Genomic DNA, 69,657 nt, shown 5'->3' with positions numbered 1-69,657 from the left:
TTGTTAGCCTGTGAGTAACTTGCTGACCTGTCAGTAACTTGTTTACCTGTCAGTAACTTGTTAACCTGTCAGTAAATTGTTTACCTGTCAGTAACTTGCTGACCTGTCAGTAACTTGTTAAACTGTGAGTAACTTGCTGACCTCTCAGTAACTTGCTGACCTGTCAGTAACTTGTTAACCTGTCAGTAACTTCTTAACCTGTCAGTAACTTGTTTACTTGTCAGTAACTTGCTGACCTGTCAGTAACTTGTTAACCTGTCAGTAACTTGTTAACCTGTGAGTAACTTGTTTACCTGTGAGTAACTTGCTGACCTGTCAGTAACTTGTTTACCTGTCAGTAACTTGTTAACCTGTCAGTAACTTCTTAACCTGTCAGTAACTTGTTTACTTGTCAGTAACTTGCTGACTGTCAGTAACTTGTTAACCTGGTGAGTAACTTGCTGACCTCTCAGTAACTTGCTGACCTGTCAGTAACTTCTTAACCTGTCAGTAACTTGTTTACTTGTCAGTAACTTGCTGACCTGTCAGTAACTGTTAACTGTGAGTAACTTGCTGACCTCTCAGTAACTTGCTGACCTGTCAGTAACTTGCTGACCTGTCAGTAACTTGCTGACCTGTCAGTAACTTCTTAACCTGTCAGTAACTTGTTTACTTGTCAGTAACTTGCTGACCTGTCAGTAACTTGCTGACCTGTCAGTAACTTGTTAACCTGTCAGTAACTTCTTAACCTGTCAGTAACTTGTTTACTTGTCAGTAACTTGCTGACCTGTCAGTAACTTGTTTACCTGTCAGTAACTTGTTAACCTGTCAGTAACTTCTTAACCTGTCAGTAACTTGTTTACTTGTCAGTAACTTGCTGACCTGTCAGTAACTTGTTAACCTGTAAGTAACTTGCTGACCTCTCAGTAACTTGCTGACCTGTCAGTAACTTGTTAACCTGTCAGTAACTTGTTTACCTGTCAGTAACTTGCTGACCTGTCAGTAACTTGTTAAACTGTGAGTAATTTGCTGACCTCTCAGTAACTTGCTGACCTGTCAGTAACTTGTTTACCTGTCAGTAACTTGTTTACCTGTCAGTAACTTGCTGACCTGTCAGTAACTTGCTGACCTGTCAGTAACTTGTTAACCTGTGAGTAACTTGTTAACCTCTCAGTAACTTGCTGACCTGTCAGTAACTTGCTGACCTGTCAGTAACTTTTTAAACTGTCAGTAACTTCTTAACCTGTCAGTAACTTGTTCACCTGTCAGTAACTTGCTGACCTGTCAGTAACTTGTTTACCTGTCAGTAACTTGTTTACCTGTGAGTAACTTGTTAACCTGTGAGTAACTTGATGACCTGTGAGTAACTTGCTGACCTGTGAGTAACTTGTTTACCTGTCAGTAACTTGTTTACCTGTTAGTAACTTGCTGACCTGTCAGTAACTTGTTACCCTGTGAGTAACTTGCTGACCTGTCAGTAACCTGCTGACCTCTCAGTAACTTGCTGACCTGTCAGTAACTTGTTAATCTGTGAGTAACTTGCTGACCTGTCAGTAACTTGCTGACCTGTGAGTAACTTGCTGACCTGTCAGTAACTTGCTGAGCTGTCAGTAACTTCTTAACCTGTCAGTAAATTGTTTACCTGTCAGTAACTTGCTGACCTGTCAGTAACTTGTTAAACTGTGAGTAATTTGCTGACCTCTCAGTAACTTGCTGACCTGTCAGTAACTTCTTAACCTGTCAGTAAATTGTTTACCTGTCAGTAACTTGCTGACCTGTCAGTAACTTCTTAACCTGTCAGTAACTTGTTTACTTGTCAGTAACTTGCTGACCTGTCAGTAACTTGTTAAACTGTGAGTAACTTGCTGACCTCTCAGTAACTTGCTGACCTGTCAGTAACTTGTTAACCTGTCAGTAACTTCTTAACCTGTCAGTAACTTGTTTACTTGTCAGTAACTTGCTGACCTGTCAGTAACTTGTTAACCTGTGAGTAACTTGCTGACCTCTCAGTAACTTGCTGACCTGTCAGTAACTTGTTAACCTGTCAGTAACTTGTTTACCTGTCAGTAACTTGCTGACCTGTCAGTAACTTGTTAAACTGTGAGTAATTTGCTGACCTCTCAGTAACTTGCTGACCTGTCAGTAACTTGTTTACCTGTCAGTAACTTGTTTACCTGTCAGTAACTTGCTGACCTGTCAGTAACTTGCTGACCTGTCAGTAACTTCTTAACCTGTCAGTAACTTGCTGACCTGTCAGTAACTTGTTAACCTGTGAGTAACTTGTTAACTTCTCAGTAACTTGCTGACCTGTCAGTAACTTCTTAACCTGTCAGTAACTTGCTGACCTGTCAGTAACTTCTTAACCTGTCAGTAACTTGCTGACCTGTCAGTAACTTGCTGACCTGTGAGTAACTTGCTGACCTGTCAGTAACTTGCTGAGCTGTCAGTAACTTCTTAACCTGTCAGTAAATTGTTTACCTGTCAGTAACTTGCCGACCTGTCAGTAACTTCTTAACCTGTCAGTAACATGTTTACTTGTCAGTAACTTGCTGACCTGTCAGTAACTTCTTAACCTGTCAGTAAATTGTTTACCTGTCAGTAACTTGCTGACCTGTCAGTAACTTCTTAACCTGTCAGTAACTTGTTTACTTGTCAGTAACTTGCTGACCTGTCAGTAACTTGCTGACCTCTCAGTAACTTGCTGACCTCTCAGTAACTTGCTGACCTGTCAGTAACTTGTTAACCTGTCAGTAACTTCTTAACCTGTCAGTAACTTGTTTACTTGTCAGTAACTTGCTGACCTGTCAGTAACTTGTTAACCTGTGAGTAACTTGCTGACCTCTCAGTAACTTGCTGACCTGTCAGTAACTTGTTAACCTGTCAGTAACTTGTTTACCTGTCAGTAACTTGCTGACCTGTCAGTAACTTGTTAAACTGTGAGTAATTTGCTGACCTCTCAGTAACTTGCTGACCTGTCAGTAACTTGTTTACCTGTCAGTAACTTGTTTACCTGTCAGTAACTTGCTGACCTGTCAGTAACTTGCTGACCTGTCAGTAACTTCTTAACCTGTCAGTAACTTGCTGACCTGTCAGTAACTTGTTAACCTGTGAGTAACTTGTTAACTTCTCAGTAACTTGCTGACCTGTCAGTAACTTCTTAACCTGTCAGTAACTTGCTGACCTGTCAGTAACTTTTTAAACTGTCAGTAACTTCTTAACCTGTCAGTAACTTGTTCACCTGTCAGTAACTTGCTGACCTGTCAGTAACTTGTTTACCTGTCAGTAACTTGTTTACCTGTGAGTAACTTGTTAACCTGTGAGTAACTTGATGACCTGTGAGTAACTTGCTGACCTGTGAGTAACTTGTTTACCTGTCAGTAACTTGTTTACCTGTCAGTAACTTGCTGACCTGTCAGTAACTTGTTAACCTGTGAGTAACTTGCTGACCTGTCAGTAACTTGCTGACCTGTCAGTAACTTCTTAACCTGTCAGTAAAATGTTTACCTGTCAGTAACTTGCTGACCTGTCAGTAACTTGTTAACCTGTCAGTAACTTGTTTACCTGTCAGTAACTTGCTGACCTGTCAGTAACTTGTTAAACTGTGAGTAACTTGCTGACCTCTCATTAACTTGCTGACCTCTCAGTAACTTGCTGACCTCTCAGTAACTTGCTGACCTGTCAGTAACTTGTTTACCTGTCAGTAACTTGTTTACCTGTCAGTAACTTGCTGACCTGTCAGTAACGTGTTAACCTGTCAGTAACTTCTTAACCTGTCAGTAACTTGCTGACCTGTCAGTAACTTCTTAACCTGTCAGTAACTTGCTGACCTGTCAGTAACTTTTTAAACTGTCAGTAACTTCTTAACCTGTCAGTAACTTGTTCACCTGCCAGTAACCTGCTGACCTGTCAGTAACTTGTTTACCTGTCAGTAACTTGTTGACCTGTCAGTAACTTGTTGACCTGTGAGTAAGTTGTTTACCTGTCAGTAACTTGTTAACCTGTGAGTAACTTGTTAACCTGTGAGTAACTTGATGACCTGTGAGTAACTTGCTGACCTGTGAGTAACTTGTTTACCTGTCAGTAACTTGTTTACCTGTTAGTAACTTGCTGACCTGTCAGTAACTTGTTACCCTGTGAGTAACTTGCTAACCTGTCAGTAACTTGCTGACCTGTCAGTGACTTACTGACTTGTCAGTGACTTGCTGACCTGTCAGTAACTTGTTAACCTGTGAGTAACTTGTTAACCTCTCAGTAACTTGCTGACCTGTCAGTAACTTGTTAAACTGTGAGTAACTTGCTGACCTCTCAGTAACTTGCTGACCTGTCAGTAACTTCTTAACCTGTCAGTAACTTGTTTACTTGTCAGTAACTTGCTGACCTGTCAGTAACTGTGAGTGACTTGCTGACCTCTCAGTAACTTGCTGACCTGTCATTAACTTGTTAAACTGTGAGTAACTTGCTGACCTCTCAGCAACTTGCTGACCTGTCAGTAACTTGTTAACCTGTGAGTAACTTGCTGACCTCTCAGTAACTTGCTGACCTGTCAGTAACTTGTTAACCTGTCAGTAACTTGTTTACCTGTCAGTAACTTGCTGACCTGTCAGTAACTTGTTAAACTGTCAGTAACTTCTTAACCTGTCAGTAACTTGCTGACCTCTCAGTAACTTGCTGACCTGTCAGTAACTTGTTAACCTGTCAGTAACTTGTTTACCTGTCAGTAACTTGCTGACCTGTCAGTAACTTGTTAAACTGTGAGTAACTTGCTGACCTCTCAGTAACTTGCTGACCTCTCAGTAACTTGCTGACCTGTCAGTAACTTGTTTACCTGTCAGTAACTTGTTTACCTGTCAGTAACTTGCTGACCTGTCAGTAACTTGTTAACCTGTCAGTAACTTCTTAACCTGTCAGTAACTTGCTGACCTGTCAGTAACTTGTTAACCTGTGAGTAACTTGTTAACCTCTCAGTAACTTGCTGACCTGTCAGTAACTTCTTAACCTGTCAGTAACTTGTTCACCTGTCAGTAACTTGCTGACCTGTCAGTAACTTGTTTACCTGTCAGTAACTTGTTGACCTGTCAGTAACTTGTTAACCTGTGAGTAAGTTGTTTACCTGTCAGTAACTTGTTAACCTGTGAGTAACTTGTTAACCTGTGAGTAACTTGATGACCTGTGAGTAACTTGCTGACCTGTGAGTAACTTGTTTACCTGTCAGTAACTTGTTTACCTGTTAGTAACTTGCTGACCTGTCAGTAACTTGTTACCCTGTGAGTAACTTGCTGACCTGTCAGTAACTTGCTGACCTGTCAGTGACTTGCTGACTTGTCAGTGACTTGCTGACCTGTCAGTAACTTGTTAACCTGTGAGTAACTTGCTGACCTGTCAGTAACTTGTTAAACTGAGAGTAACTTGCTGACCTCTCAGTAACTTGCTGACCTGTCAGTAACTTGTTTACCTGTCAGTAACTTGCTGACCTGTCAGTAACTTGCTGACCTGTCAGTAACTTTTTAACCTGTCAGTAACTTCTTAACCTGTCAGTAACTTGTTTACTTGTCAGTAACTTGCTGACCTGTCAGTAACTTGTTAACCTGTGAGTAACTTGCTGACCTCTCAGTAACTTGCTGACCTGTCAGTAACTTGTTAACCTGTCAGTAACTTGTTTACCTGTCAGTAACTTGCTGACCTGTCAGTAACTTGTTAAACTTTGAGTAACTTGCTGACCTCTCAGTAACTTGCTGACCTGTCAGTAAGTTGTTTACCTGTCAGTAACTTGTTTACCTGTCAGTAACTTGCTGACCTGTCAGTAACTTGCTGACCTGTCAGTAACTTCTTAACCTGTCAGTAACTTGCTGACCTGTCAGTAACTTGTTAACCTGTGAGTAACTTGTTAACCTCTCAGTAACTTGCTGACCTGTCAGTAACTTCTTAACCTGTCAGTAACTTGCTGACCTGTCAGTAACTTTTTACACTGTCGGTAACTTCTTAACCTGTCAGTAACTTGTTCACCTGTCAGTAACTTGCTGCCCTGTCAGTGACTTGCTGACTTGTCAGTGACTTGCTGACCTGTCAGTAACTTGCTGACCTGTGAGTAACTTGCTGACCTGTCAGTAACTTGTTAACCTGTGAGTAACTTGTTAACCTGTGAGTAACTTGCTGACCTGTCAGTAACTTGCTGACCTGTCTGTAACTTGTTAACCTGTGAGTAACTTGTTAACCTGTGAGTAACTTGCTGACCTGTCAGTAACTTGTTTACCTGTGAGTAACTTGTTTACCTGTCAGTAACTTGCTGACCTGTCAGTAACTTGTTTACCTGTCAGTAAGTTGCTGACCTTTCAGTAACTTGTTTACCTGTCAGTAACTTGTTAACCTGTCAGTAACTTGTTAACCTGTGAGTAATTTGCTGACCTGTCAGTAACTTGTTTACCTGTCAGTAACTTGTTAACCTGTCAGTAACTTGTTAACCTGTGAGTAACTTGCTGACCTGTCAGTAACTTGTTAACCTGTCAGTAACTTGTTAACCTGTGAGTAATTTGCTCACCTGTGAGTAACTTGCTGACCTGTCAGTGACTTGCTGACCTGTCAGTAACTTGCTGACCTGTCAGTAACTTGCTGACCTGTCAGTGAGGACGTAAGGATGACACATTGTATTTGTCTGTCTTTGTTTTTATATTTGTTGGTGAAGTAAAAAGCAACTAAAAGTAATTGGTATGTTTCTTTTTAATTCAAAGTCAAAGTCAAAGTCAGTTTATTTGTCAAATATGCCATACATAAACACATACAGCACAAATGAAATTACAGTCCTCTCGGACCCACGGTGCAACAAACAAATAAATAAAATAATTTACTAATAACACAGTAAAACACAGAAAAGTTCAGGCCTGAGGTCAGTGGCGGGGGGCAGAGACAGGGAGTGGGGGCAGAGCAGGGAGGGAGTTTAGCTTCCTGACTGCCTGGTGGAAAAAGCTGTCCTTGAGTCTGCTGGTTCTGGCCCGGAGGCTCCGCAGTCTCCTAGCCGACGGCAGCAGGCTGAAGAGGCTGTGGGCAGGGTGGGGGGGTCACCTGCGATCCTGGTGGCTGTGCGGGTGAGGCGGGTGTTGTAAATAGAGGAGAGGGAGGGGAGAGAGACACCAATGATCTTCTCGGCTGCTCTCACAATGCGCTGCAGGGCCTTGCAGCAGGACACGGTGCAGGCGCCGTACCACACCGTGATGCAGCTGGTCAGGATGCTCTCAATAGTGCCTCTGTAAAAGGTGGTCATGATGGGGTCGGGGCTCTCGCTCTTCTCAGTCTACGGAGGAAGTAGAGCCGCCGTTGAGCTGTTTTAGCCAGTGATGTGGTGTTGGTGTTCCAGGAAAGATCCTCAGAGATGTGCACACCCAGAAACTTGGTGCTGCTCACTCTCTCCACAGCAGCACCGTTGATGGTCAGTGGAGCATGCTGGGAATGCTCTCTCCTGAAGTCCACAACAATCTCCTTCGTCTTCTCCACGTTCAGGTGGAGATTGTTGTCCTGACACCACGTGGCCAGGCGGCTCACCTCACTCCGGTAGGTTGTCTCATCGTCATTGTTGATGAGACCCACCACGGTCGTGTCATCAGCAAACTTGATGAAGAGGTTTGAGCTGGATGAGGGTGTGCAGTCATGGGTCAGCAGAGTGAAGAGGAGGGGGCTCAGCACACATCCCTGGGGGGCCCCCGTGTTCAAAATGATGGTGCCGGAGGTGTTGCTGCCAACCCGAACTGCCTGTGGTCTCCCTGTCAGAAAGTCCAGCAGCCAGTTGCACAAGGTGGTGTTGAGTCCCAGCCGGTCCAGTTTGTAGATGAGCTGCTGGGGGATGATTGTGTTGAATGCTGAGCTGAAGATGAACAGCATTCTGACGTATGAGTTCTTGGTCTCCAGGTGGGTCAGGGCTGAGTGGAGAGCAGTGGCGATGGCGTCATCGGTCGAGCGGTTGGACCGATAAGCAAACTGGTAGGGATCCAGGGTGGATGGGAGGGCAGACTTGATGTGCTGCATGACTAGCCGCTCAAAGCACTTCATAAGGATGGGGGTGAGTGGCAATAACCGGCCGGGCAATAAGTAAAGTAGTAAGTCACTGGTTACATTTTTTGATAAGTAACTTGCAGTTGTACCAGATTACAGTTTTAAAGTAACCGTCCCACCCCTGAGTATTGTACGTACTGTCAGTGCTCCCATCATGCATCTGGCCCCAGCTCCCCAGTGACAGCAGAAAAGCTTAGTCTTTGATTTAAACTGTGTTTTATGGAACCATTATACTATTAAATCAAATCTGCAACCATCAGCCCCATCCTGAGGAGACCTGGCTGGGATCCCACTGGCTCCCAGCCTCACACTTCACTTCGCCTCCAGGGTCTTAGAAAAAACTGGAGCTCTTCCACGCCGTTCCCAGGTCGCCCAAACAACCTCTGTGAACAACTCCAGTTTGGTTTCGTCCTGCCATGGCCCGGGAGAGCCCTCCTCAGGATCGCTGCCCACCTCCTCAGGATCGCTGCCCACCTCCTCAGGATCGCTGCCCACCTCCTCAGGATCACTGACCACCTCCTCAGGATCACTGACCACCTCCTCAGGATCGCTGCCCACCTCCTCAGGATCACTGACCACCTCCTCAGGATCGCTGCCCACCTCCTCAGGATCACTGACCACCTCCTCAGGATCGCTGCCCACCTCCTCAGGATCACTGACCACCTCCTCACCTCCTCAGGATCACTGACCACCTCCTCAGGATCACTGCCCACCTCCTCAGGATCGCTGCCCACCTCCTCAGGATCACTGACCACCTCCTCACCTCCTCAGGATCGCTGCCCACCTCCTCAGGATCGCTGCCCACCTCCTCAGGATCACTGACCACCTCCTCAGGATCGCTGCCCACCTCCTCAGGATCGCTGCCCACCTCCTCAGGATCACTGACCACCTCCTCAGGATCGCTGCCCACCTCCTCAGGATCACTGCCCACCTCCTCAGGATCACTGCCCACCTCCTCAGGATCACTGCACACCTCCTCAGGATTGCTGCCCACCTCCTCAGGATCGCTGCCCACCTCCTCAGGATCACTGCCCACCTCCTCAGGATTGCTGCCCACCTCCTCAGGATCGCTGCCCACCTCCTCAGGATCACTGCCCACCTCCTCACCTCCTCAGGATCACTGCCCACCTCCTCAGGATCACTGCCCACCTCCTCAGGATCACTGCCCACCTCCTCAGGATCGCTGCCCACCTCCTCAGGATCACTGCCCACCTCCTCAGGATCATTGACCACCTCCTCAGGATCACTGACCACCTCCTCAGGATCGCTGCCCACCTCCTCACCTCCTCAGGATCGCTGCCCACCTCCTCAGGATCACTGACCACCTCCTCACCTCCTCAGGATCACTGACCACCTCCTCAGGATCTCTGACCACCTCCTCAGGATCACTGCCCACCTCCTCAGGATTGCTGCCCACCTCCTCAGGATCACTGCCCACCTCCTCAGGATCATTGACCACCTCCTTAAGGCAGCGGACTGGACTTTAATCTCTCCTCAGTCTGCAGTGTTTCCTGCAGAATAAAAGTTTGGCCAGGGGGGAACGTGTGGGGGGGAAGAGTTGCCATGTGCCGAGAGTTGCCGAGCGGGGGTGGGGGGTGGGGGGGGGGGGGGGGCGCGGGGGGGTGGGGGTTTATGGGTTGGGAGCGATGCCGAGCCCGGACTGAAAAAGTCTGGCGGAAACCCTTGTCTGAGTGCATCCACTAAAAACTGTTGGGCTATTGTATTAACCGAATCACTGGGTTATGAAATCGGAAGCCCAATTTGGGCCATTAGAATCAGTTTGGAGTTATTTATTGCAACTCTTGTGTTGGGTTAGAGTCCATCAGATCCAATACAAGAGTTGGTCCTCGCATTGCAGCACCTGGGATCTACTGGGATCTGCTGACTGGGCATATCAGTTCCTCCATACAAACTTCGCCCCGGCTTGTCCATCATCTCTCTTGAGATTGACGGAGCTCGTCCTCATTGAAAAATCGATGGACTGCTTAAAAAACAAACAAACAAAAAAAAAAACATTGCATTGCCAAGTATAGATTGAATTTTAAAAGGGTTTGAAAATTAGCTGTTTATAAGATATGCAAAAAAAAATGAGCACAATATTCGACCCAATCATGAGGTAGAATCGACCCGGACTAAGGCCCAATCCCAATTCTCTGCTTAATCCTCACTCCTCAACCTTGATCCTCAATCTCAAATGAAGTGCCTCCTAAAAACAAGTGTTAAGGAATGTAAAGTCACTTGAAAATGGGGCAACCCTTAAAGACAGTTACGTCCTTGGACCACAGGGGGCAGCACTGTGCAAGAGGGTAGAAGAAAGCTGGAAGTGCAGTGTTTCCTGCAGGAAAAAAGTTTTGGGGGGGTTTCGGACCGTCGGGAGAGTGCTAGCGGCTCGCGCGACGCTTCTTTGGACCGTCCGAAGGAGAGACAGAGCGCACACGCGTGGAGCGCTGCTTTTTTTTTTTTCTCTCCGCAATAATTTTGTAATAATTTAGGTCAATGATCCATAACATCGCCCTTTATAACTGTAAGTACTGCGCCCTGCATTAGAAATGTTTAACATTTTGCTGTGTGACCTTGTTAATAAATGCATTCAAATGAATGTTCTTGATTTCTTTCTAATAGCCTTTGTAAATATTATCTGTGATAGAAACTTAATACAACTACTCCCAAAGTAATATACAAGATTTTTTATTAATAAAATAGCAGCAAAACGAACTATTTAACAAGCATTCTGGATTATCCTTAACTCCAAGGTAGGTCTGGTAGAATCTCAAAATTAAGGGAGATAACGCTCCTTAGTCTCGCTCCTTTCCTCAACTTGTTTAGGAATGGGACAGCGCTTAACTTCACGGGAGCGCGCATTCTGAGGAATGAGGAGTAAGATTGAGGATTAAGCAGAGAATTGGGATTCGCCCTAACATTCATTTGACTCAATGATTTGATTAAAGCTGTGAACCCAGCTGTTGGGTTGAAAAGACCAACCCATATTGTTGGGTAAAAATAACTACTGTTGGGCTGGTCCAATATTGATTAACTGCTGGGTGAAAACAATAAACCGATGTGGGTTGTTATTTGCCGTTCGTTTTTTAGGGTGTAGCCTGCAGAAGCATTTCTCATCCCGTCGTCCACTCAGGCTGTTCACACCAAAGCGTTTGGCTCGACCTAAATGACGTGGTGGAGCCGGGAGCCACAGTGTGACACGTTTTTCACGTTGGGTCGACCTACTTTTGGGTGGAGCCGGGGCCGCCTCGGGGAGGAGGTCCAGCTTCGACCCCGGCTCCATCTAGATGCAGTGAGAACACGGTCGCGCCCTGGGTCGAGCCAACTTTCCTCGTTTGCCGCACTTTTGTCCGTGTGAGGCTTCCGTAACGCACAACACCAACTGTTACTCTGAGCGCACGTCCAGCACGGCGCAGAGGAGAGCCGCTCTTCCTTCTGAAAGTCAGCGATTTGTACGGCCTGCAGAAAAATCATGTACAACAGAACCACCGTTCTGGCAGCGTTCCGTCTGCAGAACGGAATCACCGCAGCACCGTCTGTCTGCAGTCTGCTGGAGAAGGTTGCCAGATCTGTCGCTATCCCCCGTAAACAGTTTGAAACCCGTTTAACTCAATAGAAAGCAGCCCAAACCGCCATCTCGGTTCAAAATGCACGTTAAAACTGTAAAAACCATATTTGTATAATTAAAAAACACATTATAAACACATACTCATTTCATCAACCCGTCAGACGTGTTAAAGAATGAAGCTTGATTTAGCAGAAACCTGCCCAATCTGGCAACACAGAGCCGCTCAGGTCATACAGCCGGTTGGAGTTGTTTGACTTTCCTGCAGTGACGAAGTACAAAACCGTTCATTCTTCTAAAGCATCACGTCGTTTGTTCTGTTTTCTAGCAGACGAAGTAGAAAAATAGAATATTAAGGCAAAAACACGACAGATTTTATTTTGAAATCGCTTATTTTGGAACAGGTATGGCGTTTCCTTCCGGCACCGGACTTGCGTCCGTCTGGTTTGACGCCCTTTTGGTTTGACGGTGAGAACACCATCCAGTTATTTATGAGGAGGCTGATTTACAAATTCACACTTCCAAAAAGGGGTCCTGGCTCCACCCAAGTCGGTGTGAACACGCCCTCAGACCAGAGTTCAAATCCTCACCACTGTCCTCTGTCATCTCTGGGTAGAAATCCATCCTGTCTGGAGCTGAGCCTGTCCCTCTCCGCAGACCAGTCAGCCACAACCCTCCCCACAGCTCAAGAGTCTGGGCGTCGGCCTCCACAGCCCTCTTCCTCTCCTCTCCCACGTCAGTAACCTTCCTCGGTCTGCATGTTTCCATCCACGTAGCGTGAACGGCCTCCACCCCTCTCGTCCCTGTCCACAGCTGACTGACGGCTGCAGCTCACTTCTCTCTGGTGTCCCTCACAAATCCCTCCAGACGCTGCAAATCATCTCCAGGACCCCTCCTTCCACCACAGACTGAGAAAGGGGTGACCATGCAGATGTGCAGACGTTTGCGTGCTCTCGCTTTGCTTTCTGCTGTTTTATAAACATCTCCACTTGTCCGTCAGGAGTTTGCAGCCTCTCAGCCACAGAGCCGGCGCTCCAGCGCTTTAGAGTCAGCATCTGGGAAAAGAAACACCAAGAAAAAAGAAACATGAAGAGCTGCAGGCCGTGGAAAACATGTTTTCATTTCAACACCTGACGTCTGTATTAGAGGTTTCTAGAGAATAACAAAATAACACATAAAACGTATTGATCAGGCACTATAAGTTAAATTAATTCTTGCAATAGAATCAACAAATCCATCAAAATGCATTGATTCTACTGCTAACGTCGGTTTCCTCGCTGAGCACAGTAATGTGTAACTGACTGTAGTTTTCAAAGGGCTGTGCAGATGGCAGTGGTCTGGAGCTTTTCAGGTCGTGTGGAGGCCTGACTTTGAGAACACGTTCAGAGGAACCGTCTTAATGAAAGCTGGGCTGCCTCTTCATGAACGATGCGAGGACTTTTCATTTTAATGACGCTGACGCTTTCATTGACACGAGAGCTGGCTGTCCAACAGTGAGCGATGGATTCTCCGCTGCTGCTGCAGCGCAGGGCTCTCTGCTCTGAGGAATGCACGAACTGCTCTGCCCATCAGAGTGACGGAGGAATGCAGAAAGACACCCAGACGGACGGGTGGATGCTGGAGAGGGAGGTGGAGAGGGAGGTGGAGAGGGAGGTGGAGAAGGAGGTGGAGAAGGAGGTGGAGAGGGAGGTGGAGAGGGAGGTGGAGAAGGAGGTGGAGAGGGAGGTGGAGAGGGAGGTGGAGAGGGAGGTGGAGAGGGAGGTGGAGAAGGAGGTGGAGAAGGAGGTGGAGAGGGAGGTGGAGAGGGAGGTGGAGAGGGAGGTGGAGAAGGAGGTGGAGAAGGAGGTGGAGAAGGAGGTGGAGAGGGAGGTGGAGAGGGAGGTGGAGAGGGAGGTGGAGAGGGAGGTGGAGAAGGAGGTGGAGAAGGAGGTGGAGAAGGAGGTGGAGAGGGAGGTGGAGAGGGAGGTGGAGAGGGAGGTCAAGCTGCACAGGCAAAAAGTCCTGTCTCTAGTATCAAAAAGCACAAAAACAAATGAACTTTATCTACGAATAGAAACAGAGTACTGATAGATAGATAGATAGATAGATAGATAGATAGATAGATAGATAGATAGATAGATAGAGAGATAGATAGATAGATAGAGAGATAGATAGAGAGATAGATAGATAGATAGAGAGATAGAGAGATAGATAGATAGATAGATAGATAGATAGATAGAGAGATAGAGAGATAGATAGATAGAGAGATAGAGAGATAGATAGATAGATAGAGAGATAGATAGAGAGATAGATAGATAGATAGATAGATAGATAGATAGGCCATGGAACAGGTGCAGCAGAATGACAGCAGTGAACAGCGTCGGCACTTTGAGAGTTCAACATATGGGTTATGTAACGTCGAGCAGCCGGTGCTGCAGCGGCTCCTCCCCCTCAGAGAGCAGTACTCCATTACTCTATTACTCCATTACTCTGAGACAGACGCTGTAATGACAGAGACAACAGTCAGCAAGGACAACAGGCTCACACAATTACATTATTCCATCTGGGAAGGACAAATCCAATGAGTGTGTGTGTGTGTGTGTGTGTGTGTGTGTGTGTGTGTGTGTGTGTGTGTGTGTGTGTGTGTTCTTGTATTTCTATCCTTGTTGGGGCCAAATGTCCCCACAAGGATAGCAAAACGTGGAACGACGTGCCTTGTGGGACCTTCTTCCGGTCCTCAGTAGGAGAAACAGTGTTTTCTTGACCATGTTGTTGTTACTGAAAACAGTAAAAGGTCAAAACCATTTCTTTAGGGTTCGGCTGTGTGGTGGTGTGTGTTAGGGTCAGGGTTAGGGTCAGGGTAAGGGTCAGGGTTAGGGGCTAGACATGAATGGGAGTCAATGGACGGTCCCCACAAGGATAGAAATACAAGACTGTGTGTGTGTGTGCGTGCGTGTGTGTGTGTGTGTGTGATCTCTGATTGAAAATGATTGGATGAAAAAAACAGCTATTTTTGTTGAATACGGTGAAGAAACGTTTTTTTTTTTCATTTCTGTATATTTGAAAAAAGTGTCACCTTGTGGAACAGACTGGACTGGATCAGACCGGACCACCTTCGTCCATACTGGACCACATTCGTCCATACTGGACCACCTTCGTCCATACTGGACCACCTTCGTCCATACTGGACCACATTCGTCCATACTGGACCACCTTCGTCCATACTGGACCACCTTCGTCCATACTGGACCACATTCGTCCATACTGGACCACCTTCGTCCATACTGGACCACCTTCGTCCATACTGGACCACCTTCGTCCATACTGGACCACATTGGACTCGATTGGACCACACTGGACCACACTGGACTGGGTGGACTGGCCTTGGACCCCAGGCTTGGTGCTGGACAGCTGGACAGATGCTGGGAGGACAGGGGGATATTGCGGGGGGGCGGGGGGGATCCGCAGCTTCAGCTGCTGCCACAGTGGACTGAAGATGGCGTCCGCTGGACACCGCAGGAGGACACGGGGTGATTTATGTGGACTGTCCTCACATTTGATTCTGCATGAGGCCGTCAGGGCGGGGACCCAGGGACCAGACCATGTCCAATGAGATCAGGAGTGACTGACGGTCCGAGCTGCTGTGTGTCCAGAGAGCAGCTTTGTGGACGCTGGCGCTCAGCCTGGGGGACGCGCTGTCTGTCCCCACCATGACTCACTGAGACTGCAGGCGGGTCAGCCTCCTGCACACCTCTCTCTTTTAGGTTTTAAAAATCAAGATCTTGATCAGATGAAGATCCGGTAGGAAGTCCCCGCTCCAGCTGGACCGCTGCAGCTCCATGAGGTGGTGCTGATGACGCTGCATGTTCTTCCTCAGCGTTTCACCTTTTTCACACTCAAACTGCAGTTGGCCACAGTCAACGTCCAGAGGCCGAATGAAAGCACACACTGGAAAGGATTGGCACGTGTGTGTGTGTGTGTGTGTGTGTGTGTGTGTGTGTGTGTGTGTGTGTGTGTGTGTGTGTGTGTGTGTGTGTGTGTGTGTGTGTGTTAATGTACCCTGAGGAGAAAGGAGAGCTGGGACAGATCACATTCAAACCACTTACCCTGATTAACATTCCTCTCTGGCTCTCTCCTCGTCTTCTCCTCATCTAGCCTTTCCATCCATCTTCCTCCTCCTCCTCCTCCTCCTCCTCCTCCTCCTCCTTTTCTTCCTCCTCGTCCTCCTCTTCTTCCTCCTCCTCCTCTTCTTCCTCCTCCTCCTCCTCCTCCTTTCTTCCTCCTCCTCCTCCTCCTCCTTTTCTTCCTCCTCGTCCTCCTCTTCTTCCTCGTCCTCCTCTTCTTCCTCCTCCTCCTCCTCCTCCTCTTCTTCCTCCTCCTCCTCCTCTTCTTCCTTCTCCTCCTCCTCGCCTTTTTTTCTTTCCTTTTTTCTCCAGTGAATGCTGCAGTCAACTAATCCTGTTTAGTGAGGGCAGTGCAGCTGGACCTGTCAGATACAGATGCTCAGCCGGAGGCCTCCTCCCTCCTCCCTCCTCCCTCCTCCTCTCTCCTCTCTCCTCCTCCCTCCTCCCCCCTCTCTCCTCTCTCCTCTCTCCTCCTCCCTCCTCCCTCCTCTCTCCTCCCTCCTCCCTCCTCCTCTCTCCTCCCTCCTCCCTCCTCCCCCTCTCTCCTCTCTCCTCCTCCCTCCTCCCTCCTCTCTCCTCCCTCCTCCCTCCTCCTCTCTCCTCCCTCCTCCTCCTCCTCCTCTCTCCTCCCTCCTCCCTCCTCCTCTCTCCTCCCTCCTCCCTCCTCCTCCCTCCTCTCTCCTCCCTCCTCCTCCCTCCTCCCTCCTCCCTCCTCCTGCAGATGGCCGCAGCATCAGATAGAATTCTGAAAGACAAAAACTTTTGACAAATCAGCATCGTGTTTCCAGAGTGTTCACCAAACTCCAGGCCGAGTTCCAGTCTGAGTTCCCTCCGACTCCTAACGCTCCGTCCTCGAGGTGGAGCCAGCAGGCAGGGTGGCCGCCGGAGACCGTAGGTTCAAATCCCACGTTGCCCGGGTTCGCTGAAGTTTCTGGAAGCCTGAGGCTGAGCTGTGTCCCTGGTGGACAGACTGTCCCTGGTGGACAGACTGTGTCCCTGGTGGACAGACTGTCCCTGGTGGACAGACTGTGTCCCTGGTGGACAGACTGTCCCTGGTGGACAGACTGTCCCTGGTGGACAGACTGTCCCTGCCCTGGTGCTGGAGCTGTCCTGGTATCCAGCTGTTGCTACACTGCTCAGAGCAGATTATGCTGTTTAGATTAGCTTTTCATTAATTATTTAGTTCCTGGTCTGGACTCTGGATCCTGGTCTGGACTCTGGATCCTGGTCTGGACTCTGGATCCTGGTCTGGACTCTGGATCCTGGTCTGGACTCTGGATCCTGCGCCGGCGGTGGAGGAGCAGCAGCGTCAGCTGGAAGAAGGAGGAGACGGAGGAGGAGCAACGGCCGAAGGAGGACGACCCGGGCCAGCACCGCCGTGACCGTCCCCCACGAAGACAGAGGTCTGAAAAGACGGAGCTGGAGTCTGTCTGCTGGACAGGTGGAGGTCTACAGTCTACTCCAGAACCACACTGGGTCTGAACCAGAACCACACTGGGCCTGAACCAGACCTGCACTGGGCCTGAACCAGACCTGCACTGGGCCTGAACCAGAACCACACTGGGCCTGAACCAGACCTGCACTGGGTCTGAACCAGACCTGCACTGGGTCTGAACCAGACCTGCACTGAACCAGACCTGCACTGGGCCTGAACCAGACCTGCACTGGGTCTGAACCAGACCTGCACTGGGCCTGAACCAGACCTGCACTGGGCCTGAACCAGACCTGCACTGGGTCTGAACCAGACCTGCACTGGGTCTGAACCAGACCTGCACTGGGTCTGAACCAGACCTGCACTGGGCCTGAACCAGACCTGCACTGGGTCTGAACCAGACCTGCACTGGGTCTGAACCAGACCTGCACTGGGTCTGCTCTGCACAGTCCAGGATCGGATGGTGAAGCAGGAACACACACAGTTCTGTTTGTAACGGTGGTTCAAACTGAGCCCTGACTTGTTCCACAGCGTCTGGAAGTCCAGCTTCCTGCTCCGGCCGGGCGCTGAAGGTGTTCGATCGCTGTAGCAGAGCACCGCTGACGAAAACCTGAACAGGAAACCCTGTGAGTTCACAGTGACACCAGGCTTTCATACTGACTGTCTCAAGTCCTTTTTTACAAGACACAGGAGAAAACATTTCATTTCACTAGGAGGAGGAAAAGAACCAGACACAGGATCTTTATGCATATGCTTCCATTAAAAGTGCCTCAGAAGCTGAAACTCTGTCTGGTTTCATTAGATGTCAGGCGTTCGATTTACTGCTGATATTCGGAGTGAGGTTCCGTTACTCCGAGGACAGTGACCGTAAACCCCGAGAGCAGCAGCGTCTCAGCTCATTCTGGCACCGACTCCCAGTCCGGAACACATCTTTCTGCCTGATGACAAACTCTGTCCGATCACATGAAGAACCATGTCTTCTGAAAGAACTCCTCCTCATCCCGGGACGTCACTGGTCCATCGCCTTCCTGCTCCCGCCGTCAGTGTTCCGAGAAACGTGGGCTCCCCGACTCGCTCTGGCACCGCCCTCCAGCACAACGCCACCACCGAAGAAGAAAGGGCTGACACAGCAGCAGGAGGAACGTCAGTGGAGGAACAGTCCCGCTACGCTGGAGCAGCAACACACCCAGCAGAACCAGACCCAGAACCAGACCCAGAACCAGACCCAGAACCAGACCCAGAACCAGAGGAGACTTCCTAGAACCAGACCCAGAACCAGACCCAGAACCAGAGGAGACTTCCTAGAACCAGACCCAGAACCAGACCCAGAACCAGACCCAGAGGAGACTTCCTAGAACCAGACCCAGAACCAGACCCAGAACCAGACCCAGAACCAGAGGAGACTTCCTAGAACCAGACCCAGAACCAGACCCAGAACCAGAGGAGACTTCCTAGAACCAGACCCAGAACCAGACCCAGAACCAGAGGAGACTTCCTAGAACCAGACCCAGAACCAGACCCAGAACCAGAGGAGACTTCCTAGAACCAGACCCAGAACCAGACCCAGAACCAGAGGAGACTTCCTAGAACCAGACCCAGAACCAGACCCAGAACCAGACCCAGAACCAGACCCAGAGGAGACTTCCTAGAACCAGACCCAGAACCAGACCCAGAACCAGAGGAGACTTCCTAGAACCAGACCCAGAACCAGACCCAGAACCAGACCCAGAGGAGACTTCCTAGAACCAGACCCAGAACCAGACCCAGAACCAGACCCAGAACCAGAGGAGACTTCCTAGAACCAGACCCAGAACCAGACCCAGAACCAGAGGAGACTTCCTAGAACCAGACCCAGAACCAGACCCAGAACCAGAGGAGACTTCCTAGAACCAGACCCAGAACCAGACCCAGAACCAGAGGAGACTTCCTAGAACCAGACCCAGAACCAGACCCAGAACCAGACCCAGAACCAGACCCAGAGGAGACTTCCTAGAACCAGACCCAGAACCAGACCCAGAGGAGACTTCCTAGAACCAGACCCAGAACCAGACCCAGAACCAGACTCAGAACCAGACCCAGAGGAGACTTCCTGCAGAACCAGACTGAGTTTTGGTGAATTGGATCTGTGATGGAGTTCCTGACTTAAAGGAAGTTGGCTGTTAAAATTGTTTTGTCTGAGGATGTGATTCTAACATTCAGCACAGAAAACATTTTTCACAGTTTTGAGACTCGAGTTAGAAACTGAAGAGGACAAAACCCAACCTGAGCTCTGAGAAGAAGACAGTTAGAAATAGTCAGGACTCAGTGTTTTATTTTATTTTTCAGCTTTACTTTACTTCTCCTTCCTCTCCTGCCCCCCCCCCCCCGACTCGCCCAGCCTCGCGTGTTCTCGCGAGAGCAGCGGGCGTGCTGTCAGTATTTATGGCTGCAGCCCCTCCGGCAGAGCAGCACAGCCGTCTGCAGCGCTTCCAGCCCGGGCTCTGCCGTCCTCCGTCCTCCGTCCTCCGTCCTCGCTGCTCGGCTGACGGCGCCGCGTCGCTCCGGGACTCGGTCTTCCAGGCGGGTTCTCCACCGGGAGCGATCCGCCCGCAGGTCGTCGTGTCCGGCTCTCGAGGCAGCAGCAGCCCGGTGAGACGAAAACAGCTGATTGATTCCTCCCGTCCCCCGTCCCCGTCCCCGGTCCCCGTCCCCCGTCCCCGTCCCCGTCCCCGTCCCCCGTCCCCGTCCCCGTCCCCGGTCCCCCGTCCCCCGTCCCCCGTCCCCGGCTGGCTGGAGGACATGGTGGCTGCAGGGGGGGGGGGCATCGGGGGGGCTACGGCCGTGCAGCAGGGGGGCTGTGGGCGGGGTGGGGTGTGGGGGGGGGGGGGGGGGGCAGGGCTCTGCTTCCCAGCAGGATGCTCCATGATGGTCCATGGTCATCCGTCACCGTCATCCGCGGTGCCTGGTGACGACCCACCGGGACCACCGGGGGGCTTCAGACCCAGCAGGACCACCGGGGGGCTTCAGACCCAGCAGGACCCACTGGGACCAGTGCAGGGCATGGACATGGTGTCAGGCTCTTCTCCATTCAGACCGGAGCAGTCTGAGGGGTTGAGCTGGCTCCTTCTGGGGCCCCTGTTGGTTCTCTGAGGGTCCCTGTTGGGCCCGAGGGCTAATGTTGGCCCTCCGTAGCCTTTGAGGACCCCTCTTGGCCCTGAGGGTCCCTGTTGGACCCCTGTAGGGTCCTTTTTGGGCTCTTGTTGACTGCTCTTGGTCCCTGTTGGTTCTTGTTGGCCCCTGTCGGTTCTTGTTGGCCCCTGTCGGTTCTTGTTAGTCCCTGTCGGTTCTTGTTGGCCCCTGTCGGTTCTTGTTGGCCCCTGTCGGTTCTTGTTGGTTCTTGTTGGCCCCTGTCGGTTCTTGTTGGCCCCTGTCGGTTCTTGTTGGCCCCTGTCGGTTCTTGTTAGTCCTTGTCGGTTCTTGTTGGCCCCTGTTGGTTCTTGTTGGCCCCTGTTGGTTCTTGTTGGCCCCTGTCGGTTCTTGTTGGCCCCTGTCGGTTCTTGTTAGTCCCTGTCAGTTCTTGTTGGCCCCTGTCGGTTCTTGTTGGCCCCTGTCGGTTCTTGTTAGTCCCTGTCGGTTCTTGTTAGTCCCTGTCGGTTCTTGTTAGTCCCTGTCGGTTCTTGTTAGTCCCTGTCGGTTCTTGTTAGTCCCTGTCGGTTCTTGTTAGTCCCTGTCAGTTCTTGTTAGTCCCTGTCGGTTCTTGTTAGTCCCTGTCGGTTCTTGTTAGTCCCTGTCGGTTCTTGTTAGTCCCTGTCAGTTCTTGTTAGTCCCTGTCAGTTCTTGTTGGCCCCTGTCGGTTCTTGTTGGCCCCTGTCGGTTCTTGTTGGCCCCTGTCGGTTCTTGTTGGCCCCTGTGGTGCCGTGCACAGGAGCGTGCACGCTCCTCCTCAGCTTGTTGTTAGCGCGGCTGCATTAGTCGATCGATTAGCTTTCAGAGCGGCGATCCGTCTCTCCCGCCTCGCCGCTCGCCGCCTGGATTTACGGCTGCGCTGAGCGGAGGACAGGCCTGATGAGCGCTCTGAGGAGGCCGGCCGCCAGGATCGATGCTGCCGCCGCCCCCACTGCCGCCCCCACCCCCGCCGCCGCCCAGATCCATCTCCTTAATTAAAAGTCCTGCGGGATCACACAGTGAAGTGCCGTCTGTCTGACTCAGCAGTTCCGATCTGGCATTTAGAGGAAATCCAGCTGAAAGCTCCAGCCCCCAGCAGCGGTTCATGAAGTCTGCTCTCAGTCTGTCAGGACCTCCAGCGGAACCTGAGACCAGAACCTGCTGAGTCCCGGTCCCACTGCTTCTCCTGGTCCTGGCTTCTCCTGGTTTCTGACAGGGACCTGGTTCTTCAGCGCCGTCACATGTTCTCAGTGGGTTTGAGTCGGGCCTTTGGGAAGGCCTTTCTGAAACCCTGATGGACCCTGATGGACCCTGATGGACCCTGATGGAGCCTGATGGACCCTGATGGACCCTGATGGACCCTGATGGACCCTGATGGAGCCTGATGGACCCTGATGGACCCTGATGGAGCCTGATGGACCCTGATGGACCCTGATGGAGCCTGATGGACTCTGATGGAGCCTTGTGGAGCCTGATGGACCCTGATGGACCCTGATGGAGCCTGATGGAGCCTGATGGACCCTGATGGACCCTGATGGAGCCTGATGGACCCTGATGGACCCTGATGGAGCCTGATGGACCCTGATGGACCCTGATGGAGCCTGATGGACTCTGATGGACCCTGATGGACCCTGATGGAGCCTGATGGACCCTGATGGACCCTGATGGAGCCTGATGGACCCTGATGGACCCTGATGGACCCTGATGGAGCCTGATGGACCCTGATGGACCCTGATGGAGCCTGATGGACCCTGATGGACCCTGATGGAGCCTGATGGACTCTGATGGAGCCTTGTGGAGCCTGATGGACCCTGATGGACCCTGATGGAGCCTGATGGACTCTGATGGAGCCTGATGGAGCCTGATGGACCCTGATGGACCCTGATGGAGCCTGATGGAGCCTGATGGACTCTGATGGAGCCTGATGGAGCCTGATGGAGCCTGATGGACTCTGATGGAGCCTGATGGAGCCTGTTGGACCCTGATGGACCCTGATGGAGCCTGATGGAGCCTGATGGAGCCTGATGGACTCTGATGGAGCCTGATGGACCCTGATGGACTCTGATGGAGCCTGATGGACCCTGATGGACCCTGATGGAGCCTGATGGACCCTGATGGACCCTGATGGAGCCTGATGGACTCTGATGGAGCCTTGTGGAGCCTGATGGACCCTGATGGACCCTGATGGAGCCTGATGGACTCTGATGGAGCCTGATGGAGCCTGATGGAGCCTGATGGACTCTGATGGAGCCTGATGGAGCCTGTTGGACCCTGATGGACCCTGATGGAGCCTGATGGAGCCTGATGGACTCTGATGGATCCTGATGGACCCTGATGGACCCTGATGGACTCTGATGGAGCCTGATGGACCCTGATGGACCCTGATGGAGCCTGATGGACCCTGATGGAGCCTGATGGAGCCTGATGGACCCTGATGGAGCCTGATGGAGCCTGATGGACTCTGATGGAGCCTGATGGACCCTGATGGAGCCTGATGGAGCCTGATGGACTCTGATGGAGCCTGATGGACCCTGATGGAGCCTGATGGAGCCGTTCCATGGCCCCTGGGTGGGTTTGAGGTCACTGACCTGTTGGAACACGCGGCTGGAGTCCTGGACCCAGGCTTCAGCCTGGGGATTTGAGCTTACCTTGAAGAACTTGAAGGTCATCCTGTCAGTACAGCAGCAGTCCACTGGCAGCAGAGCAGCCCCACAGCATGATGCTGCTGCCGCCGTGCTGGACGGCAGGCGTGGGGGCGTGGGGGCTAAAGGCCTCACCTCTTCCCCTCCAGACGTTTTACTGTCTGACCTCAGAGCTTTCAGAGGCTCTCATCTGTGTCCATGTGATCAGCAGCAGCCAGTCCAGCCTCCAGGTGCCGCTGCTGGAGGCGGGGCTGCTGGAGGCGCTGCTGGAGGCGGGGCTGCTGGAGGCGCTGCTGGAGGCGGGGCTGCTGGAGGCGCTGCTGGAGGCGGGGCTGCTGGAGGCGCTGCTGGAGGCGGGGCTGCTGGAGGCGGGGCTGCTGGAGGCGGGGCTGCTGGAGGCGCTGCTGGTGGAGGTGCTGCTGGTGGAGGTGCTGCTGGTGGAGGCGGGGCTGCTGGAGGCGGGGCTGTTGGAGGCGGGGCTGCTGGAGGCGGGGCTGCTGGAGGCGCTGCTGGAGGCGGGGCTGCTGGAGGCGGGGCTGCTGGAGGCGCTGCTGGTGGAGGTGCTGCTGGTGGAGGTGCTGCTGCTGGTGGAGGTGCTGCTGGTGGAGGTGCTGCTGCTGGTGGAGGTGCTGCTGGTGGAGGTGTTGCTGGAGGTGCTGCTGGTGGAGGTGTTGCTGGTGGAGGTGCTGCTGCTGGTGGAGGTGCTGCTGCTGGTGGAGGTGCTGCTGGTGGAGGTGCTGCTGGTGGAGGTGCTGCTGCTGGAGGCGCTGCTGGTGGAGGTGCTGCTGGTGGAGGTGTTGCTGGTGGAGGTGCTGCTGCTGGTGGAGGTGCTGCTGCTGGTGGAGGTGCTGCTGGTGGAGGTGCTGCTGGTGGAGGTGCTGCTGCTGGAGGCGCTGGTGGTGGAGGTGCTGCTGGTGGAGGTGCTGCTGCTGGAGGCGCTGGTGGTGGAGGTGCTGCTGGTGGAGGTGCTGCTGCTGGAGGTGCTGCTGCTGGTGGAGGTGCTGCTGGTGGAGGTGCTGCTGCTGGAGGTGCTGCTGCTGGTGGAGGTGCTGCTGGTGGAGGTGCTGCTGCTGGTGGAGGTGCTGCTGGTGGAGGCGCTGCTGGTGGAGGCGCTGCTGGTGGAGGTGCTGCTGGTGGAGGTGCTGCTGGTGGAGGTGTTGCTGGTGGAGGTGCTGCTGCTGGTGGAGGTGCTGCTGGTGGAGGTGCTGCTGCTGGAGGTGCTGCTGCTGGAGGTGCTGCTGCTGGAGGCGGGGCTTCCTTCTGCCTCGGCGCCTCTCGGTCCACGGCGATGGCTCTGGACACTGACGCCTGTGTTCCTGCTGCTTCTGGTTCTTGGCAGAGTCGTTTCTCGGTTGAGTCTCCACTCCGGACCACTGCTCTCTCAGCAGCAGGAGACAGTTTGCATGTTCTCCCTGATGGTGGCAGTGACTTTATACGTACAGTTGTTTGCGCCACTGCTTGGGACCTGCAGCTGCTTTCAAATGGCTCCAAGTGACTTTCCTGACTTCTGCAGGTCAGTGATTCGGGTTTTCAGGTCCGTGCTGCTCCTGGACCCCCGCTGCAGCGCTGGGGGGCGTTTGACCTGCAGTACTGATGGATGGACGCTGGGCCCGTGGATTCAGTGTGAGCCAGTGATGTGATGAAGATGATGAAGATAGGTCTCAGTGGGAGGCTCTTTGCCGTCCCCTGAGCTCACCCCAGCCGTCTGCTGAGACGGTTATAACAGTGGCGTAACGGGCGCCGGGTTCTGTCCCCCTCTGGAGACGTTCGCAGTGTGAATGAGCTGAACAGGTAGAAGTGGACTGGATACCTGAGGATACGATAAACCTGGCTCTGGGGCTCTGTGGATCTGGGGATGTGGGGATGTGGGGATCTGGACCAGAGTCCTGCACTGGGTCGGTACCCGCAAAAACAGCTGATTTGCAGGTGGTTTTTTAAAGCTTTTTTTTTCTCGGGTTCGGATCTGGGTGGGAACAACAGCTTGTGGGTCGGGTCGCGGGTTGTAGATTGACTCATGAGAATCAATATAAAATAATAATAAATAAAATAAAACCGTCGTGACGTGACCCATCTGCTGCGACTGTCTGCAGCACCGCCGCTCTGCTGCTTCCATTCCCGGGCTTCAGTCAGTTGAGCAAAGTACAGAAAACTATCTTGGTCATTATTTACTCTCTGAGGGTCGCTTCCTGTCACAGTCATTGGCTCAGCTGTTTCATCGCGTTTCGCCATCTAATAACACAATTTGTGATTGGACGAGAGCATCAAACGGTCTGCCGCCGTCTGACAAGCGCCACTTCCAAAACAGTTAATAGCTATTTAGATATTTGAGAAATAAATGGTTAAAATGTAGAACTATCACTTTGTAATGTTCCTGAAGTGTTCAAACATTACTCAGTGTTTCCCTGATGGATTACTTTTCTCCTCCATGGATTCTAAACATGTCACGGCTCGTAGCTGCTGAACGCCGCTCAAGTCTGGACAGAAAGTAAGTCTATTACACACTAAAGTTACCTTTAAGAGATTAAAAGTTTAAAAGCAACAAACGTAACAAACGAGTGTTTTTCCAGTTGTATGGGAGAAGAACAGCAGGGCTGATGATTCAGGACTGAAGTCAGGCTGTTATTGGAAGAGCTGCTTCGTTCAGGTGTTGTTTAGTCCCTGGCAGCTGAACTGTGTTGATGTGCTGCATGATGCAGACACTGTGACCCAACATGATGACTTTAAATACGGGTTCCGGGTCGGGCTGCAGGTCGTGTTTCAACGGGTCGGATCGGGTCGCGGTACTCATCGGGCTGATGCGCGGGTTTGCAGTTTGGTTGCGGGTTTGTACGTCCCCGGGTCGGGCCGGGGCGGGTCTAGAAAATTGGACCCGTGCAGGACTCTGCTCTTGGGCTCTGGGGCTCTGGGGCCGTAACCCGTATTTAAAGTCATCATGTCTGGATGGAGCGTCTGGACGGGGGGTCTGGATGGAGGGTCTGGATGGAGCGTCTGGATGGAGCGTCTGAACGGGGGGTCTGGACGGAGGGTCTGGGAGGGTCTGGGAGGGTCTGGGAGGGTCCCGCCTACCACCACCACCACCTCACTCTATCCCCTCCACTCTCCTCCACCTCCACTCTGGATTGGCTCAAACATCAAGTCAAAAATAAATCTGGTGCATTTGGTAGAACTTGTCTCTCTTGTGAAACAATGTGTTTCCTACGTATCCCAGTCATCGTCGGCAACCGGAAAAGACGCGTAGTCCTCCGCAAACGCAATCCACACAACCTGTCCGCTGTCTCTGGAAGTGGTCCAGCCCACACTCAGTTGCCTTCTCTGGAACTGTCAGTCCGCAGTTAATAAGACAGACTTCATCAGTTCTCTGATGAAACTCTCAGACCTTCAGGTCCTCGCCCTGACTGAGACCTGGATCCGCCCAGAAAACTCAGCTACACCAGCTGCACTCTCTGCGTCCGCTGCGCTAAGCCACACCCCTTGCTCTACTGGCCGAGGAGGCGGTGCTACGTTAAGCCACACCCCTCGCTCTACTGGCCGAGGAGGCGGTGTTACGTTAAGCCACGCCCCTCGCTCTACTGGCCGAGGAGGCGGTGCTGGGTTCTCATTCCGGACAACTGGTCCTTCTCCTCACTACGTCCGTTGAACAACAACACAACGTTTGAATATCATGCTTTAACGGTCACTACTCCCATCAAAGCATGTTCTGGTTGTGTACCTCCCACCAGGGGGCGATCTGGACGGCTTTGTCTCTGAAATGGACCTGTAGCTCTCTGACATCCCTGATGATGGCACACCACTGATTGTCATGGGAGACATGAACATTCACGTTGACAAACCTCAGGCACAGGACCTTTTGGCACTGATGGCTTCCTTTGCTCTGGTACTGGCTCCGCCTCCTCCCCCCACAAAGCTGGCAAAATCCTTGACTTGGTGCTGACTCATAACTGCTCCATAGCAGAGGTGACAGTTACTCCACTACACCTATCTGACCATTTCCCGGTAACATTTGCGGCTGCCTTTCTGCCGTTGCAGACCCTGACACAGATGGTCTCCTTCCAGAACCCTGAAGTCCCTCACAGCAGCTCAGCTCCGTCCTGCCGGACTACTCTCACTTCTCATCACTTCCTGTTAATGAGGCTACAGAAACACTCTGGTCCTCTCTGGTCCTCTTTGGACAAACTCTGCCCCCGGGTGTCCAAACCAGCCAAGAAAAAACAACCAGGTCCATGGCTCTCAGAAGTCCTGAGAGAACAAAGAGCTGGACTCAGGGCAGCAGAAAGAAAGTGGCATAAATCCCACGAGCCGCTGATTGGTCCTCATACAAACAGAAACTTGCTTCCTTTACCTCCCGCCTGCAGTCCGCAAAGAAAGCTTTTTATCAGAACCAGATCTGTGCAGCTTCTGATTCCAGAAAACTGTTTATGGTGTTCAACTCCCTGCTTTCTCCTCCAGCTGCTCAGCCGTCCACTGAGCTGATCCTGGTATGTTCACCTCCTTTTTCACTGAAAAGGAGGCTGCAGTCAGAACCAGTTCTCTGAGCTGGACCAGCCCAGTCAGCTCAAACCCACCACTGCGCCTTCTCTCTGCTCGTTTGCTCCTCTGAGTGAGGATGAGGTCTCCAGACTTCTCCTGAGCTCAAAACCGACAACATGTCCTCTCGATCCAACACCCACCAGCATCCTGCAGACCATCCTGCCCATAATCAAACCTGCAGTCACACATTGTCAATTCCTCCCTGGAAACCAACATTTTTCCTGTTACTTTTAACAAGCCCGCGTCCCCCCACTGCTAAAATAGCCTCATCTGGACCCAGTCCAGGTTTAAGACTCCAGGCCAGTCTCACTTCTACCAGTCCTGTCGAAAATACTGGAGGCTCAGTATTTAAAGTGTCTGAACACCTGCGGAACCAGAACCTGCTGGACCCTTTTCAGTCAGGCTTCAGATGCGACCACTCCACCGAGACTGCTCTCCTGTCAGTCCCAGAGTCTCTGGTCTGTCCTCTGTCCTCCTGCTGCTGGACAGTCCTCTGTCCTCCTGCTGCTGGTCAGTCCTCTGTCCTCCTGCTGCTGGACTTGTCTGCTGAACCATCAGATCCTCCTCTCCTCACTCTCTGACCTCAGCCTCTCAGGTTGTGGTTGTGGTTCCTGTTGTGGTTCAAGTCCACCTCACAGACAGATCTTTCAGAGTGTCATGGCGAGGGGAGGAGTCCAGGTCACATGGCCTATCAACAGGGGTCCCTCAGGGGTTGGTGCTTGGCCCCTTACTCTTCTCTCTGTACACCACCTCACCTGGTGCAGTGATTCGCTCCCATGGCTTCTCCTACCACTGTATGCTGACGACACTCAGCTCTTCCTCTCTTTCCTCCTGACGACACTCAGCTCTTCCTCTCTCTTCCTCCTGATGACACTCAGCTCTTCCTCTCTTTCCTCCTGACGACACTCAGCTCTTCCTCTCTTTTCCACCTGACGACATGACAGTCTCAGCTCGGATATCAGCATGTCTGGCTGATATCTCCACCTGGATGAAGGAACGCCACCTTCTAGCTAGCTAGCTAAATCTGTCTAAGACTGAACTCATGGTCTGTCCAGCTTGTCCATCTGTCCAGCCTCAGATCAGTGTCCAACTTCACTTGAGCCTACTTGTTTCCACTAACTCAACCAGAAACCTGGGTGTCATGATTGATGACCTGCTGACCTTTAAGGTTCACGTGGCCTCAGTTTCTCAGTCTTGTCGTTATTCCCTCTACAACATCAGGAAGATCAGACCCTTCCTGACCCAACAGGCCCCCCAGCTTCTGGTCCAGGCTCTCGTGGTGTCACGCATTGACTACTGCAACTCTCTTCTGGCGGGTCTCCCTGCAGGTCCAGTCAAACCTCTACAGAGGATCCAGAATGCAGCAGGTCTGGTCTTCAACCGACCCAAAAGAGCTCATGTCACTCCTCTGTTCATCTCCCTTCATTGGCTTCCAGTTGCAGCCAGGATCAAATTCAAATCTCTCCTCCTGGCTTACAGAACACTTACAAGAACGGCTCCGGCCGACCTGGACTCCCTGATCCAGGTCTACTCTCCTTCACGCCCTCTTCGCTCTGCATGTGAGAGACGCCTGGAGCTTCCAGCTCGGCTCTGAACCTCCAGCCAGACTCTTCTCCTCTGTTGTTCCCAGATGTTGGAACGAACTTCCTAACTCGGTCCGTTCTGCCGAATCTCTTTCTACTTTCAAGAGACAATTGAAGACTCAACTGTTCAGAGAACACCTAGGGACCTAATCCGACCCCATCTTTGGGGAAGAATAGGTCAGGTGGTCTAAAACCCAGCACTTATGTACCACTGACTAAGTTGACACAAAAAAAAAAAAGGGGGGGGGTAGTGGCTCCTCTTCTGCAAATTGATGGCAGCTCCATTGACCAATCGCACTTGAAGCGTTTACTAATGGTTTCTTTCTTAAGTCTGTTTTCTTGCTTGTGTTGTACGTCGCTTTGGACTAAAGCGTCTGCTAAATGAAATTGTAGAATTGTAGATTGAGGTGTTGTTTGGAGCATGGTGGCTAGCGTGTTTAGCTCGTGTTGATTTCTGTTCCAAATCATTCACTGAGAAATAAAAATAATCATTCTGTAGCTCAAACATCTGCAAGTATTTTCTATCACAATCTGATCTCAGGTCAGCCGCTAGCGCCAAGCATGTAGCCGCCAGCTAGCGCCAAGCATGTAGCCGCCAGCTAACGCCAAGCCTGTAGCCGCCAGCTAACGCCAAGCCTGTAGCCGCCAGCTAGCTCCAATCGTGTAGCCACCAGCTAACGCCAAGTGTGTAGCCATCAGCTAACACCAAGCCTGTAGCCGCCAGCTAACACCAAGCCTGTAGCCGCCAGCTAACACCAAGCCTGTAGCCGCCAGCTAACACCAAGCCTGTAGCCGCCAGCTAGCTCCAAGCGTGTAGCCGCCAGCTAGCTCCAAGCGTGTAGCCACCAGCTAACACCAAGCCTGTAGCCGCCAGCTAACACCAAGCCTGTAGCCGCCAGCTAACACCAAGCCTGTAGCCGCCAGCTAACACCAAGCCTGTAGCCGCCAGCTAACACAAAGCCTGTAGCCACCAGCTAATGCTAAGCGTGTAGCCGCCAGCTAACACCAAGCCTGTAGCCACCAGCTATTGCCATCTAACGCCAAGCATGTAGCTGCCATCTAACGCCAAGCGTGTAGTCGCCAGCTAATGCTAAGCGTGTAGCCGCCAGCTAACACCAAGCCTGTAGCCACCAGCTATTGCCATCTAACGCCAAGCATGTAGCTGCCAGCTAACGCCAAGCGTGTAGCCGCCAGCTATTGCCAGCTAACGGCAAGCCTGTAGCCGCCAAGCATGTAGCCACCAGCTAACACCAAGCCTGTAGCCACCAGCTAGCGCCAGCTAATGCCAAGCGTGTAGCCGCCAGCTAACACCAAGTTTGTAGCCACCAGCTAACGCCAAGCGTGTAGCTGCCAGCTAGTGCCAGCTAACACCGAGCATGTGGCGGCCAGCTAGCGCCAGCAGGCAGGATTGTTTGGTGGCAGAGCCTTGCCCTGGGGGAGCTAACTGCGGTGGTTAGTGAAGTAACTGTGGAGGCTTCTGGGTAAATATTAGGTGAAGATAACAGCACTGCCACCTCGCAGCCCATGTGGGAACTACAGTAATCTATCAGGTAACTTCAGTTTAAGATGTGTATTTGAGTATTTGAGGACTGTGTTGGACCAGTGTTTTGTTGTTTACATCTGAGAGGTTTTTTTTTAATTCGGGGAAACTCTGGATTTATGTGTCAGAAAGTTGAAGTCCAAGCTTCCAATGTGAACGTTCCTGATTGGAGCCCCCCCCCCCCCACGTCAGCCTCCACCAGTCTGATTGTCTCCTGTGCTTTTCCAGCATCTTCCTCCTCTCCCGGTTACTTACCTCCTCCCCATCTTTCCGGCCTGCAGCTGTCGGTTCTATTAATAAATGTCGCCAGCACAAACAAGCCCTCCATCCTTTTTCCATCCTCACACTCTCCTCCTCCCCCTGTACAACAGGAGCTCTGGCTTCTCCTCGCTCATCTGTCTCAGGTCTGTCCCGTTGGCCCCCACACACGTCCGTTATGTTACAAAGCAGAAAATGCTGTGAATAAACGGCTGAATGTGGTGCAGGTCTGAGAAAAAGCGCCCAGCCTGCAGGCCGCCATGTTGGATCTATGGGGGAGAGACGTACGCTAACATATGGATAACAGTATTGTTGACGGGGTTTGTGTTTGACTGGGCGTGGCAGTCCTTCACAGGAATATGGGGCGCCTATGCTCCGGTCCCTGGCCTCTCGGTGAGTCAGCCTGGCTGAGGTGGGCGGAGTCTGAGCCGTGCTGTGTAGGATGTAATGAAGCGGTTAGTCAGCTCGCCGTGTGGGAGGAAGACGAGGGAGAGCCAGGGAGGAAGACACGACTGGAGGCCAAACACTAATTCACACACCGCAGCAACACTAATTGATTCATTCATGGATTAATTGCAGATCATGTAATGCTGATCTCATCTCAGCTTTGATTTAAGGAACAGGGGCTTTTTTCAGTTCACACTCATTACAAGGCTCAGATACACTCAGGAGTTTGAACAGTAGAATTCCTCTTGTGTCGCTGAGCCCTGTTTGAAAAGCGGAGTGTTACCTGGAGGCTCTCATAGTGTCACCAGGCCCGCCTTTACCAACGGGCCAGCAGGGGCTGGAGCCATGGGCCCACCACTGTCAAGGGCCTACGGCAAGTGGAAGAAAGGGCCAATCAGAATTCACATTAGTTTCATGTTATTCTTTGACTTGTTAAAATTTCTGTCAATCATATATCAAACCAGGCCTCCACGCTCAGGGGCCTGCCTGTTGACCAAAAGGCTAACCAGTCACGCAGAGAACATCACGTGGACCTTATTCCTACATCTGCAGTTTGTTTGTTTTTCTGTCAGTCAATCCAATGTAGCCAATCACAATCCAAGGATTTAGGCGCATGTGTTCTTGGTGTATGTCGGTGCTGAGTGCCGGTGCTGAATGGCGATCTTGAGACAAAAATGTCAGGAAAGAAAAAGTTTGAGAGCGGAGCACAGAAGAGAAAAGCCCAAAAGGAGAAAGAGATTCGTGACAAACGATTATTGAGCACTAAGCTCACGGGATTTTTTAAGAAGAAAATTGACAAACAGGAAGGCGGAGATGTGGAAAGTGAAGCCATGCAAAGCTTGGCTCCCGTAGCCCCGACAGTGAAGATCCACGGGATGGATTTTTAATAGATGGTTTTTATTTTCGGTTCCGAAAAAACTTCATAACATCTCGTCAGCTTCAACTGCTCCCTGACACTCCGTGTGTAGTTCAAGGATGCTCGTTTTTCTGAGAGGCATTCAATGACATTCGGTGCTTCCAGAAACAATGAAATAAAATGAAACAAAAACACAGGATATGAACAAATCAAATATGGGCTGCAAAAAAACATTTACAGTGGTTCACCCACTCTTAAAATGGCACAAACTGTATATCTCTCACAATTTAAATATTTATAGTAAGGTAATTTAAAAGTGTGCTGTTTTGTGCCTGTTCAACATTTAAAGTTTTGGTATAATTTGTGCAGTATTATTTAAATATTTATAATACGGTAGGTCAAAAGTGTGCTGTTGTGGTACCTGTTCAAATTTGAAAGTTTTGGTGTTATGTGTGCTGTTATTTCAGTTTTCATAGTTAGTTTGAATGTGCACTATTTTTAACTGTTTGAAATTCATTATTTGTTCCCTGAAATTTGTTTTATATTTGTTTACAGGTATATTTGTTTTATACTTGTTTGGTAGTTTTTGTTTATATATTTTTGCAGTGAGGAAGTAGTTCTTACTTTAATATCTGTGAAAGTTCTAATGTGATACACATTAGAACTGTTTCAACGGTATTACAGTATTGTAAGTTGCACCAAGTTTTGAATGTTTAAATAATAATTTTCAAATGTACATGCTTTGGTATGTTTTTTTTTGGACGGGCAGTGAGTGAGTGTGTGTGTGTGTGTGTGTGTGTGTGTGGGGGGGGGGGGGGGGGGGGGGGGCCTCCAAGCCTCAGTTAGTCCAGGGGCCGACACCTTGGTTAAGGCGGCCCTGAGTGTCACATGTCATGCTCAGCTTTGTCAGAAAATGAAGATTAACCTTCTGATATCTTCAGATCTCATGGTACAGTAACAGGAAACGATTACAACTGACAGAGATAGGATTTAGTTTATAGTGTGAAATCTAAATCTATCGATATGGATAAAAGGGTTGTTATAAGACTGTCCAGTCCAGACGAGTGCCGTGGCTTTAGGGCCGGGCGACATCAGATCAATCCATTCAATCGCAGATAATGTTTGCTTTCACTATTTTTTATGAAATTCAAATAATTGATAGAAACGCTGTTAATAACTGTTTTTGTCTGCATTTGCTCATGAAAGTGCAACAAAGCCTGCAGACAGTCGTCCCCTGCACCTGTCAGGACCGAGTGTTTGTGTTTTGCAATGTATGGTTGTCAGAGTGACAGGAGCAGTCAGAGGTCCACAAGGGGGAGCGTGTGTGTGTGTGTGTGTGTGTGTGTGTGTGTGTGTGTGTGTGTGCGCGCGTGTGTGTGTGTGCGCGTGTGTGTGTGTGTGTGTGTGTGTGTGTGTGTGTGTGTGTGTGTGTGTGTGTGTGTGTGTGTGTGTGTGTGTGTGTGTGTGTGTGTGTGTGTGTGTGTGTGTGTGTGTGCGTCTGGAGTCTCTGCCAGGCTGTGCTGACAGCTGACAGGCTGAGCTGGAGCAGCAGTGTTCAGGTGACTCCAGGCCTGCTGAGCTTCAGAGAAACACAACAACTCCTCAACTCCTCGTCTCCTGGTGCAAGTTCAGGCTCAGGGTGAGCACACTGACGCTGTCTGGGTCTGTTGTTAGCTGTTAGCACGTCTGGTCTGTTGTTAGCTGTTAGCCTGGTTAGCACGCCGGGTCTGTTGTTAGCTGTTAGCCTGGTTAGCTCGTCTGGTCTGTTGTTAGCTGTTAGCCTGGTTAGCACATCTGGTCTGTTGTTAGCTGTTAGCCTGGTTAGCACGTCTGGTCTGTTGTTAGCTGTTAGCCTGGTTAGCACGTCTGGTCTGTTGTTAGCTGTTAGCCTGGTTAGCACGCCGGGTCTGTTGTTAAATGTTAGCCCGGTTAGCACGTCTGGTCTGTTGTTAGCTGTTAGCCTGGTTAGCACATCTGGTCTGTTGTTAGCTGTTAGCCTGGTTAGCACGTCTGGTCTGTTGTTAGCTGTTAGCCTGGTTAGCACGCCGGGTCTGTTGTTAGCTGTTAGCCTGGTTAGCACGTCTGGTCTGTTGTTAGCTGTTAGCCTGGTTAGCACGTCTGGTCTGTTGTTAGCTGTTAGCCTGGTTAGCACATCTGGTCTGTTGTTAGCTGTTAGCCTGGTTAGCACGTCTGGTCTGTTGTTAGCTGTTAGCCTGGTTAGCACGCCGGGTCTGTTGTTAGCTGTTAGCCTGGTCTGTTGTTGGCGTCTGCTTCCACTGCCGGGTGTTTTCTCACCACACCGAGGTCGTCAGTGCCATTTCTGTACGGATTGTATCCTGACTTCACCTGGTAAATTCGGGACTGCACCCTGGAGCGGTTGGATCCTAAGTGGACCTATTGGACTGGTTGCATCCTGGACTAGACCGGCTGAACTGGTTGGATCCCGGACAGGACTGGTTTGACCCCCGATCGGACCAGTTGGACCCCAGACTGGACTGTTTGGATCCTGACTGGACCAGCTGTGTCCTTATTGACTACGTATTGACAGCATGTCCCTGGTCTTATCGTGGTCCTGAAAGATCTCTTCTGCACACGGCCTGGCTTCAGGAGAGAGAGAGAGAGAGCGAGAGAGAGGGAGCGAGAGCTGTTCTGGTGGAGGACGAGGCTGTTGTGGAAACATGATCAGAGATGAATCGTCTCCTGCTGTAAGTAATTGATGAGGCGTCTGCAGCCGGCTGTCCGGCGTCTGGGAGCCTGGACTCCAGTCCCCACTGCTCCAGGACCAGCGTCTCAGCCGGTCCGCGGGGACGGACATCCACCCCCCATGGAACTCACAGCCGGTTCAACGCCTTCTCTTCCCAGTCTGGGAGGAACAGAGTAAAGCCAGGCTTCCACTTGCACGATTCTGCGGGACGCATTGGCACGAATCAAGTTGCAAACCACTCGTAAAGTGGCGTGAAGTGTGCGTAAACCCGTCCAGACTGCGTGCCATATCAGGACCACAATTTTGAAATGTTCATAATTTTGGTCACGACAAAATATCTCGATCGGGCCGTGAACTATGCGCCAACTGTCCGTGAACGCCTCGTGAACGCCTCGTGAACGCGTCGGGACGATGCGGGAGGATGCTGCCAGTCGTGGCACGGCACGCACTGCCACGCCGCTAGTGCTGTGACGTTCAATGACCGAGTCGTTCGTTTGAACGGCTCTTTTAAGTGAACGATGAGAGCCGGTTCACAGCTGTCTGAGAGCCGTTCCTTTGTGCAAATTGTCCACGCTTCCTTCACGTGTCTCCTGAGTGTCTCCTGAGTGTCTCCTGAGTGTCTCCTGAGTGTCTCCTGAGTGTCTCCTGAGTCCAGCTGTCACCACTTCCTTCATGTGAACGACCGAGTTTCAGTTATCTGCCGCTCGCTCCAGTCACCTGAACGCAGCAGCTAGCTAGAGGAGGAGTGTGTCGAAACCGGAGCAGAGACGGTGTGTTGGAGTAGATTTCAACATGTGCGGCTCCCTTCAAAGAGCAGAAATCCCAGCTCTACACGCCATGGCCCGGGGTTGGGGAAGCCCCCTTTTTATATGGCGAGCCGAATTGCGCAACCACGTCGTGCCAATGCGGGAAGCACGTAAACTATGTGCAAACTATGCGTGAATGCGTCGTGCTAGTTCGTGACATTGACGGGTGCGCATTCGTGTGCATTCGTGAACTGGTTGTGAACGGTGCGGGAGCCTGCTGGTTCTCCAGATTGGCACGCCTTGCCACGACAACATCGTGGCAAAAAGTCGTGCAAGTGTAAACCTAGCTTAACACTGTTGTCACAGACGGATCACTTCCTGCATTTCCTCTGAGTGCAGATGAGAGTTTGACTTCCTGAGTCCAGCAGGAAATCCTCCACTGGAAACAAACCTTCTGAAGGCTAGCATGTAGCATTTAGCTTTCTCCCTGCAGTCTTCTGAAGGCTAGCATGTAGCATTTACCCCCCCCCCCCCCCCCCCCCCCCCCCCAATTTCAGATTCGACGTCTTCCAGAAACTTCCTGAAGCCTTTTAAGGTTCAGTCCGTCAAATGAAGCAAGTGATGGATGTTCTCTTCTCCAACCGTCACTGCTTCAGACTGTCTGTGGGTGGAGCAGCTTCCTGTGGGTGGAGCAGCTTCCTGTGGGTGGAGCAGCTTCCTGTGGGTGGAGCAGGAGGCAGTGCAGCTTCCTGTGGGTGGAGCAGCTTCCTGTGGGTGGAGCAGGAGGCAGTGCAGCTTCCTGTGGGTGGAGCAGCTTCCTGTGGGTGGAGCAGGAGGCAGTGCAGCTTCCTGTGGGTGGAGCAGGTGTTGGAGTAGCGCTCCAGAGGAGTTTCCTACTGTTGAAGGAGTCACTCCCTCTAGTGGAGGGAGGGTGAATGCCAGGTCAGGGGTCAGGAGACCGTCATGGGGGACGTTTCAGGGAAGGTTTGAGGTTGCGGACTCCTCGTGTGTTGTCCTCCAGACCTCTTTTGGTGACGATACTGTGGTGTCTCTTCAGTCTGGAGCCGTCCAGTCCGCTCTGCTCCGTGAGGATCAGGTCTCTGCTGTCCAGCTGACGGAGGACAGCCACGGCTGACAGCTGACGGCTGAAGCTCAGATGGTGCCGACGGGGCGTTCCACTGCTCCACCTGTGTCACCGGAGCCGAGACGCCACGGCCTGTCCTCTTCACTGTCAGTCCAGCATCACGTCCTGGCTGATGAGCAATGAGGAGGAGTCCAGTGTGACGGTCTGGGTTAGGACTGTCAGCGTCATCATGAAGTCAGAACGTTTAGGGAAACCAGTAACTGTGTTCTCGTCATTTCACCCCAGTCTGGACCCAGCTGTCCTCCTCCTGCCGGCAGGTCTGCGATGGCGCCCCCTCTCTGCAGGGACCGGCCTCCTCCAGGCTGCGTCCCGGTTCTTCTTCTGGACCCTGCAGTCAGACGCAGCGTCTGAAACCAGCTCCAGCCCCCGCGGCTTCTCCTCAGCATGCAGTGGCTTGAGTTGGAGGTGTGTCCACAGACAGTGGTCCCTGCAGTGTTGGAGTCCAGGCAGGACTGTTGTCAAAGGGAGCGCGTCCAAACCTCTGGTTTCTCTGTTGATACCTGAAATGAGCCTGAACCGTTCAGTTCAGCAGGTCCAGCCATCATGATGAGGTGTGTGTGTGTGTGTGTGTGTGTGTGTGTGTGTGTGTGTGTGTGTGTGTGTGTGTGTGTGTGTGTGTGTGTGTGTGTGTGTGTGTGTGTGTGTGTGTGTGTCCCTGCAGCCTTTTTATAGCGCTGCTCATGACCACACAGCTGTCCAGCCTTTGTGACTGGGGGGATTAAAATGCCCCGGGGGCCACAGGACATAACTTCCTGCTCCACGTGAACTGTTAATGAAATGACTGATAGATCTGTGTGTGTGTGTGTGTGTGTGTGTGTGTGTGTGTGTGTGTGTGTGTGTGTGTGTGTGTGTGTGTGTGTGTGTGTGTGTGTGTGTGTGTGTGTGTGTGTGTGTGTGTGTGTGTGAGACCTTGCTGCGTTGGGCCTGGGTCTTGGGATCACGTTCCATCTGGGAGCCACTTCCTGGTTCCTTCAGGGAACGGCGCCTCGTGGTGGCTTCCTTCCTCCATGTTGGTTTTCACCTGGTCTGAGCGCCGAGCCTGGTCGCTCAGCGCCGACTGGAGACAGCTGGTAGCGTGTAAAAATAACACTCTATCTGCTCCAAGAAGTAGTGTCCCTGTCCTCTCTCTCTCTCTCTCTCTCTCTCTCTCTCTCTCTCTCTCTCTCTCTCTCTCTCTCTCTCTCTCTCTCTCTCTCTCACACACTCACACACTCACACACTCACACACTCACACACTCACACACACACACACACACACACACACCAGGTGTGTGCTCCTCGGTGCTGAATATTTCATGTGTTGCTGGGACTGGCAGCTGGCCTCACATCTGGCGCCGGCGGCTGAGCGGCTGGGCCTCAGCCGGTGTTTTGATCCAGGAAGGGGGGCGGACCAGACCGGACGGGTGTTGGGTTGTTGGGGTGTTGGGGCATTGGGGGGTTGGGGCTTTGGGGGATTGGGGTGTTGGGGGTTGGGGAATTGGGTTGGGGCGTTGGGGGTTGGGTTGTTGGGGCGTTGGGGGGTTGGGGTGTTGGGATGTCGGGGGGTTGGCGGGTTGGGGCGTTGGGATGTCGGGGGGTTGGGGCATTGGGGGGTTGGGGCGTTGGGGCGTTGGGTTGTTGAGGCATTGGGGGGTTGGGGGGTTGGGGCGTTGGGATGTCGGGGGGTTGGCGGGTTGGGGCGTTGGGGTGTGTTCCGGGTGCAGCTGAGTGGTGCCGGTGGGCGTAGCGGCGCTCCAGGTGATGGATCGGGCCAGAGCTGTCGGATCATAGAGAACCTGAAAGGTTCTGCAGTGACGCCACGTAGAACGTCTGCTTCCTGTCTGCCCCCCCCCTCCCCCTCCCTCCCCCTCCACCCGCCCAGCTCTCCATCACTGTAATCACATTACTGCGTCTGTCTCTGCAGCCCTGAAGGGAGGGAAGCGCCCGCCGCCCCGCCCCCGCTGAGGGAGTGACCACCACAGCTCCAGCTGCACCCAGCCTCCAGCTCTTCGCTGCCGCCGCCATGCTGTCCCCCGCCGTGCCGTCCCCCGCAGTCCTGCTGCTGTCCTCTGTCCTCCTGCTGTCCCTGCTGTCGCCCTGCCCCGCCCAGGCTGACGGGGACCTGGTGGTCCAGACGGCCAGCGGCCGGGTCCGGGGCGTCCTGCTGCCGGTGCCGGACCGGAGCTTCGTCACCGCCTTCCTGGGCATCCCGTTCGGCGAGCCGCCGGTGGGGAAGCGGCGTTTCCGCCCCGCCGAGCCCAAGCGGCCGTGGACGGGGGTGTACGAGGCGGGCGCCTACCCCAACGCCTGCTACCAGTTCGTGGACACGTCCTTCCCCGGGTTCCCGGGCAGCGAGATGTGGAACCCCAACCGCAAGATGAGCGAGGACTGTCTGTACCTCAACGTGTGGGTCCCGGCCTCGCCGCGGCCGCACAACCTCACCGTCATGGTCTGGATCTACGGCGGAGGTACGTGGCCCGCCGCACGCAGGAGGCACTGACAGGGCGGGGCGGCGGCACTCTGATGGTGGAAAAGAGTCTCAGGACATGAGTCCGTCTTTACTGCGTCTGCCGTGCTGGGTGTGTCCCCGCGTCCCTCCAGGTCTCAATAACGCCGTCTCCTCTGTTTGCAGTGTGGTGCCACAGCTTTTCTCCCCACAGGCGGGACTCCTGGACGCCTGAGACTCGAGTAAAGTCCAGACTCGCCGTCTCTCTGACGCTAACCCTCCTCCCACTTCTAACCCCTTCTAGACCGTTCCGGGGTGTCTGCCCTGCTCTGCTCTGTCTCTGCTCTGGCTCCCGCCGGGTCCCCGTCCGTCCCTCACCGCTGTCCTCTGTCCCGCCATCCCCAGGCTTCTACAGCGGCTCGTCATCTCTGGACGTGTACGACGGCCGCTACCTGGCCCACAGCGAGACGGTCATCGTGGTGTCCATGAACTACCGCATCGGCGCCTTCGGGTTCCTGGCCCTGCACGGGTCCTCCGAGGCCCCGGGCAACGTGGGCCTGCTGGACCAGAGGCTGGCTCTGCAGTGGGTCCAGGACAACATCCACTTCTTCGGAGGAAACCCCAAACAGGTGAGTCCCTGTTCACCGTCCCCCGTCCTCCATCCCCCGTCCCCCGTCCTCCATCCCCCGTCCTCCGTCCCCCGTCTCCCATGCCCCGTCCTCCATCCCCTATCCTCCATCCCCCATCCCCAGTCTTCCATCCCCCGTCCTCCGTCCCCCGTCCTCCATCCCCCGTCCCCCGTCCTCCATCCCCCGTCCTCCGTCCTCCGTCCCCCGTCTCCCATGCCCCGTCCTCCATCCCCTATCCTCCATCCCCCATCCCCAGTCTTCCATCCCCCGTCCTCCGTCCCCCGTCCTCCATCCCCCGTCCCCCGTCCTCCATCCCCCGTTCCCCGTCCCCCATCCCCCGTCCCCCATCCCCCGTCCCCCGTCCTCCGTCCTCCATCCCCCATCCCCCATCCTCCATCCCCCATCCCCCATCCCCAGTCTTCCATCCCCTGTCCTCCATCCTCCGTCCCCCGTTCCCCGTCCCCCATCCCCCGTCCCCCGTCTCCCATCCCCCGTCCTCCATCCCCCGTCCCCCGTCCTCCGTCCTCCATCCCCCGTCCTCCATCCCCCGTCCCCCGTCCTCCATCCCCCGTTCCCCGTCCCCCATCCCCCGTCCCCCGTCCCCCATCCCCCGTCCTCCATCCCCCGTCCCCCATCCCCCGTCCTCCATCCCCCGTCCCCCGTCCCCCGTCCTCCATCCCCCGTCCCCCGTCCTCCATCCCCCGTCCCCCGTCCCCCGTCCTCCATCCCCCGTCCCCCGTCCTCCATCCCCCGTTCCCCGTCCCCCATCCCCCGTCCCCCATCCCCCGTCCCCCGTCCTCCATCCCCCGTCCTCCATCCCCCGTTCCCCGTCCCCCGTCCCCCATCCCCCATCCCCAATCTTCCATCCCCTGTCCTCCATCCCCTGTCCTCCATCCTCCATCCCCCGTTCCCCGTCCCCCGTCCCCCATCCCCCGTCCTCCATCCCCCGTCCCCCGTCCCCCATCCCCCATCCCCCATCCCCAATCTTCCATCCCCTGTCCTCCATCCCCTGTCCTCCATCCTCCATCCCCCGTTCCCCGTCCCCCATCCCCCGTCCTCCATCCCCTGTCCCCCGTCCCCCATCCCCCGTCCTCCATCCCCCGTCCCCCGTCCTCCGTCCTCCATCCCCCGTCCCTCGTCCTCCATCCCCGTCCCCCGTCCTCCATCCCCCGTCCTCCATCCCCCGTTCCCCGTCCCCCATCCCCCGTCCTCCGTCCTCCATCCCCCGTCCTCCATCCCCCGTCCCCCGTCCCCCATCCCCAATCTTCCATCCCCTGTCCTCCATCCCCTGTCCTCCATCCCCCGTCCCTCGTCCTCCATCCCCCGTCCCCCGTCCTCCATCCCCCGTCCTCCATCCCCCGTTCCCCGTCCCCCATCCCCCGTCCTCCGTCCTCCATCCCCCGTCCTCCATCCCCCGTCCCCCGTCCCCCATCCCCCATCCCCAATCTTCCATCCCCTGTCCTCCATCCCCTGTCCTCCATCCTCCATCCCCCGTCCCCCATCCCCGTCCCCCTCTGCTGCCGGAGCTTCACCGGCTCCTGTCCCCCTCACTCACCAGGTCACCATCTTCGGGGAGAGTGCCGGGGGGGCGTCGGTGGGCTACCACCTGTTGTCTCCGGACAGCCGGCCCACCTTCACCCGGGCCATCCTGCAGAGCGGCGTCCCCAACTCCCCCTGGGCGTCCGTCAGCCCCGCCGAGGCCCGGCGCCGCGCCACCGCGCTGGGCAAGCTGGTGGGCTGCAACGGGGGCAACGACACCGAGCTGGTCACCTGCCTGCGGGGCAAGACCCCCCAGGAGCTCATTGACCAGGAGTGGACGGTACGGACCGCGTGGCTCGGACCGGCGAACCTGTGGTCCGGGTCCCCACAGCAGCCGGGTCATGTGGTCCTCCCTGACCCCTCAGGTCCTGCCCTGGTCGGCCCTGTTCCGGTTCTCCTTTGTGCCCGTGGTGGACGGCGAAGTCCTGCCCGACACGCCTGAGGCCATGCTGAGCTCGGGGAACTTCAAGGACACTCAGGTCCTGCTGGGGGTCAACCAGGACGAGGGCTCCTACTTCCTGCTGTACGGAGCGCCCGGCTTCAGCAAGGACAACGAGAGCCTGATCTCCAGGGAGGACTTCCTGGAAGGTAGAAGCCCCCGGGGGCCGGGCCGGGCTGGGCCGGGCCGGGCCGGACCGGACCGTGTGTGTGACGGTGTGTGTGTGTGTGTGTGTGTGTGTGCGTGCTGCATCCCCCCCCAGGCGTGAAGATGAGCGTCCCGCACGCCAACGACATCGGGCTGGAGGCCGTGGTGCTGCAGTACACCGACTGGATGGACGAGAACAACGGGCTGAAGAACCGCGACGCGCTGGACGACGTGGTGGGCGACCACAACGTCATCTGCCCGCTGGCGCACTTCGCCCGCTCCTACGCCCAGCACAACGCCCTGAGGGCCGGCGGGGGCGGGGCCGGGGGCGGGGCCAGCTACGGCGCAATGAACAGCGGAGGCAGCGCTCAAGGTGGGCGACGGTGTGTGTGTGTGTGTGTGTGTGTGTGCGGGTTTTCATATGGTTGTGGGGACAAAATGTCCCAACAACACAGGAAAACCAGGCACAATGTCATTTGTGGGGACATTTCTTGGGTCCCCATGAAGGGAAACAGTGTTTTCTTGACCATGTTGTTGTTACTGAAAAAAGTAAAAGTGCAAAAACATTTCTTTAGGGTTAGGCTTTGTTGTGGTGTGGGTCAGGGTTAGGGTAAGGGTCAGGGTTAGGGGCTAGAAATGAATGGGAGTCAATGCAATGTCCCCAAAAGAGTGGGAAACCCTACACACGTGTGTGTGTGTGTGTGTGTGTGTGTGTGTGTGTTGATCTCTCTATTTCTGCCTGTGTCTCTTACTCTGTGTGTGTGTGTGTGTGTGTGCGCGTGTGTGTGCGCAGGAGGCGTGTACCTCTACCTGTTCGACCACCGGGCCTCCAACCTGGCCTGGCCGGAGTGGATGGGCGTGATCCACGGCTACGAGATCGAGTTCGTGTTCGGCCTCCCGCTGGAGAAGAGGCTGAACTACAGCCTGGAGGAGGAGAAGCTGAGCCGCCGCATGATGAGATACTGGGCCAACTTCGCCCGCACCGGGTGAGGCTGCAGCGGACTCAACCGGCTCAGACCCGGGTCTGATGGAGCCAATCCTGGCAGAACAGAACCAGCAAGGAGAACAGACACAGGGAACAGGCCCCGGACCAGGGAGAGCCCCACAGAACCAGGTCAGATCAGGAGAACCCCGCAGAACCAGGTCAGATCAGGAGAACCCCGCAGAACCAGGTCAGATCAGGAGAACCCCGCAGAACCAGGTCAGATCAGGAGAACCCCGCAGAACCAGGTCAGATCAGGAGAACCCTGCAGAACCAGGTCAGATCAGGAGAACCCTGCAGAACCAGGTCAGATCAGGAGAACCCTGCAGAACCAGGCTCAGTCTGTGAGTCAGTGTGCTCAAACATATGGCCCGTGGACCAAACCCGGGCCTCCAGAGGGTGGGGTCCGGCCAGTCAGCTGGGTGTGGGTCCAGGGTAGAGCTGTTCTTCCATGTGTGGTGTTGGCCTGCAGAACGTGGATCCTTGGGTTCTCTGGTCCCAACACAGCTGATAGAGTCTGACTCTGTCTTGCAGGAACCCGAACGAGGGCCTGGGGGACCGGGGGAAGCGCTGGCCTCAGTTCACCCTCAGCGAGCAGAAGCACGTGGGGCTGAACACGGAGCCGCTGAAGATCCACAGAGGCCTGAGGAACCAGATGTGTGCTTTCTGGAACCGCTTCCTGCCCCGCCTCCTGAACATCACCGGTGAGCCGCCGCCCCGCTCCGGCCGGAGACCCGGTCCGGTCCGGTCCGGTCGGTGACCGGGTTTGTGCTCCGCTCTGTTCCAGACAACATCGACGAGGCGGAGCGGCAGTGGAAGGTGGAGTTCCACCGCTGGTCCTCCTACATGATGCACTGGAAGAGTCAGTTTGACCACTACAGCAAGCAGGAGCGCTGCACCGAGCTGTGAGGGCCCCCCCCACCCTCCCCCGCCGCCGGGCGCCGCCCCTCCACCCCCCTCCCACGGCGCTGGGCGCTGCCCCCTGGCGCCACAGAGGACGGCCATTTCCCTCCTCTGTCCTCAGTCTTCATCCTGTCAACACACTGCTCCTGTATTTACCTTATTTATACTATTTATTGACCTGAACTCCACAACCTCAGCGTGTGTGTGTCTGTGTCTCTTTGTGTGTGTGTGTGTGTGTGTGTGTGTGTGTGTGTGTGTGTGTTCCCATCGCTCCCTCCTGCATGTATTCCTGCCCCCCCTCCAACGTCAGACCTTTTTCTTTCCCGTCTTCGTCTTTTCTTCTTTCCGACTCATCAAACTTCCACTGCCTCTCTCTCTCTCTCTCTCTCTCTCTCTCTCTCTCTCTCTCTCTCTCTCTCTCTCTCTCTCTCTCTCCAGCCCCCTGTCCTTCCTCCTGCTCTATTAGTCTAATGGAGGCAGAGTAATCCACTCAGCAGCAGGATAATGTGACAGAGGCTGGCTCAGCCTGGAGGAGGAGGAGGAGGAAGAGGAGGAGGAGGAGGAGGAGGAGGAGGAGGAGGACTGATGGGAAGATAAAGACAGAATAGTGCTCTCTTACATAACCACAGATGAGTGAAGCGAGTGATGTGGCAACGGAAGAAAAGCTCATCAGGCGCTTCTGGTTTCCTCTCCTGGTCTGAGCCAGTTTCCTCCAGACAGCTTCAGTTTCCTCCAGACAGCTTCATCTTCCTCCAGATAGCTTCATCTTCCTCCAGACAGCTTCATCTTCCTCCAGACAGCTTCATCTTCCTCCAGACAGCTTCATCTTCCTCCAGACAGCTTCATCTTCCTCCAGACAGCTTCATCTTCCTCCAGATAGCTTCATCTTCCTCCAGACAGCTTCATCTTCCTCCAGACAGCTTCATCTTCCTCCAGACAGCTTCATCTTCCTCCAGACAGCTTCATCTTCCTCCAGACAGCTTCATCTTCCTCCAGACAGCTTCATCTTCCTCCAGACAGCTTCAGTTTCTTCCAGACAGCTTCAGTTTCCTCCAGACAGCTTCATCTTCCTCCAGACAGCTTCATCTTCCTCCAGACAGCTTCATCTTCCTCCAGACAGCTTCATCTTCCTCCAGACAGCTTCAGTTTCCTCCAGACAGCTTCATCTTCCTCCAGACAGCTTCATCTTCCTCCAGACAGCTTCATCTTCCTCCAGACAGCTTCAGTTTCCTCCAGACAGCTTCATCTTCCTCCAGACAGCTTCATCTTCCTCCAGACAGCTTCAGTTTCCTCCAGACAGCTTCATCTTCCTCCAGACAGCTTCATCTTCCTCCAGACAGCTTCATCTTCCTCCAGACAGCTTCATCTTCCTCCAGACAGCTTCATCTTCCTCCAGACAGCTTCATCTTCCTCCAGACAGCTTCATCTTCCTCCAGACAGCTTCATCTTCCTCCAGACAGCTTCATCTTCCTCCAGACAGCTTCAGTTTCCTCCAGACAGCTTCATCTTCCTGTAGACCAGCGGTTTCCAGAGTGTGAGGCCTCCCCTGGGGGGCGCCAGAGGGTTTCAGGGGAGGGGTGACGCAAGAGAGAGGGAAAAAAAATACTGCGGTTCGCCTTTTGCACGTGGGCTTCCGTAGCAGCCGTGCAGTGTGCCCTGCGAGACCCCCCCACCGCTCCGACTAACCCAGCAGGTGAAGGGGGGCACCATGCTCTTGACTTCTCCTTGGGGAGGCTCGCTAATCCACACTTTGAAATCCTCTGCTCCAGACTGCTCCCGTTTCCTAAAAGCTGGAAATAGAAGACAGCAGTGAGGGGTGCTCCTCCTCTTCCTCATCCTCTTCCTCCTCTTCCTCATCCTCTTCCTCCTCCTCCTCCTCACTTCCAGTGGGAGACTGTCCCTCCCATCATACACCTGTGCATGCCCCCCCCTGCCGTGTACTGGACTGTTATTCCTTGTCTACCTTTGTACTGTGGAGCAGTGGGCGGTGTGTCCAGCTGTCCAGCTGTGGGTGTGTCCATGTTAGCAATAAGTCCGTGGGTGACGGAGCCGGTCCTCGGCCGGGGCAGGAGGGCAGCAGGGCAGAGGCTGTTTCAAAGCAATACTACCGATAGAACCTGACGCCAGTGCCATACAGCGGGAGAGCCGGCCCTCTGCCTCGCCGCCGTCCGTCCCCCGCCGCCGCTGCTGAAGGCTGGTGTAGCTTCCCGTCTGTCTCTGTGTATCCTGAATGCTGATTGGTGGAGCTATAGCAACAGAAATAAAGACACCTGCTGCTTCTGTCCTGCGTGGTTTATTCGGGCCTGATGAACACACACCGTCACACTGCTCATGGAGATCCAGCTACAGACCTGTGGCCTCTGCTCAGCGGCTCAGGACGGGGCTTTCTGTCCGTCCCGCTGTGACTCCTGTTGAGAGACCCGTCAGTGCTTCAAGTGTTTGTTTTGATTCCCGCTGTTCCCCTCCGACGTTCCTCCTCTTTAAAGAACCAGCGTCGGCCCTGTTGGCCCCGATCAGCCTGGTCCAGGACTGAACGCAAGCTGCTGGTCCAGCTCTTCATGGTTCCAGCTGCATTCAGACACAGAGCCCGTCCAGTCCCAGTCCTTCACAACATCCTGTCAGCCTGAAGAGACAGGACCCGATGTGGAGAGACGATCCCTGACGTGGAACTGACACAACCCTCAGCTGAACACACTGCTCTGCTGAACACACTCCTGAGCTGAACACACTCCTGAGCTGAACACACTCCTCTGCTGAACACACTCCTGAGCTGAACACACTCCTGAGCTGAACACAACCCTCAGCTGAACACACTGCTCTGCTGAACACACTGCTCTGCTGAACACACTCCTGAGCTGAACACACTCCTCTGCTGAACACACTCCTGAGCTGAACACAACCCTCAGCTGAACACACTGCTCTGCTGAACACACTGCTCTGCTGAACACACTGCTCTGCTGAACACACTCCCGAGCTGAATACGACCCTCAGCTGAACACACTGCTCTGCTGAACACACTGCTCTGCTGAACACAACCCTCAGCTGAACACACTCCTGAGCTGAACACAACCCTCAGCTGAACACACTGCTCTGCTGAACACACTGCTCTGCTGAACACACTACTGAGGTGAACACACTGCTCTGCTGAACACACTGCTCTGCTGAACACAACCCTCAGCTGAACACACTCCTGAGCTGAACACACTCCTCTGCTGAACACAACCCTCAGCTGAACACACTCCTGAGCTGAACACACTCCTCTGCTGAACACACTCCTCTACTGAACACACTCCTCTACTGAACACACTCCTGAGCTGAACACACTGGTTCACTGCTGGTTCTGGTTCAGGATGGACAGAACCTAGTCCAGGAGTCCAGCTGTATCCACTGATCCAGCAGCAGCAGGAGGGGACAGATGTTGACTTGAGCCTGGCGTCCTCAGGAGCTCCAGACCAGAGGTCCTTTAGAAGCTCTCAGTCCGGGTCTCCTGGGGAAGACAGCTGGCTGGACGGACGTCCAGAAGACCGTTCACAAGTACGGATGGAACAACAAGCTGCTTGTCCATCAGGCACCGTACTGACTCAGCTCTACATGAGGTCCCCGTCTGCCACAGGGAACCTGGTCTCATGAGGTCCCCGTCTGCCACAGGGAGCCTGGTCTCATGAGGTCCCCGTCTGCCACAGGGAGCCTGGTCTCATGAGGTCCCCGTCTGCCACAGGGAGCCTGGTCTCATGAGGTCCCCGTCTGCCACAGGGAGCCTGGTCTCATGAGGTCCCCGTCTGCCACAGGGAACCTGGTCTCATGAGGTCCCCGTCTGCCACAGGGAACCTGGTCTCATGAGGTCCCCGTCTGCCACAGGGAACCTGGTCTCATGAGGTCCCCATCTGCCACAGGGAACCTGGTCTCATGAGGTCCCCGTCTGCCACAGGGAGCCTGGTCTCATGAGGTCCCCGTCTGCCACAGGGAGCCTGGCCTGGAGGAGGGTGCTGGTCTGTCCACAGCCTCACGTCCTGCACCTGCAGAGAGGATGTTCAGAGTTCCAGGACCAGAAAGCGGTTCTACGATAGAACCTTGAGGAGGTGTGATCAGTGGCTGCTGCCGGAACACGATGCAGTGTGTGAACAGCGTCAGAACGTTACTGTTTAGAACCGCACTGAAAAACAGAAGCGTCCAGCAGAACTCACTGATGCAGATGGAATTTAGTTCTGCCACCTCTGAAGTCTGGTCCAAACACCAGACTCTCTGCTGCCACCTGCTGGGGGAGCACATCAACTCCATCCAAACAGAACATGCTGAAAATTAAAGTGTGTAAATAGATTACATTTTGATATTATTCAGATGAAAGCAGACACTGAGGGGAGATGTTCTAACCAAAGGCTATCTACAGGGAGCCTTGATTACAATCATAAATGTATCACCCCCCCCCCCAGGGTCCAACAGAGAGTTATGTAAAGGTATATTTGGGTTGATCGCCTTAGAAGCAGAGGGCATGTCGATACTGGGGGGGTGATCTGAATCTCTGACTGGATTCATCTAATCCACTGACAAAAGGAGCAAATAAATTGACAGAAAAAGTCAAATTGACAATGAGAGAACTCTGATTCTTGATTTTTGGAGAGAACTTAATCAAATTCAGAGAGACTATACTTTTTTTTCTCATGTCTACGACAACTACTCTGGAATGGATTATAGTTTTATATTCCAAAATGATTTACATAGAGGGGTCAGCTGCAAAACAGTTGTCACAGTTAAGTAATATTTGGATTTAGATTTGTTGATTAAAGATGTAGACTTGTTCCGCAGTGGTCTGAAAGATAACCAGTCAGCAGCAGAACCACTTTTCCTGGCTTTGGCCCACGCCCAGTCACGCTGATGGATAGCATCTGACAGTTCAGGGGAAACCAGGAGTTGTTTCATCCTTTCACCCTGAATTTCCTAAAAGGAGCATGTTTGCATAAATTTTTTTTCAAAACTTTCTTTAAAAAATGCCCATGCAAGCTAGACTTCTGTCAACAAACATATACGGTCCCAGTTGACCAAGGCCAAGTCATGACGAAAGGCTTGTTCATCAAACATTTTTAAATTTCTCAAACAATATGTGGTTTAACTTTTTGGGATTTTAACGTCCCTGCAAGTAGCAACAGTACAATGATGACTTACATCATTGCAGAAGACACCCAAAGAGGAGAATTTATGAGGGACATTAGTGAGAATTAAATCAATCAAAGTGGACTTATGAGGTTTCTGAAGATTTGGCCTTGTTGGCAGGCTGACCAACTGGCTAAGATTGATGGAGTCACAGAAAGATTTAAATTCATCAGATGCTGTAGTGAGCCAATCCCAGTTCAGATCGCCAGCCATTAAAAGTTCCTTATAATTCAGTTTGGACAAGAAGTGCTTTAAGGAGGACAATGCCTCCTTGGAGGCAGAAGGAGGTCTACATGAATGGATAAAGGTTTTGCTGCTTCCACATTTAAGGCCAGAAACTCCATTTGTTTACAAATAGTCTGGGACAGAACAACTGAGGCAACAAATTTTGATCTGACATAAATAGCTATGTCTCCTCCCTTCTTGGGTCTGTCAGCTCGATATACATTGTATCCAGGTAAGGAAATATCATCGTCAGAGATGGATTTTTTTCAATCAGGTTTCTGAAAATATCGCAATATCTGCATCTGCTGATTTGATCCAAATTCTGACCATGTCCATTTTAGGTAATACACTACGTACATTAAAGGAATACGCCGTACATTTTGGACCCACGCCCTATCCCTATCATTTACAAAGTGAGATAAGCTCATAAATACCTTTGCTGTGTCTGTGCGTCCAGCGGTTTCCTCCCAGCTGTTAGCATCATAGTTAGCTTAGCTCAGCTGCTGGAGGTGAAGAGGAGACAGAGCCAGACTGACGAAAGTGGACAAAATCCTCCTTCCAGTGGTCCAGGGGACGGCGTATTAGCACGTGAAGTAAATCCGAATGGTTATAAACATTTTAAAAGACGTGTTTTCTTTTCAATCCGTTAAAATAACGTTTTGATACACAGACCTGCGCATGGCAGAGCTCAGCGGAAGGATATGCCGGCGCACAACGGCTGAGTCTATGGCTTCTACTGCTGTGCTCCGGTATATCCTTCCACGGAGCACTATGCTTGTACAGATCTGTGCACATCAAAATGCTATTTTAACGGATTGAAAAGAAAAACACATCTTTTAAAATGTTTTATAACCATTCGGATTTACTTCACGTGCTAATACGCCTTTGTATTAAAAAAGTGCTTTTGGACAACATCGTCTACCCTAGCTTTAAAGCTAGGCGATCTTGGAAAACTAGCATGTAGCACGAACGTAGCATCTCCTCAAGGCTCTGCCCAGCTCCCACCCCATTGGAGGAGCTCCCGTTGGGAGCGAACACACTGGACACGGGAGCGCCACGCACACGGAGTTTGTGATCGCCTCCAATGTTATGAACCTTTCTGACTGCTGCACACAACGCGCATAAGAGCGCAGCGCGCCGCTCCGCTTCCTTCTATCTTTCACGCGAGCCGCGAGCGCCGAGAGCGCCTTGGCAACGCACGTGCGCACTGAACCAGGGCCAGCGCACGCCATTGAAATGTACGCGCAGAGGGCTGGTAGAACGGTGAAGGGATTTGATTGGTGTCTTAAGAGTGGTCCGCGCCTTATGATTGGTCGGAGTTTTTACTGTCCTTTGGCCGCTACTGTTGTCAGATTTTTTCTGCACCTTTTTCCGTCCACATAATGTATTGACTTCTCCCAGGGGGAAGGAGCATTTCACTCAGTATGACTAAAAGTGCTTTTGGACAACATCGCCTACCCGAGCTTTAAGTGAACTTTAAGTGAAGCAGTCAAATGATATAAAGCAAAAGTGCTTTGGAGTTTGGGTAGGTTCACTGGAAAAACTGGCAACAAATTGATGACCAGAACCAAGGTCAGTGAATGAACAGAGTGCCCGGCTGCAGAACTAGTGCCGCTATAGTAAGTATCCTGCATTCTCAGCACCTCGACAGTAGTACTCACACAGAAGACCATGTTTTGTCCTACATCCCAAACTGCCAAGCAGCCTAATAACGTAAAAAGCAATGCCATCATCTTCATCTTACTGCACATCACGAATGATTGCTTAGTGACAGTGCTGCAGTTTTGTGTGGTTACCCAAGGTCCAGGGAGGTGTAGCAGGCCAAGCTGGCTAGCCTGGTCTCCAGAGGGTGTAGCAGGCCTAGCTGTAGCAGTTGTTAGCTCTTAGCATGGCGCAGCGTCAGCTGTTAGTGTGGTGGCGGAGTCCTCAGCGGTGTTAGCTTCTGACGTGACGGCAGCGTCCTGAGCGGACTGGAACCAGCGGTTCTCGCTGAAGCAGAGCCCCTGCTCCCCGTCCCGTCGCCACCGCTCTCGGGATTCCCAGATGCCCGCCAGTTCAGCTAGTTTATTTCCAGGACGCAGGGAAACAGGAATGCAGGGCAAGCAGAGCTGAGATGCAGGCAGAGCCCACAGAGCACGCAGACAGACCCACAACGAACCGACAAGGTATTATTCATAACAGAAATATTACCGGAGTGACAATATGTGGCCAGGAGCATCAGATCTCGTTGTTTGCAGATGATGCCTTAATCTATTTAACAAATCCAGGTGCTTACTTTCAGATCTACTCTCATATCTAGACTCATTTAGTGTGATATCTGGTTATAAACTGAACATTCGTAAAACACAATTACTTAGCTTCAGCTACAATCCAAATAAGATAGTTACTTCTAAAATTCAAACAAATTAGGACACAGATTTTATAAAATACCTATATTACTATAAAAATGAGCATCCTTCATACATTTTTGGTAAATGGACTACACACGCTTTTCACCCTGCTTGACAGAGCCCAAAGCGCTTCACACTGCAATATCACATCAACCCTTTCACACCATACCGGATGGTGGTAAGCTACGACTGTAGCCACAGCTGCCCTGGGGCAGACTGACGGAAGCGAGGTTGCCAATTTGCGCCATCGGCCCCTCCCACCACCAACCATTCACTCTCAAACCTTTCATACTAGGCAACATGGGTGAAGTGTCTTGCCCAAGGACACAACGACAGTTTTACGCCTGCAGGAGCGGGGATTGAACCACCAACCTTCCGGTTATAAGACAACCTGCTCTACCAACTGAGCTACTGTCGCCCCTTTTAGTACTTATTTCAAACTCTACCTATTGTCATTGGCAATGATCAATTCAACCAATGGGATAAAAGTATTTCTAAATTCATCTGGCAGGGAAGAAAACCAAGAATGAGGTTAAAAGCTCTTCAGTTATGTGAGGGTGGGGGAGGGGTCTCGCCCTGCCCTGTTTGGAGTACTGGTATGTTGGTGTGATACAGACTATGAAGCCAGGTGGAAGGAAATTGAAATAAAACTTAAAATGACTGTTCAGTTCAGGCAGTACTGGGAGACAGAAGATTTATCAGGAAACGGATGCAACAACGAAACCAGTGGATTCATTTACCACTGATGCTTTGGCTAAAGTTTGTAAATAAAAATAATCTGCATAAACAGATACAAATATTAAGGTGGGTCTCTACTGACCTAGATTTTGAGCCAAACAGAATGAATAAATGGTAAATGGACTACACTTATATAGTGCTTTTTCTACTGCATTAGCAGAGGCCAAAGCGCTTTACACTGCAGGATCACATTCATCCATTCACACACACATTCACACACCGGTGGAGGCGGCTGCCATGCAAGGCGCTCAGTCCATCCACCAGGGGCAATTCAGGGAATAAGATGTATGAGAACTGGGCAGGGCTGGGCTTGACTTCGTTCTGTACCTTCTTCCACAAGGAAACCATGAGAGACTTTACCTCAATCCAAAGACAATATAACTTAAAGAATAATTACTTCTTTCAGGTTCCTAAAAACACACCATTATATTAACAGTTTCACTGACAAAGCAGTGTTTGAAAACGCTGTTGTAAATATATTTATTCGATCATATCAGGATGATTCTGGATTGAAATTAATCTCCAGACTGTATAAGGGTCTCCAGGCCACAAACAAATCAAATACAGAATATATAAAACAAAAATGGGAACACGATGTACATAGTAAAAATTCAGCTAAGATATGGCTGAAACATAGCACTCTCCAATGAAAATATCTTGTTCAAGTTCATGAAGATATTTTGGTTGGAAACGCCTGAACCGTTTCTTCATAACACCGGCTCACAGCCCCCGTTACTCTGGCTCATCCAGCTGGTGGAGAGGTTGCGGTGTAGATAAAGCCGACCATTTCCAGCTGCTCTGGTCCTGTTCCCTGATTCAGAGCTTCTGGGCAGCATCAGATCAGAGCCGGGAGGAATGGCCTGAAACTGCGATGAGATACTGTTTGGATGTCTGTTGACAGTGGATACAGACGATGAATCAAAGAAATGATTTGGCATGTTGAGTTCAGCAGCATGTAAGTGTATAACAAAGAAATGTTTCGAACCTGATGTCAAAAAACCGGATGGATGGCATAAGATTGTCTACACTCTGTATGCCATGGAACGAATCACTTTTTCTAATAGACTCCAAAAGGATACATTTGAAAAAAATGGAAAACATACATTTTGCCAATGCGACCAGAATTTGTATGATTTTGAACTCTGTATAAACAACCCATTTGTGCAACCTTTTCACTCTTTTTTTTGTTTTGTTTTTTAGTCTTTTTTATGTACTTGATTTATTATTATTACTGTTTTTAATTTTTATTATTTACTGTGTGAGGGTAAGAATGTTAAATGTAGTACTTGGAAATGAAAACCCTTTAAAAAATATAATGCTAATAAAATAAAAAAATAAAATAAAAACTAGAAAAAATGAAAATGTTGAAAAAAAATAAATGCTGTATTGCATACAGTTTGACGATGTGGTGAAACTCTACTTCAGAACTGGCTTTGGTACTAAAGACGTTCTTCCTGTAGCTCACACACAGTGCAGGTTCAGATCAGGACTGTGAGGAGACTGCAGACTCCCTGACGTTTTGCAGACAGTGTTAAAAATGGACCGATTGTTTCCTCTTCGTCCTTCAGATTACATTTCTGCTTTATTCTCAATATTTTGACCTTTTCCTCAAAGTGAATGATGGCGGGGGGGGGGGGGGGGGCTTTTTTACACTTCAAATGTACTTTGTACATATTCTTTTCCTTTTTTTTTTTTTCTTGTCTTTTGGCTGATCAACTTATCAAAACAAAAAACAACAGGCTGTGATTGCGACGCTTGGCCGCAGGGCGGCAGCACAGCGGAGCGCGGGACCATCCGGAGGAGAAGAAGAAGCTAGCCGCGTGGCTAGCTCCGTTAGCTCTTCGTGTGACAGGAGACCCGGCGGAGCCCGAGCGATGCTTCTATCCGGCTAGACGGCGCCTCGGCCGGCCCGGCGCTCCGCGGCTGTTCGCTTCGGTGCCATGGCGGAGGAGGAGGAGCAGTCGGCGGCGCTGCGGGCGCAGGGCGGCGGGCTGTGCCCGGTGTCGGTGGTCTGCTGCCTGCTGCTGGCCTGCTCCTATGTGGGCAGCCTGTACGTGTGGAGGAGCGAGCTGCCGAGGTGAGCCAGCCGCACACCGCGCGCCCCGCCGGGGACCCGGGACCCGGGACCCGGCTCCGCGGGGGCCGAGGCTTTAATCTGGGGTTCTCAACCTGAGGACTGCGGCCCGGGCAGACGGTGCCGTGTGGGTGATACGTCATCAGAGCCCGCCGCGTGATGGCGCCTCTTTTTTCAGCTCTAAACCGCCAACGGCCGCTTTAAAACTGCAGACCGAGGAGAAGAGGCCGTCGGCTCTCATGGTCCGGGTCATTTCAGGTTCTGAGGACTCGGTTCGGTTCCTCAGCCGGGAACACGTGCAGATGTGAACGGAGGACATGTCTGTCGGGACGTCCTGCGTCCTCAGGAGTCCCGGGCTGCAGCCCTCCGTGTCTGACAGTCTTATTTGTGGGAATGTGGTTTTTCTCCATGTCTGCGGTGGAGCTTCTCACAGTGTTCTGCTCCGTCAGCCGTCCTTCACCTGTCCAGTCCCTACATCTGAATGTCCCCTTCACAGTAATAATGCTGCGGTCTGACTGTGTTGACCTCTGACCTCAGTGGCAGACGGCACGCTGACACACTGCTCAGGTGTTGTCATCAGGCTGAAGTGGTCAGAAGATCGGAGAACCTGATTTATCTTTCATGTAATCATGTGACACACATGCACCTCCTCCAGCTCCACAGCAGCCCGGACAAAGCTGTGGACGGGGGTCCTGTGGAGGGACCCGTTAGACCTGATCTGGTCCTTCTCTTCTAGGTTTATCAATAACATCTTAAAAACATTTAGAACAAGATCCACCAAGTCATCTTTAGAACATATCCTCTGTATTAACATTAATGTGGCGAGGATTACACTGAACAGCAAATAAAGGTTTTATTTCGAAAGTATACTTTTAGATTATTTTGAAAAACTCTTCACTTCCTCCACTGCTACTTCACTGCGCTTCACTCCATCAGTTTTTCCATCAGTACTCCACTAGTACCAGGGCACTAAACCGTCCTGACTGGTCTTGACTGGTCCTGCAGTCCTGCCTCTGGTCCTGACTGGTCCTGACTCTGGTCCTGACTGGTCCTCCCTCTAGTCCTGACTGGTCCTGACTCTGGTCCTGATTGGTCCTGATTGGTCCTGACCCTGGTCCTGCCTGTGTCCCCGCAGAGACCACCCTGCTGTGATCAAGAGACGCTTCACCAGCGTCCTCGTCGTGTCCGGCCTGTCTCCTGTCTTCGTCTGGACGTGGAGGGAGTTTACTGGAGTGGAGGTGAGATCCTGCTCCTGGTCCACCAGGACCCCCTTCTGCTGGCCTCTCTTTATCTGTGTGTGTGTGTGTGTGTGTGTGTGTGTGTGTGTCTGTCTCAGACTGGGTCGTCCCTGCTGGCTCTCATGGGGATCCGCTTCGAAGGCCTCATTCCTGCCATCATACTTCCTCTGCTCCTCACAATGGTAAGACACACACACACACACACACACACACACACACACACACTCAGGCGGAGAGACTGTCCAATCAGCTTCAATCAAACTACAGCTCTTCACTTCAGTCATGTCGGCCTGTTTCAGCAGTGTGTGTGTGTGTGTGTGTGTGTGTGTGTGTGTGTGTGTGTGTGTGCAGGTGCTGTTCCTGGGCCCCCTCATGCAGCTGGCCCTGGACTGTCCCTGGAGCTTCCTGGACGGGATGCGGGTGGTGTTTGGTGAGCCGGAGCGCCGGGTGGCTGCAGCAGTGAGGGAACGCTCTAACCAGGCTCCGCCCCCTGTGTTCCGCCGCAGACCCGTGGTTCTGGACGCTGTGCGCCAGCGACATGCGCTGGCTGAGGAACCAGGTGGTGGCGCCGCTGACGGAGGAGCTGGTGTTCCGGGCCTGCATGCTGCCCATGCTGGTGCCGTGCGCGGGGGCCGCCGCCGCCATCTTCACCTGCCCCCTGTTCTTCGGAGTGGGTGAGTCCCGCCGGCCGGCCGGCCGCCGCGGCGCCGGCGCCCGCAGTAACCCCGCTGTGTCCGTCCTCCAGCCCACTTCCACCACGTCATCGAGCTGCTGCGCTTCAGGCAGGGCACGCTGTCGGGGATCTTCCTGTCTGCAGGTGAGCGTCCCGGCCCGCCGCACGCCGCACGCCGCACGCCGCACCGCGCCGAGGTCCGCCTGCCGAGGCTGACCCGCCCTTTTTCTCAGTGTTTCAGTTCTCCTACACGGCGGTGTTCGGGGCCTACACCGCCTTCATCTTCATCCGGACAGGTGAGTTCTACCTGCAGCCCGGCCGCTGGGGGACGTCCCAGTCCACCGTCCGTCCAGCTGGGGGACGTCCCAGTCCACCGTCCGTCCAGCTGGGGGACGTCCCAGTCCACCGTCCGTCCAGCTGGGGGACGTCCCAGTCCACCGCACCCACACACACCAAGTCCTGCCAGTCCGGGGGGATCAGGGTGATTGTGGGGGATGAGGGTCATCTGGGTGGCTCAGCGGGATCAGGGGTGATCGGGGGGATCAGGGGTGATCGGGGGGGATCGGGGGGATCAGGGGTGATCGGGGGGATCAGGAGGATCGGGGGGGATCGGGGGGATCAGGGGTGATCGGGGGGGATCAGGAGGATCGGGGGGGATCGGGGGGGATCGGGGGGATCAGGGGTGATCGGGGGTGATCGGGGTGATCGGGGTGATCGGGGGGGGATCGGGGGGATGAGGGTCATCTGGGTGGCTAAACGGGATCAGGGGTGATCGGGGGGGATCAGGGTGATCAGGGGGGGATCGGGGGTTACCGGGGGGTCCTGGCGCCCGGGTCCTGTTTCAGCCGTTCCGGTCCTGTGTCTGCAGGCCACCTGGTGGGCCCGGTGCTGTGCCACTCCTTCTGTAACTACATGGGCTTCCCGGCCATCGGCGCGGCGCTGGAGCACCCGCGGCGCCTCAGCGTCCTGACCTGCTACCTGCTGGGGGTGCTGCTCTTCCTGCTCTGCCTCTTCCCCTTCACCGACCCCGCCCACTACGGCCTGCCCACCCCCGTCTGCAGCCTGGCCTCCCCCCCCAGCCCCCTCTGCCTCTCCTGATCCCAGTCTGAGGCCGGGTCTGAGGCCCTGCTGGTCTCTGGACGGCGTCCGTCCCGCTGAGGGGCCGAGGATGCCACCTCAGGCGGTCCGGCTCCAGGGATCCGGTGGGATCTGTTCACAGAGGTTTGGTAAGATCAAATAAAACGGACTCTTCAGGGTCGTGAACCCCTCCAGCTTATCTGGTTCAGACCCCATTCCGAACCGCAGTAGCAGCAGTCAGATGTTGGACTGCAGCTTCTCGAAGCGTCTCTGTGCTTCAGAGGCTTCTTCTGGAAATGTGATTATTTTTAGACACACTGAAGCCAGCAGGAGGAGGGACTGCAGGTGTGACCAGACGGTTTCCTGCTGTGTTCACGCTACTACACACTTCCTGTTTGGAAACCAGAGCGGCTCCACCTGGACGAGGCACGGTTTGATTCCTGTAGGAGCGAGCAGGGACTGGGTGCCACGGAGGACTGACTGGAGCCGCTCTGGGTTTTCAGCTCAGTGGGGGTGGGGCTCCTCCTGAGCTGCCTGCTCCAGCGTTCCTGTTCATCGCTGCAGTACTGCTGGCTGCCATGTGAGGGCGGCGTGCTCCGGCTTCTGGTCCAGATGGAAGCGGGCGGTCCAGCTGTTTGGAGCCTGTTCTGCTCCTGTCCTGGATTCCAGTTGTAGTGACCTGATGCCTCTGTTAGCTAGCTGATGGCTCACTGCTGCCCCCTGCTGCCACTCCAGCCGGCGTCAGAAAGCCTGCACCAGCAACCCAGTTCAGCAGCCATTTCTGTTTTAGTTTGAGTTCATTCTTCATTATCAGACTTTTTTATGTTTTCTGAGAAAGGTGAACATGTTCCACAGACTCTCACCGTTCAGCTTATAGAACGTGTCTAACGGATCATTATTATTTAAAAACGACGTGGGGACAGTCCGGGGACGGCTCTGCTGCAGCCGTCGCTCTGAAAACTGAAGAACCTCTGAATAAACTCCATGCTGGAGCTCCGGTCGCCGCCGCGGATTATATTCAGCTTCTCTAGCCTCACTGCCTGGAAGTGACCTAACAGGAAGTAGGTCTAACAGGAAGTGACCTAACAGGAAGTAGGTCTAACAGGATGTAGCTCTAACAGGAAGTAGGTCTAACAGGAAGTAGGTCTAACCAGAGCGTCTGTCCCTGTGTGGCCTGCAGCAGCGGAGTGAACATGTCATCCTCATCCTCACTCCGCTCTGGTCGTGGGTTCCAGCCTGTTGGCTTGGTACAGCTGGGAACTCTGGGAAAGGCGGGTTGTGTGTGCTGCATGCGGCCAGCTGGGCTTGGCCGGTGCTGAAGGGCGGTCAGGCTGCTGGACGCCATGACCAGGATCCGCCGGCGCAGCTCCGTGCACGGCCGCGACACCATCCAGCCCCGCGACACCATCCAGCCCCGTGCACGGCCGCGACACCATCCAGCCCCGTGCACGGCCGCGACACCATCCAGCCCCGTGCACGGCCGCGACAGCATCCAGGACCTTCAGAAGGAGACGGTTCCTTCATGGTTCTGCTCTTCAGGTCAAACAGCAGCAGCGCTGCGACCCCGAGCAGCTGTGGTTCAGGTGTGACGTGGAGGCGGGCAGGTCAGGATGACCTTGCGGCGTTGCTGACGGCTCCGTCTTCGCCTGGTCTTGTTGACGAGTCAGAATGTCCCCGGAGCGTGAGCCTCCTCAGGTCCGGTCTTCATCCTCTGTGACTGGCCTGAAGGCTGCTGGGGCTGTGCCGGGGCTCCAGGTCTGGAGTGCTTCTCTGAGTGCAGAGCGGAGTCTGGCTCATGCAGCTCCTGTGTTGATCAAGTGAAGCTCGTCCAGTGATCGTCCTTTGTCTCATCCAGTAGTTTTTACGTTCTGTTGCACCAGATGAAGATTTCTGCTTCTTAACGAGTCGAAGTTCTGTAAAGGTTTTGTACCGTGACAGAGGTGACAGGCTGCAGAGGTGGACGACTTCCTGAGGGGGGGGTCGCAGTCCTGGAGGGTCTTCCATGGTAACGGGGACGCTGGGTCCAGTCCAGGTAACCTTTGGCAGGTAGTATGTCTGAATTGTTGGTTGTAGTTCCCTGAATGTGCCAGCAGAGGGCGGTCTCACCGCTGGGACGTGTTGAGCTGAAGCAGTCCTGGTTGAAAACATCGTTTTGAAGGCATTTGTGACCCACCACGTCCAGTCCTGGTCCACCAGGCCCCGCCTGGAGCGGGTCATACAGCGTCCTCCCAGATGGACGACAGACCTGAGAGCTCATCAGGTTCTGGTCCTCCCTGAGCAGAGTGTTTACCTGCTGGAGGTCTGCTCTGATGGTGCTCAGACATCTCCACCTTCCGCTGGATCAAGAGCCGGCCTCCGCCCTGCGCCCCCCCCCCCCCCCGGGCTCCGCCCTGCGCCGCCCCTCCAGGGTCCTGTCTGAACAACTGTGGACCGCCTCCCCTCTGGTGTTTGCTCTCAGGGTTTCCTCAGACACCGTCCACTTCTTCTGCTTGGTGTCATTCCTGTTCCCTGCTTCCTACTTCCTGTTTCCTGTTACGTCATCAGATATCAGCAGATACTCCAAGGTAAATGAGCTGGACTCGGCCAAACAGATGTGGTGGAACTATTGTCAACGGCGTGGAGGGGAAACAGGAATCTGAAATGTAGAAGATGTTCTGAGAAGGCTGTTTTTCCCGGCATCATCCCGTCTGAGTCCAGTGAGGATCCGCAGTGGAACTGGTCCAGAACCCGTCAGTCGGAACGAGTGTCACAACAGCAGTATATGTTCTAGAGATGGGAGCCAAGGAGGCCATGTTCTCAGTCCAGAGTCTCCTGGTCCTGGTCCTGGCCCTGGCCCTGGCCCTGGCCCTGGCCCTGGTCCTGGTTCCAGTCCACAGTCTTGGGTCACCATAACAACAATCCAGCTTGGTGTTCTGTCCATTTGAATGTCTGAGTTCTCCACTGTAGAGTGTTGTTCTCGGGTGTTGTTCAGACTGTTCTCTGAGTTTCCTTCCTCTTCAGAACTTGGCCCAGCAGTGTTGCTTCCTGAACGGGAGCCATGTTCAGACCCTGTTTTCCCTGGCTCCGCTGAGCAGGACCTTTATTTTGAAGGCGTGCTGTTGAGTGTGAGGTGGGTGGGAGTCCTGCAGTGGCGGTCTTAGCTTGCGTTGTGCCATGTCCTGCCGTGTGGTTCCGTGGCGCTCAGGCCCGTCGCCGCCGCCCCGCTGGGTTTATTGTAGATGTTGTGGAGATGAGATGAGATGAGATGCAGCTCCTGGGAACTGGATCTGTTTCCACCCGGACTGAAAGCTGGACGGTTTTCAGCAGATCTTAAATTCTCGTCTTGGATAATTCTTCAAACATTGGTGTCATTGAGGCGCCACTCTCTCAGACGGCTGCTTGTTCGGTGAAGCATTTCTGAAAACCTTCCACTCGAAACATCTTTGCCAGATTTGGTTCCAGTTACAGGCCGGTACCTGGACTCTGCCTCAGGTCCAGTCCAGGCTTCTAAGCTGAGGTGCAGCGTGGTGTTTTCATGACCACAGCCCTCCTCATTCCACTGTTAGCTGTGACGTTCGGCAGCTAGCCAGCTAGCCGCAGCCTGTTAGCACGCAGGATGTAGCGTCTTGTCTGAAGTGAGGACACCGACTCCCGCTGCTCCGGCTGGCTTCCTAAAGCGGCCAGCAGGGGGCGCCCTGGCCAGCCGCCGCCTGGCCTCCGGCCGACCGCAGCAGAGCGCCGTCTATTTTTGTGAAGCTGAAGCAGCAGAGGAAGAGCCGGAGCTCCGGGACGTCCACACAGAGCTCTTCTATATTTTGTACTCAGATCTATTTTGGTGACAGGAAGTGAGTGTGTAGAGTGTGTGGATGTGTGCATGCGGTTCAGCCGGCTGCGGCCCACCTGCTGTACAGTTCGAGGTAGAAAACACAGAAAATGTTTTACTCTGACAATCTTTGGAAACACTGAAAATGTTATCTATTTGTGAATAAAGAAAGTGGTTTTCTACTCTGCTTTTTGAAATCTCTTCTGTTTGGCGTTTTCTTTTCATCACTAACATTGACAGTAGAGGAGTAAAGAGGGCAGAAGTTGGTAACAAGCTTCACGCTTCCTTTCATCCTCGTGTTCTGGTAAAAATCCATGTTGTGAATGAAAGTCGCCAAAGATTCCGACTGTCAGAACTTCTGCTGTGACTGTTAGCGTTGGTGCACTTTTCACGTGGATCATATGGTGGAAGAGCTGCAGTAGTGTGGTTCTTGATAGAACTACATCCAGGACCAGCTGGAGAACTCCCAGAATCCACAGTAGCCAAGTGCAGGCTCGTCTGTCCAGCTGGTCTGATGGAGCATCTCTGAGTCCACCAGCAGCTCCTCAGCAGGGTCAGCGGGGTCAGCGGGGTTACCAGGGGTCATGATGGCAGCAAGGCCGTTCAGCGCCAGCATGGTGCTGGAGCTGCACAGCCTCACTCTGTGGAGGAAGTTCTGGATCCAAGCATCCCATCTCAAAATCCAACAGCTGAAATGAAAACAACCATTGTTATGTTCAGGAAATACACACACACACACACACACACACACACACACACACACAGCTCCTATTTCATTCTGTTGATGTTATCACTTCAGACAGGAAATGAGGAAAGGCTCGGCGGACTGAAGGAGGGTTTGATATTTCATCTCTGACCAGGAGGCTAAAGACCTCGGTACACATTACCAGAGGACGCCAGAGAGCAGCATGTGCCCCAAATACCCAGAATGCAGAGGGGCACAGGGTCCTGCCGCTGTCGTGTGAACATCCAGCAGTGGAGAGCCGTTCAGGCGCCGCTTTGCTCCCTGTCTGATCTGTCCGGAGTAAAACCATGAAGGTTTATCTCAGCTTCAGTTCTGCTTCTGCTCTCAGTGCTGCGCTGCACTCAGCCTGGATCACCAGCAGGAGGCGCTCTCTGCAAGCTGCAGTTTCAAAAGTAGAGAACAGAGAGAACCATGAGAACCGTGGTTCTTCATATCAGCCGAGTCCTGGTGGAGCTGATCGTGGGGTTCTCTGAGCATGGTGATGAACGGGTGATGAACAGGTGATGAATGGGTGATGAACAAGTGAGTGAGCAGGTGATGGATGGGTGATGAACAAGTGAATGATCAGGTGATGAACAAGTGAGTGATCAGGTGAGTGAACAGGTGATGAATGGGTGATCGACGGGTGAGTGATCAGGTGATGAACAGGTGATGAACGGGTGAATGAGCAGGTGATGAACAGGTGATGAACAAGTGAATGATCAGGTGATGAACAAGTGAGTGATCAGGTGAGTGAACAGGTGAGTGATCAGGTGATGAACAAGTAAGTGATCAGGTGAGTGAGCAGGTGATGAACGGATGAGCGAACAGGTGATGAATGGGTGATCGACGGGTGAGTGATCAGGTGATGATCAGGTGATGAACGGGTGAGTGATCGGGTCATCCACACAGATCAGTTGGATTTGAAAAACTCTACACTGAGATGTGATTCCAGCAGTTCTGTTGTGACAGAGCTCCCTGATAAGTCATGTTGTCTGAAGTTCTGTCAGTGTTGGAGTCGTGTGTGTCTGAGACTGGCTCCTGGTAGGATCTGCTCCAGCAGCTGTGTTCCCTCCAGAGAGAGTCCAGGAAGGCCCAGGGTCAGACATACTGGCAACTTCTGATCTCATCTGGCCCTCTCTCTCCACTTTCATTTTCTGTCTTCCACCCATTTCTTCACCCCCCCCCTGATATGTCCTCTGCCTTCCCCGTCATGATCAAACCTTAACCCTGTGATCCAGAATCAAGCTCTATTCACACAGTTTTGTAATAAGCAGGATGGTGTTTTAGCAGTTTTTTTTCTCACTTTTCCATGGCCACTACACACTGATTTCCAGCCACCCCAGACAAAAGCTAACGATTGTGACAGAATCGAGTCGATGGCTTTGGTCTTGCTCTGAATCCATGGTCCTACGTCACGCTTTGAGACCCGGTCCAGGGAATGTGGGGGTGATGTGTGCAGTCACTAGGTGATTGAACTGAAGCATCCCGCTCTCAACACTCGCTAAAGGATGTTTATGTGAACATCTTCAAATGTTTTATTCTTGAGAATAAAGAGATCTCTTTGATTAAAGACCTCTGACATAATACATACATGCATAGAGACAGATCGATGGACTGATTCTATGATTTACTACAAAAAGGGAACAAAATTGTTATAGCAGTATGTACACACATCTGAATAAAAACAAAAAAAAAGTGACATAAAATTAAGAATATATCATAAAAAAGACAAATTAATCAGAAATAATTGGTCTTATTTGTGGTCAAGTCAACCGTGTTTCAGAAGATGGTGTTAATTTGACATTATGTAGTTTGAACTGTGACTGAAAAGCTTTGATCTGTTTCATCACTAAATTAAAGATTTATTAATATTTAGAATGTCAAGCAGAAGCCAGTGTTTAATGGATAGAGGTGTATCTGTGGTGAAATGTACCTCGTTTTTAGAGTCGTGTAACAATACCAACCTTGTATTTCATTGTTAACAGCATCTGCAGCATCGCCATAGCAACCAGCGATCGTTCCAGCACAGAAGTGTGTGTGTACTGCAGCTGGAGGTGGGTTTGGGTCTGCAGTGGTCTGTAGTGTTTCCTGCAGCAGCTGGCAGACAGCTGGTGGTGGTAGAGCTGTCCAGAGGGGCAGCGACAGGCTTTTCTCAGTGATGAAACACCCTGTAGTCCTGGCTCCACGTCATCTCGTCGGCCTGTATTCACAGCATGTGTGGCGTGGCGTGGCATAGCGTGGCGTGGCGTGTTGTAGCATCGCATAGCATGGCGTGGCATTGTGTGGCATAACGTGGCATAGTGTGGCATAGTGTGGCGTGGTGTAGCGTGCTGTAGCATGGCGTGGCGTGGCATAGTGTGGCATAACGTGGCATACCGTGGCATGGCATTGCATGGCGTGGCGTGGTGTGGTGTAGCGTGCTGTGGCATAGCGTAGCATAGCGTGGCGTGGCATGGTGTAGCGTGGCGTGGTGTGGCGTGGCATGGTGTAGCGTGGCGTGGTGTAGCGTGCTGTGGCATAGCGTAGCATGGCGTGGTGTGGCGTGGCATACCGTGGTGTGGTGTAGTGTAGCATAGCATGGCATAGCATGCTGTGTCATGGCATGGCGTGGCGTGGTGTAGTGAGCTGTGGCATAGCGTGGCGTGGCGTGGTGTAGCGTTACTGTTTATTGTTTTAACATTCTAACATGACTCAGTTCAGTCCCTGACGAGCTGTTGTGGACTGTTCACGCCACCATGTTTATTGGTCTGATGTCAACGTTCTCACTCTGTTCTGTCTGTGACTGTTTATAGACACTACACTGTGATTCACCATTATTATCAAAGTCTTTATCAATCTTTGACATTTTTACCAACCAATGTAACATCTTGAAGCCTCTGAGGCGGCTGCTGCTGTGATACTGGGCTGTGCAAAAATACATTGATTGATTGATGGCGTGGCGTGGCGTGGCGTGGCGTGGCGTGGCGTGGCGTGCTGTGGCATGGCATGGAACGACAAGGCATGGCGTGGAATGGCGTGGAACGGCGAGGTGTGGTGTGGTTTAGTGCGGTGTGGTGTGGCATGGCGTGGAACGGCAAGGCATGGTGTGGAATGGCGTGGAACGGCGAGGCGTGGTGTGGTGTAGTGCGGTGTGGCGTGGCGTGTCGTGGCATTGCATGGTGATGTGGCATGGCGTGGAATGGCCTGTGGCCTGGCCTGGCGTGGCGGGCCGTTACATGCAAGGCGTGGCGAGACGTGGAGTGGTGTGGTGTGGCATGGCGTGATGTGGCATGGCATGACGTGGCGCGGCGTGCCCTGCCCTACATGGTGTGGTGTAGTGCGGTGTGACATGGTGTGGCCTGGTGTGGAATGGCGAGGTGTAGCGTGGCGCGGCATTGCGTGATGTGGCGTGCCCTGCCCTGCCGTGGCATGGAGTGGCGTGGCGTGGCGTGGAGAGGCGTGGTGCGGCGCAGCGTCACTCCGGTCTGCAGGCTGCCTGCTGGTGAACACTGTTTGGTTAACCCTCGGCCTCCTGCCCAGCACCCCCGCTCACCGCCTCTCTGTCTTCACATACTCACACTCATGTACACACACTAACATGCACACAGTAATATACACACTCTACCACACACAGCCCGGCTGTGCTGCTACTCTATCTGCTGGGATGAGACGCTGCAGGACCGCCTCACACTCTGGCTGTGTAAAGGAAGTGTGAGTGTGTGTGTGTGTGTGTGTGTGTGTGTGTGTGTGTGTGTGTGTGTGTGTGTGTGTGTGTGTGTGTGTGTGTGTGTGTGTGTCGATGGAGGAGCTGCAGTAATTTATGAGGAAGGCTCTGATTGGATGGGAACTCCACTGGCTCCTCCTCGCGTCGGGTGAGAAGATCCATGTCAGCTTTATTCCTGTGAGAGCTGAGTTTACTCAGCACTTCATCTTTTTAACACGTCCACACGTCAGAGGACCTGAGGGTCGCGCGTCACACTGGCTTCAGATTACTGGACTTTTGTTTTGATGTCTCAGTCAGAGGACAGGCCCAGTCCAGGCGAGGAGACGCTGAGACCCGGCGGGAGAGGGGAGCAGCTGCTCTGAGTCTGGAAGGCTGAACAGTGGAGGAAGACCAGGTTCTGGAGTCTGACAGGAAGAAGCAGGAGGAGCTTGGTTCTCACTGGTGTTCTGTAGAGGGCACAATGGACCAGAGGACCAGTCAATGGACCAGAGGACCAGTCAATGGACCAGAGGACCAGTCAATGGACCAGAGGACCAGTCAATGGACCAGAGGACCAGTCAATGGACCAGAGGACCAGTCAATGGACCAGAGGACCAGTCAATGGACCAGAGGACCAGTCAATGGACCAGAGGACCAGTCAATGGACCAGAGTCTTCAACCCCCCTGTCAGTCAGGTAACCTGACAGGATCCAGAATCGCTCCGGTTCATTCCAGGTTTCTGCTGGACCTCCTGTCACGACCATCACTGCTCATCATCTCCAGTCAGCAAAGAGGGAAGGACGTGGGGAGACAGTCCCAGACTCCGGGCGGAGGACGAGCGGCCCTCAGGAATCAGTCCCTTCACCAGCAGCTCAGTGGACTCTGACTCTGACCCCCAGCCGGTGGTGGCTTCTCCCTCCAGCGAGACAGAGGGGGTCCTGGATCTGGACGTGGTTTGTACTGATTGTCTCCTGGATGGCCGAGACAGCTGGGAAACAGCTGGCAGCGCCTCCTCTCTGCCAGGAGGACCATCGGCAGCAGCGCTCAGCCTCCGCTGGCTTTCACGCTGCAGAACACGGAGAACGAGGATGAAGGACAGGCTTTGGTATTTGGACTGAAGAACATCCACAGTGCTGTGGTCTGGGCCCGGCTTCATTTCCAAGGCTTGATTTCTTCAGGAAGAACCAGGAACATCACGTCCTCGGTAAACTGTTGACTGGCAGAAAGCTGTGAGAGCTGTGACCACTGAAACACGACCAGCTCACTTCTTCAGGACTCCTCCATCCAGCTCTCACCCATTCACCGATTCCTAGTTTAGTCCCAGAGGCATCAGGAAGGAGAGCGCCCCCTGCTGAGAGCTCCGCTGGACGTCACCAGCTTAGACTGTCTGAGCTGACATTTAAAATATGATGACAGCAAAAACAACAGAGCCGTTCGGCTGCTGCTGCCGCGTCGGGGCTGATGAGCCTCACCGGCGGATCAGCGTCATGTGACCTGTCCAGCCTCACGTCTCAGACTGTGGGAATGCTTCAAGCAACGGAGGACGAAAGAACTTAAAGCACATTTCAGAGGAAAAGCGCTCTTTGATGTCTCCAACAAGACGGCCACAGATGACAGGCTGAGGACGCGGCCTCCTGCTGCTCGCTGCTCATTGGCTGGTCCTGCTGCTCGCTGCTCATTGGCCGGTCCTGCTGCTCGCTGCTCATTGGCCGGTCCTGCTGCTCGCTGCTCATTGGCCGGTCCTGCTGCTCGCTGCTCATTGGCCGGTCCTGCTGCTCGCTGCTCATTGGCCGGTCCTGCTGCTCGCTGCTCATTGGCCGGTCCTGCTGCTCGCAGCTCATAGCTCAGTGAACAAAATGATCGATAAGTGATGGAGGTTTAGGCCCATGTGACGTGGATCCTTGTTTGTTGTTAAAATGATGGCACAGATGATGAGGGTTCTTTTATTCTCCCAGAACGTAATCCCAAAATGAGGAGCTCAAAACTATTTACAATATTTACAAAAGGAATAGGAAGAAAAAAGGGAAACTCTCAGAAAGATCACGGGCTTTCTGTTACTCCAATGGAACAATGCAAAACCAGCGCTTGCTGGTTCCCACGCTCTGTCAGTCCGAGGGAAGTCTGGCTCTCCCACAGGTGGAGGTGGGCCTCCTTTGCCAGTGGGAGGATGCGAATGGGACGTGAACACTGGTGAAAAGTTTGCAGGGTGAAAAGATGATGGCAGGAGGTTGAGATGGCAGTGGTGCGGTGGAGGTTATGAAAACATCACACACACACACACACACATCGCAGATAATGGGGCCATAACGATCAGACCGGATCAGACCGACTGCAGCAGACGGATCCTCGAACCAGGCCGAGGACGAGGGGTGTGTGTGTGTGTGTGTGTGTGTCTGCCTGCTATCCAGCCTCAGAAGGACGATGTCAGTGAAAACCAGCAGCGTCAACGCGCTCATGACTGATGGAGCAGCTTCTGAAATCAGCAAGCGAAGGAGGCGGCTCCATCCTGCCGGTCAGAGAACTGGAAGCCTGAATATCAGACACAAGACCTGGGTCACATCTAGCAGCCGATTAGTTTGTGTTTCATGAGTTTTATCAAGACTACATGCAGAAAGCCTGATTATTGACCCCAAGAAGTGGATCTGTAATCCTGAGCAGCAGGGCAGTCTGCTGTCTGGCACGGCACATCAGGAACCCGTCCTCAGTCACGTTTATAAAACCCTCAAGGACGGTTTGTCTTGGTAACGTTTTGCTACGACTATGAATCAGTTCAGCGTAGTTCCCACTTCCTGGTAGACTCTGGACAGGAAGCGCTGTGTTCTGAAGAGTGGGCCAGCTCCACAGGGGAGGTTTGCTCAGTCTCGCTCCGTCTTCCCATAGACCTTTTTCACACTTCCTGGTTTTTTAGCCGGAAATACGCAATCAGTGGGTGACTTTGCTTCCGGTAGCGCTGCCACAAGCTAAAAACAAACGATGCTGTAGGGTACCTGGTTGCTTTTCTAATGGGCTGAAGCAGCCTCATCTTAATTTTTACTCGTTTCCAAAGAACGGAGAGGTCAGACAGAAGTGGGGTCAGGCCATTAGGCGGGGAGGGGCCGGGTTTGTTATTAACGAGGGGAGCAGCACGTCTGCAGCCGACAGGCGGCTACGTCCAGGAGCTAAGTGTTAGCCGCCTTAAAACTGATGCTGTTCCAGGTCTCTTCAGCTGGAATGAGTTCACACCGCTTCCTACCAGGAGTCGGTGTCGGCCGCTGCTCCACACGGCCGTCTGTGGAGCGTCTGTCCAGGAACCGGAGAGCAAACAGAGAGAAACTGCAGCGATGGAGGATAAACTGGAGCGTGCTGCGACCCGCCTCCTGCAGGTGAGACACTCCGTCTGTTGTAAACAGATTACATATATATTTTATTTTTCTTATATGTGTGTGTGTGTGTGTGTGTCAACAGGGTCTATTATTTTAATAAATTGTATAAAGACCAGAATTAATCTTTCTTCTGAATCAACACAGGTGTTCTGGATGAGGAGGCAGATCACATCAGAGACCTGGAAGCCAAACTGCAGAGTGTTTCCCTGCCGTCCCCAGGCGTCTTCAGTCGAATTGATGTATAAATAAAGTTTGATTGATTTCCATGTAACACATTCTTTGTTACTGTTCCTTTGTGGGGAGAGGATTTGAATTTAGCCGTGCAACCACATCTGAAAAAGTGAAATCATACACACTGCAACAAGCACAATCAATTCAACTGAGGCTTAAGATATTTTATCAATAAGCAATCCATTCATTTGATTTAAACACACACAGTACAATACAGGCCAAGGCCATGTTCTGAACAATTCATTTAACGAATGAAATATCAAATGAGCTGTGTAACTAATCACCATGTGTGCATTTACAAGAATGTACAATGTTGGATCACTATGCTAAACTGTAAAATAATAAATATCAAAATAATCCTGTTACAGCAGTGCAGCAAACATTTATAACAGACAACAGAAGTATAAGTTAGAGAGGGAATCCTGAGACCAAGGAAGACGAAGAACTGGGAGTTCAGGAGCCGAGTGGTGCTGGATCAGATCACTGGATGTTTCATGTGGATAAAGGTAAGGCATG

The 69,657-nt window shown here is 52.9% G+C and overlaps 2 protein-coding genes across 3 annotated transcripts; both read left to right on the top strand.

Annotated features, from left to right (window-relative positions):
* Positions 1 to 19,618: 19,618 nt before the first annotated feature.
* ache (acetylcholinesterase (Yt blood group)) lies at positions 19,619 to 44,565 on the top strand. Its single transcript, XM_030087944.1, has 9 exons — positions 19,619 to 19,747; positions 38,614 to 39,157; positions 39,541 to 39,764; positions 41,323 to 41,583; positions 41,669 to 41,891; positions 42,005 to 42,262; positions 42,683 to 42,875; positions 43,406 to 43,575; positions 43,659 to 44,565. The coding sequence occupies exons 2-9, from the start codon at positions 38,713 to 38,715 to the stop codon at positions 43,778 to 43,780; spliced, it is 1,896 nt and encodes a 631-aa protein (XP_029943804.1). The 5' UTR covers positions 19,619 to 19,747; positions 38,614 to 38,712; the 3' UTR covers positions 43,781 to 44,565.
* Positions 44,566 to 54,086: 9,521 nt separating this feature from the next.
* rce1a (Ras converting CAAX endopeptidase 1a) lies at positions 54,087 to 61,336 on the top strand. Of its 2 annotated transcripts, XR_003931248.1 has the most exons (9): positions 54,087 to 54,352; positions 55,485 to 55,587; positions 55,686 to 55,769; positions 55,939 to 56,017; positions 56,094 to 56,261; positions 56,333 to 56,404; positions 56,494 to 56,556; positions 57,129 to 58,402; positions 58,434 to 61,336. XR_003931248.1 is itself a non-coding variant. In XM_030088230.1 (8 exons), exons 1-8 carry the CDS (start codon positions 54,216 to 54,218, stop codon positions 57,356 to 57,358), a joined length of 936 nt encoding a protein of 311 aa, XP_029944090.1. In that variant the 5' UTR covers positions 54,087 to 54,215; the 3' UTR covers positions 57,359 to 61,336. The 2 variants fall into 2 exon arrangements, 1 of the variants encoding a protein (XP_029944090.1); XM_030088230.1 differs by having other exon boundaries at positions 57,129 to 61,336.
* The last annotated feature ends 8,321 nt before the right edge of the window (positions 61,337 to 69,657 follow it).

Source organism: Salarias fasciatus, chromosome 3 (assembly GCF_902148845.1).
Source record: "Salarias fasciatus chromosome 3, fSalaFa1.1, whole genome shotgun sequence".
Classification (NCBI taxonomy): Eukaryota; Metazoa; Chordata; class Actinopteri; order Blenniiformes; family Blenniidae; genus Salarias; species Salarias fasciatus.
The sequence above is the reverse complement of the archived record's forward strand: the minus strand, read 5'-3'. Positions and strand labels throughout refer to the sequence as shown.

Excerpts from the sequence above, each read along its gene's own strand:
- ache (XM_030087944.1), top strand. The coding sequence starts at position 38,713 with ATGCTGTCCCCCGCCGTGCCGTCCCCCGCAGTCCTGCTGCTGTCCTCT. Across the intron at positions 39,158-39,540 it reads GGTCTGGATCTACGGCGGAG|GCTTCTACAGCGGCTCGTCA; the intron begins GTACGTGGCCCG and ends CGCCATCCCCAG. Across the intron at positions 41,584-41,668 it reads TCATTGACCAGGAGTGGACG|GTCCTGCCCTGGTCGGCCCT; the intron begins GTACGGACCGCG and ends CTGACCCCTCAG.
- rce1a (XM_030088230.1), top strand. The coding sequence starts at position 54,216 with ATGGCGGAGGAGGAGGAGCAGTCGGCGGCGCTGCGGGCGCAGGGCGGC. Across the intron at positions 54,353-55,484 it reads TGGAGGAGCGAGCTGCCGAG|AGACCACCCTGCTGTGATCA; the intron begins GTGAGCCAGCCG and ends GTGTCCCCGCAG. Across the intron at positions 55,588-55,685 it reads GGGAGTTTACTGGAGTGGAG|ACTGGGTCGTCCCTGCTGGC; the intron begins GTGAGATCCTGC and ends TGTCTGTCTCAG.